The 72,089-nt window shown below is 47.6% G+C and overlaps 1 long non-coding RNA gene across 1 annotated transcript; it reads right to left on the bottom strand.

The window, feature by feature from the left end:
• Positions 1-62,290: 62,290 nt before the first annotated feature.
• Positions 62,291-66,620, bottom strand: LOC119544912. Its single transcript, XR_005218961.1, has 4 exons — positions 66,571-66,620; positions 65,555-65,619; positions 64,662-64,762; positions 62,291-62,864 (listed from the first exon to the last, which is right to left on the bottom strand). It is a non-coding gene; the product is annotated as an uncharacterized LOC119544912 (long non-coding RNA).
• Positions 66,621-72,089: the final 5,469 nt, after the last annotated feature.

Here is a 72,089-nt window from a genome sequence, read left to right as displayed (position 1 = left end):
TCAAGTCATAAGTGCCAGGGAGCAGAACATCTGCCGGCCTAACCCAGGTTATTTAGTCCCGAGGAGTGGAACACAGCCTGACGCGGCGGCTCCGTAGCCCAGTCAGCTGTGCCAGCCTGTCTGCTGCGGGGACGATGCTCCAAACGCTGGACAGTGAGGGCTGGTCAGCGTTCGTCCAGCCCCGGCCCGGGGAGTGGCGCCCAGCAGGCCCAGACACCCCGGACGCCGGAAAGGGGAAGGCTGCGGGGGAGAAGTGAGTCACCAGACACTTCTTCCAGTGTGGAGTAGACCACATCCTTGAGGGGGTGCTCTGCCAGGCCCAGCTTCCAGGGACGGGAGAGGAGAAGGCCCCGGAGCACGGACGGAAGGGCGGCCGCCGGGCTGAACTGGCCCCTGACCCCGTGACCTGGGCACGCTGCCCTCTGGACCCAGCAGAGGCCCACGCCAGGATCTCACTGCACAGGAGCCAAGCACCCACCCAGCCTCTTTCTCTTGGCGAAAGACCAAATAGTATCATTTTCTTAAGGAAATCAACACTTTGGAGCATTCTGCTAACTTTCCAGTGTTTAAAACCAAATTTCCAAGAGAAAAATCTGACTCCCCTAAATTAGGGTTGCCAGATTTAGCAAATGAAAATACAGGAATCTCAGTTACATTTGAATTTCAGATAAACAAACAATTTTTAAATATAAATTATAAGGGACATACTTAAATTAAAAAAAAAGAAAAAAAAAAAAGAGCCTAACAGACATTTGTCTCCTAGTTCCTAAAACAGGATCCCAAAAACTACTCATGAAACAAGAACATCAATATCAACAGAAAACAAATCAAAAAATAAATGAGAAACATCTACCAAACAGGAAGGGGCCATAATCTAGTGTAACAGACACTAACAAGGAAGTCAAGTAAGGAAATGGAAAGTTCTAGAGTGGTTCACAACTGCAGTGCTTCTCACTCCCTTTCCAAAAGCACACAGTTGACTTGACAAAACCCCGAGAGTCCTCCCTGAGTCCTCCTCGCGTGAATGTGTCCCCATCCACCTGCTTTGCCTCGGGAGTGGTGGGATCTGCTGCTGGGGGAAAATGGGAGCTGAGCCCACTCCCTCCAACAGGTCCCAGACGAAGGTTCCAGGGCTATGGGCAGAGCCGGGGGAAAGTGAAAGCCACAGAAACGGCACAAATCTCCAGCCACAAGAGCCGACCCCGCCATGAAGGGACCTCAGAGAGGGCAGGACCCAATAGTCTTACCAGACCATGCAGGCTGACCCCCCTGTCATACCTCACCCCGAACTCCACGCGTATTCCCTAGGCTGGGTTTTCCCAGAAACAGGCACTGAGCCTAGGAGCTGAGTGCTAGTAGTTTCTTTGGGAGGTGGTGCAGGACATTCAGGGAGGGAGACGGAGGTGAGATGGAGAAGGGAAGGGGAGCCATGCAAGCATGCTTTGGAGTGGGATACGTGGAGGCTACTACTGAGGCTGCACCCCAGTGGGGAGCTCTCGGAGACAGTGGGGGGCACACCTCAGAGCTCCCTCACCTGAGGGATGAGGAGCTGGGGACTTACCCACAAACTCCCATCCTGCATTGGTTGGACCATTCTTAACAGACATTTTCTCCAAGAGCCAGCTAAACTTTCTGAGTTGTTCAGCAGGAAGGCTGAGCACTCCTATACAGAGAGAGAGAGAGAGAGAGAGAGAGAGAGAGAGAGAGAGAGAGAGAGAGAGCCCTCACACAGAGCCCAGGTTTCTGTTTAAAAGCTACCAGCCTGAAGGAGGATGGCGAGTGGTGAGGAGCTAAGGCTAGGCTCCAATAGCCTCTGCTGCACATATATCCCTCCAGCTGCATAAAAGTGGAGAGAACACAAAATGTCCTCCCCATTTCAGGGGGAAAGCAAGCTAGGCTCATTTGCAGTGGGAAGACAATTAAGAATTAACCCACACCATATCAGAGCTCATGGAAGTTCTAGCCAGACCCATGCAGACACGAGCCAGCTAAAACTTAGCATAACAACAGTGGGAAAATGGCCAGTGGGACAATTTGCAGTCAACAAAAACCTGCGGTAATGAAAGACGAGGGACAGAAGGAAGTCCCTCCCAACTTCTTCATTCTGTAGAACAACCTAATGGGGACATGAATGAATAGATAATGCTTTAACAGAGTAATTATAACTATATTCCATGTGTTCAAAAAATTAAGTAGACACATAGAAGATAATAAAAAAGACATAAATCAAACTTCCAGAGATAAAATTTATAATGTGTAGATGGGATTATTGGCAGATTAGACACTGCAGGTAAAAAGATCAGCAAACTCAGAGATTTAGCAATAGGAACTTTACAAGAGGAAACAGGAAGAAAAGGGAATTTTAAAAGATGAACAGAGATCCAGTGCACTGTGGGACCATTTCAAGCGGCCTAATGTATGTGAATTGGAGTCCCAAAAGGAAGGGAGAGAGAGAATAGGACAGAAAAATTTATTTGAAAAAATTATGTCCCCAAATTTTCAAAATTTGATTAAAAACTATAAACCACAGACCCAACAAACTCAAAAAACAGCAAGCACAAGAAACATGACACCATCGAGATCAAATATCTCAAAACCAGTGATAAATAAAAAAAACTTAATTGTGGCAAGAAAAAAAAAGACTCCTCATATACAGAAAATCAAAGATGAGGAGGGCAGTATATTTCTTGTCTGAAACAACACAATTAAGAGGACAGTGGGACAACATCTATTAATTTGATCAAATACATTTACAGATTTTCTAATGTCAAAATGCCATAGAAATCTTGATGTAAACCCAACTTCAACATGATTTATTAATTATTTTTGTATATGTTACCAGATTTGGTTTGTTTATGTTAAATTTAGGGCTTTAAAATATGTGCTTACAAGTGGGATTCGTCTGTAATTTTACATTTTGTATAACCTTATTTGGTTTGGGTGTCAAGCTTTATTGGCTTCATAAAAGAATTTAGGGGAGATTCCTGCTTTTTCTTTTCCCTGGACGAGTTTGGATAAATTTATAATAATCTATTCCTTAGAACTTTGGTGTAGCGTTACTGTAGTGTTCTACTGTAATTTTTTGTAGAAAAATTTTAGTTGCTAATTAAATATTTAATGATTATAGAACTATTTAAGCTTTCTATTTTTTCTTAACTCCATTTTCATAAGTTGTATTTTTGTAGAACTGTCCATTTTATCCAAGTTTTCGTATTCATTGGACTACAGATATTCATCATATTCTCATTTTGGTTTAATCTCTGTCGCATATGCAATTATGTTTCCTTTTTTATTCCTATTATTATTATCTATGTCTTCTCTCTAATTGTTTTTCTTTTGAAAAAATCTCACCAGATATATTTCTATTTTATTTGTCATTTCACAGGACCAAATTTCACTTTATTAATCCTCTATTTTGTATGTTTTTTCTCTATCCTTAATTTCTGCATTTATTTATTTTTTTTAACATTTTATTTTGGAATAAATTCAAAGTTATAGGAAGAGTTGCAAAAACCATACAAACCCCATACACAGAACTCCAGCATTCCCTGACCCCCCCGATACCCCCCGATCCACAAACTTTAACATGTTGTCCCACCGCTATTTCTTTCCCTTCCTTCCTCCCTCCCTCCCTCCCTCCCTCCCTCCCTATCATCCATCAACTATTGCTCTGTCTTCTGAACATATGAGAGCTAGCTGCACACATCCTTGAACATACACTATAATTCACATACACACTTCCCATGAACAAGAACATTCTTTTATGCAATCCCATTAAGTGCAGCTAAGAAGTACAAGAGATTCAACAATGACACAAAGCTTACATTCTATATTTCCTTTTCCTTAGGTCTCAATTATGTCCCTTTGAGCCTCCTGTCCTCCATCGTCCGATCCTATCCAGGGTCATCCTTGGCATTCAATTGTTGTCTATTTAGACTGTTTTGTTTTGTTTTTTTTTCTCAACTGTGGAAACATATATACAGCCTAAATCTTCCCATTCCACCCCCTCCCTAGCATTCCATTAGTGGGATTAATCACATTTAGAATGTTGTAATGCTATCACCTTCCCACCCTCCATTGCTAGAAATTTCCCTTCGCCTCAAACAGCAACCTTACACTCATTTCTTAACTCCCCATTGCCTCTTCCCCCATTTCTCTTTGATACCAGCTTAACTTCTATAGGACACGTAAACTATGTTCCTATACTCCTCCATTCCCCCACCTTTATGTAGTTCTTGTCAAAAATTACATATTTTACATTGAGTTCAAAACCACTGATTTGTCCTTAGAGTTTGTGTATTTTGTATCATGTAGGAAGTAAACAGTGGAGTTACAATTCAAAAAATTACTGACTTCCATTTGTATTCCATTGTGGTTGGAGTATGTGCTTTGAATATATTCAATTTTCTTTTTTCTTCTTAAATTTATTGAGGCTTGTTTTATGTCCCAGCCTATGGTCCCTTCTGGAGAAAGATCCGTGATCACTAGAGAAAAATGAGTGTCCTGGTGATTTGGGATGTAAGGTTCTATATATGTCTGTTAAAATTCTCTATATCTCTTTCTACTTTCTTTATTTCTCTGTTGGTAGGGCTTTCTTTAGTATCCGGAGTAGGGCAGGTCTTTTATTGTCAAACTCTCTCAGCATTTGTTTGTCTGTGAGAAATTTAAGCTCTCCCTCAAATTTGAAGGAGAGTTTTGCTGGATAAAGTATTCTTGGTTGGAAATTTTTCTCTCTCAGGATTTTAAATACATCATGCCACTGCCTTCTTGCCTCCATGGTGGCCGCTGAGTAGTCACAACTTAGTCTTATGTTGTTTCCTTTGTAAGTGGTGAATTGCTTTTCTCTTGCTGCTTTCAGAACTTGCTCCTTCTCTTCAGTATTTGAGAGTCTGATCAGAATATGTCTCGGAGTGGATTTATTTGGATTTATTCTATTTGGAGTTCACTGGGCATTTATGCTTTGTGTATTTATATTGTGTAGAAGGTTGGGGAAGTTTTCCCCAATAATTTCTTTGAATACTCTTTCTAGACCTTTACCCTTCTCTTCCCCTTCTAGGACACCAGTGAGTCTTAAGTTTGGACGTTTTATTTTATCTATCATATCCCTGGGATCCATTTTGATTTCTTCAATTTTTTTCTCCATTCTTTCTTTTGTTTTTCCATTTTCTGTTCTGTGGACTTCTAGGACTTTGAGTCTTTGTTCAACATCCTCTAATCTTGTATTGTGAATATCTAGAATCTTTTTAATTTGGCCAACAGTTTCTTTTATTTCCATAAGATCTTCTATTTTTTTATTTTCTCTTGCAATGTCTTCTTTATGCTCTTCTAGGGTCTTCTTTATGTCGCTTATATCCTGGGCCATGGTCTTCTTGATGTCCTTTAAATCCTTTGCCATGTTTTTGTTCCTCGATTGTAGTTCTTTGATTAATTGAGCCAAGTACTGTGTGTCTTCTGATATTTTGATATGGGTGTTTGGACTTGGGTTCTCCATATTGTCTGGTTTTATCATATGCACTGAGATTTTCTGTTGTTTTTGGCCTCTTGGCATTTGCTTTGCTTGGTGGGGTTCTTTCAAGTTGTTAAAAAAAAATGCCAATCTAATCTTTCAGAAACACAGGTTGGTGGTGTACACTTTCTCTAACTAACCAGCAGGTGGCGTCTGTGAGTCACCTATACCCCTCAAGACAGCTCTCCCCAACCTTGTCCCCATGGTGTGTAGGGAAATGATTCTTGTGGGGTTCAGATGGTGAACTCAGTTTGGGTGTGTTGCTAGAGCCGTCCGCCCTGAATGTGGAGCGTGTGTCTGGGTGGCCAGGAAGGCAGGGCAGGTTTAATATTCAATCCTCCCAGGTGTTCCTGGAGATTCAAGGCTGCCTCAAGAGTCTAAGCCTTCATTTCGGATCCGTCCCAGACCCTCTCTCTCGCTGACCCACAAACCACGAGACTTGGCGTAGTGTCCCTGGGTTCTCTGAGCAGGCCCTCTTTCTCAGCTGTGATCTTCCAGGACCTCTGCTGAGGGAAGGCTGTGCTACATCACAAGTGCGCGCCGTCCCTCAAGGGAAGCCCCGGGCCGCCCTGCCGTGCTGGGGCGCTCTCAGCCCCATGCAAAAATGGTTGAGCGGGGTGTCTCCACACCCCCCTCTCTTTGTACAGTTCCTCCTTCCCAGCTCCAGGACAAACCAGCGCAGCTCTGGGCTTTGGGCACGGCTCCGGGCAGGAGTTTATCCAGCCCTCCGGGGAGCCAGCTACAAGCCGCGGGGTTTCTCCCTTCCTCTGGCTCTCCCCTGCGCTCCCCTGGTCCCAAGGGTATCTGCTGCGAGCTATCCTCCACGGCCAACACCGAGAGGCCGGCTCAGCTTGCTCCTGTCGTGTTTTGCTGCGCGGTTTCCACCATTGCAACTGCAGCCACTCCTGGGTTTTTCCCATTTTTTTTTTTAAAAGAACCAGTCTGTCTCCAGCCGCCAACCCCCAGCTTCCCCACACCACAGCATGGCTACAGGACTTCCAGCTGGCCTACTCACTTGTTTTGGAACACAGACTCCTGGTTACACCAAGTATACGGCCCCTGTGGTACTGGGAGGCCTCATCCAACTGGCGCATCGCTGAAACTGGTACTCTGGATCACCTTCTGGTTTTTTTCTAGTATTTTTCACGGGGATGTTTTTTGTCCTGTCTCACCTAGTCGCCATCTTGGGTTCTTCCTGCATTTATTTTTAACTCATTTATTTTACTTTCTTTAGATTTATTAATTTTTTTCTTTTCTAACTTAAGTCAAATGTCTAGTTCATTCATTTTCAGCCTTTTCCAACTAAAAGGCTTTAAATCTATAGATTTCCAGTAAATTTTTGTGTTTTTTGCATTCCACAATTTCTTTATATGTAGTATTTTCACTGAGTTTTACATGTTTTTAAATTTCCATTCTAATTTCTGTTTGCTCCTATGGTTATGTAGATGCCATTTTATTTCATTTACAAGCATGTGGCTTGGATAATTTATTACCTTGTTATAGAGTTTTAATTAATTATTGCCAGATAACATGGTGTACCAGTTTGCATATATTATGTCCCCTAGAAAAAGCCATGTTCTTTGATGCAATCTTATGGGGACAGACACGTTAGTAATGATTAAGTTGGAACCTTGGGATTAGGTTGTTTCCATGGAGATGTGACCCACCCAACTGTGAGTGACACCATTGGTTAGGAGATGACTCTGATTGGATAATTTCCATGGAGGAGTGGCCCCGCCCACACAGCTTTGGCCTTGATTAGTTCACTGGAGCACTGTATAAGCTCAGACAGAAGGAGTGAGCTTGCTACAACCAAGAGGGAGACTTTGAAGAATGCACAGGAGCTGAGAGAGGAACTGCAGTTTAGACATTTTGGAGATGGCCTTTGAAAGCAGACTTTTGCTCCGGAGAAGCTAAGAGAGGACAAACACTCCAAGTGCAACTAAGAGTGACATTTTTGAGGAACTGCAGCCTAGAGAGGAACGTCCTGGGAGAAAGCCATTTTGAAACCAGAACTGTGGAGCAGACTCCAGCCACGTGCCTTCCCAGCTAACAGAGGTTTTCTGGACACCACTGACCATCCTCCAGTGAAGGTACCTGATTGTTGATGCCTTACCTTGGACACTTCATGGCCTTAAGACTGTAACTGTGTAACCAAATAACCCCCCTTTATAAAAGCCAATCCATTTCTGGTGTTTTGCAAAAGGGCAGCATTAGCAAACTAGAACACATGGTCTGTTTGATACTGGTTCTTTGGAATGTACTGGGACTTGTTTTATGGCATATTATGTTTTTGTAAATGTTAAATATGTGCTTAAAAGAACATACATCCTCTAATTTGTATGTTTGTGTTCTTCACACTTCCACAATATCTCTAATTTTCATCTGCTTGACTCATCAATAATTGAGGAAGAATGAAGGATTTCCCCTCTATTCCCAATTTGTCAAATGCTTTTCTCACATCTTTTGAGATGATTATATGATTTTTCTCCTTCAATCAGTCAATGAGGTGCCTTACATTGCCGGATTTTCTGATGCTGAAGCTACATGGCATCCCCAGATAAATGGCACTTTGTCGTGGTATAGTATCCTCTCTCCAGATATGGCTGGATTCACTTTGCAATTATTTTATTTTCAATTTTTGTGTCTATGATCATCTATGATCATGAGCACTATCCGCCATTGGCTATCAGTAACAATCAATGAGTTTTTAATTTCAAGGATTCTGTTTTTCATTTCTTGTGTGGCATCTGGTTTCTTTTCATACCTACCTGGTCATTTTCAGTCACCTCTGTTACTTTATTTTTTACCTTATTTTATTTCTTTAGACATTTCATACACAGTTCTCTTATATTCTGAACCCAATAATGCCAATAACTAAAGTCCTTGAGGGGATAAATCTGCTGCTTTTTGGTTATTTCTTCTATTTTATTTTCTTTTACTCAGACTCCAACTCATGTTAGCTATCCCTCTGTGTTTCCTCTGGTCTGTGACTGTGAGTTCAGATGTGGTTGAATTGACTGTGGGAGCCCAGAGGCCGTCCCTGGGGGCCCCGTCTTCCCAGGAAGCTCTGCGTTTGCTTCTGGGGCCTCGGACCCTCCCGGCACCTCCTTGGGCCCTGCTTTAGGGCGGGGACTCGGGGCCCGCTGAGGTTACTCCTCCCGACATTCCCACTGGGAAACTCGGCTTTCTGTGAACCTGATGTCCACCTTTCCTGGCCCAGCTCACTGTTTCCCTCCCTCTTTTCTCCAGGGATGCATTTACTTGACTGCAATCCCAGGAGTGTTTAAGATGTGTTTTTAATTGGTAGTCCAGGATCTAATTGCATTGTAGCAAATCATCTCGTGTGTCATGCTGCCCCAAGCAGAAATCCACAAACACCCTTAAAATGAAGGTCCTGACTGCTTTTTATTTGTGTATTGATCTCCGAATCTATAGATTCAGACCTTGTTTAGAACTTGTTCAATGAACAAATCCTGAGTCACCCTTGAGACATTATACCTGGGGAGTCGTTCCAGCACCCAGGGACAGACCCCAGGAACTGAGGGCCGTTCTCTCCACATCCCCTCCCAGGCTCCCGATATTGCACCATCTGTGTGGTCCCATCCCTGGCTGCTCGCCACCTGCACTGTCCCAGTTCTCTGAGGCTCCTGGGGACCCAGTGGCTCATGATTGTAACCTCTATCTACAGACCCAAAGGAGAAATATTTAGTAAAAGCAGCAAATCATTCTTCCTGCACCCAAGACCAAAAGGGCTGTGAATGAGGAAGACCCCTCCTTTAGTGGAATCCTTACCCAGCTTCACCTGCCTTGGAGGATGCCCCAGAGTCAGGCCGCAGCCCCCTGAGAGGCCTGCACAGCCTGGACACGAAGGACCCGATGGCTTGTCCCGGCCTCAGTGCACAAAGTCACACCCAGCAGACACTGCAAGCCATCGAGGTCAACAGTGCCGTGTATTTTGGAAACCCAAAGGCCCCAAACCAGCCAGACCTCTCACCTGCGTATGTGCCACCCCCACTCCACTTCAGCCCCTTTTACTGTTCAGGCTTTCTCAGGGACTGAAGTGTGTCCCCAAGACCATGTTCAAGTCCTAAACCCAGTGCCAAATACGTGAACTTACATGGAAATAGGGTCTTTGAAGATGCGGTTAGGGCAGATGAACCCACCTGCTCAGCGCAGGCAAGCGGCCCCCCTGGACGACCTCTTGGCCTGGGGTGATTGAGGGAGCGTGGCTGGGGGCAGCCGGAGGGGACGGCGGCAGGAGAGCAGCCCGGGGCTTCCCACCAGACCACCTCAGGGTCCTAACGGCCCACCGGGTAGACGGCACCATCATGGTCGCCAGGGGGCCACCGCCCCGTTCGGACGGCGACAGCTGGAGCCCGCACGCTGCCCTTGTGGGCAGAGCGAAGCATTCCTTCCGCTTTCGGGGCCTCGGAGGTCTGGGGCTCGGAGATGGGACCGTCACCAAGGCGACCTGATTCCCAGGTGCGGGGAGACGGGAGCTGGAAGGAGCCTTTGTTGAGCCCAGAAAGCAGCAGCTCGAGCCCCTCTGCACTGTCAGCCCCGGAGGACCCCCGCCCAGCCCGGGGCCAGCGGGACGCCTGGTGGTGGAGCACAGACGCCTGGCTCAGCCCCCACTTTCTCCCCAGGGGACCCCAGGCAGGTGTCCAGGGCTGGTGCAGCCACGCAGCCCTGGCAGGACGCCAGGGGCGGCAAACCCAGAAACTCTCAATTACCTGGGCGGGCCGGGAGCCGAAATGCCCCCTGGCCGGCGTTCCCAGGGCCACCCGCCCCACTGCTGTGTGCAGGGAGAGCCCAGGGAGACCGCGAGGGGTGCTTCTCGCCAGCCAAGTCCCGGCAGCTCGGCAGTGGCTGCCCTCCCGCCCAGTCCTTCCAGAGAACAGGGCCCCTCTGCAGCCGCGAGCAGCCGGATAGAGCGGGGGTCCAGAGGGAGGGTGGGGGGCTGAGCCGGGTGCCTGAGCTCTGCAAAGTGCCGTCCATGGAGCTGCCCTCCGTGGGGGCAGGACGGCTGGGGCTGGTGGCAGCGCTGGGCCCCAGTTAGTGAAGGAGCCATTACCGGGTCAGGCAACAGCAAACACCCCCAGGGCGTGTCGGGGGACACAGCACCTCAAGAGCACTGCCCGGCTCAGCCGCAGAGGGGGCAGTGGCTCCCAGGGCCTGGGGATTTGTCTGGGTGGGGGGCCCTGGGGACTCCTGCCCTGTCCCCCTCACCGTCCTGGGCAGTGCGGGTTTTGGCCTCTGTGCTAAGGCTCCGTTCAGCCTCCTCGGCTGGGGGCTTTGGGGACCCTGACCCTCTACCCTGGAGGGAGAGGCCCAGGGTTATTTCTCTCATTAGCTAACCCCCACCCCCACCCCTGCAAGGGCAGACCTGCTCTTCCTGCTTTCCTGGACCCTCGGTGAGGAATTTGGAGAGGGCTGGCCCGAGGCTTCCAAGCGGGCAGGCAGGGGCCCCTCCCTCCACCTCAGCGCTGACCCCGAAGTCTGTGCTGTCACCCCCACTGCCATGTGTCAAAGCATCTCCATCTCGGGGTCTCACACCCTGGCCCGCCACACCTCAGTGCCCTGGGACCGGCTGTGGCTGCCCTGTCATGGCCCCTGCTCCATCCTGCTCAGGGCTCAGCAGGGGCTCCGTGTCCGCCGACAAAGCGGGCCGCTGGCACCAGGCCTGATGGAATCCGGGACATCCTAGATCAAGCTCCCATCCATTTTGCAAATTCTGGCCGGTGCCTCACAGCCAGATGCTGCCCAGAGCATGAAGTTCACTTTGATGTTTTTTGCTCATCTCTGGGGAATCCACAGCCCCACCCCCACCCCACCTTGGTGGGGGAAGCGCATGGGTGAGGGTGGCTGTGTGGGTGGCCGGTCTCCCCATGGACATGCAGCTGGCCAGCAGGGCCAGGCTCAGACGGGCTGTGGAGGAGCAGCCATGCACGGAGGCTCAGGAGGGAGCTGCCCTCACCCAGGGGGCCTGAGACGCTGGCCGGGCCTGCAGCGGGCGGTGAGGGGCAGCAACAGCCATGGATGGGCGCTCCTGGGCATCCCACGGGGACCCAGGTCTGCCCTGACCTCACCTGTAGCCTCAGGCACACCTCTTCCTCCCCCTGCTCCTATGCACGGGCACGGGGTGGGGTCAAGGCCCTGCCCAGAGCCCTGCAGAGAAGGAGGCAGCCGGGGTGACCCTGGGCTGCAGCTCCTGGGGGCTTCCCGGGGGCCCCTTGCCCCCTCAGCTTCTTCAAGACGATCCTGAGGAAGCTTCACGAGGGGCCTCTGGGGTCCTGGGACTCGGGGTGCAGAGACCCCAGCCCCATCACCTCCACTCCCAGCCCCCTCGTGCCAGCACCCTTGTGCACAGCCGACGCAGCTATGGCCTGCTTCCCTTCGTCTTCTGAGGGGAGTGCCCCCATCCGCACCAGGTCGGAACTGGTCAGGAAGAGGAGGTGCTGGGGTCAACGTCACCGGAAAGCCTGACTTTGCCGCACAGGACGGTGGGGTCTCCGACTTTCCGCGGGTATTACCTTATGGGGGACCTCTGCAGTCCCAGGGGCTCACTAGGTCACCCCTGTTGTTTAGAGGAGAAAACCGAGGCCCCGACATTGCAGGAACAGACTGGAGATGACGTGACTAGTCAGGACTGAAACCCAGCTCTGAAGCCCGAGCTCTCCACCACTGTGGGATGGGAGTAAGAGGGTGGGGGTCCGGGAGCACAGACACCAGGGTCCATCTCCTCCCCAAAAACAGCACCGCAGCCCTGGGGGTCTGGGAGGCATCCGTCCACCTGCAGGAATCGCCTTGGGAATCTACCAAGCCCAGCTCAGGGAGGGGCTTTCACCAGGACGGCTGAGCTGTGAAACCCCCACTACTTCCCACCTCCCCTTTACTTCCTCCCCCCAGACGGCACAATGTGCCACCCTGGGCTTGGGAAGATCAGCACAGCCCCAGTCAGACAAGGACCCTCAGCTAAGGAGCACACGAGGGTGCTCTGGGGAGGGGAGGGGGCCCTCAGCCCACCGCCTGCAGTCGGCTCCGGAGTGAGCTTGCAGCTCCGGAACATTCTGCCACAACTAATGGCAGATGTAACGAGGCCACTGGAAACCCAAGCTAACTGCCCCCGGGTGGCTGCTCTGCAGACCTGGGGAGCTCCTTCACCCCTTTCAAATGTCAGAGAAAAGATGGGAAGTACTCAGTGGGGAGTCATTCAGAATAAAGCCGATAATTTCAAAGGAGGTCTCTTCCACCTGGTTGAAATGTCATTGTTCTCAGACAAACCCAGGACAGAGAAAGCCCCAAAATACTTACTTTGGAGGGCGATTGAAAGAAAAGTCCCATTTTTTTCTTATGAATGCTAATTCCATGACTGTGTTCAATCTATAAAATACAGCAACCTGCACACTTATGATATGCACACTTTTCTGTATTAAATTATATTTCAATAAAAAGTTTTTTTAGAAAAAATTTTTTCTTAGAAAAGCCTTCTTAGCAGCTGCTTTGAGCTATTCATCCCCTGTCCTCATGTATCAGGCAACATCAGTCCTCATTTAAATCAGAAGCACAATAGTTAAAGAATAATTTTCCTTTAAAATGATTTATAAATAATGATATTCTGTGTAACTGTTTTAAAGAATGCAGCAGCCTTTTATTAATTGAAATGGACAAATCTTCAGGATACGTTGTTAAGTGAGGAAAGCAATGTATAGAGTCATACACAATACGGTATTGTTTGTGTTAGAAAAAGAGGGAAAAAAGAATATGTACATTGCTTAATTGTATATACATAGATATATCTGGAACCCGACAGCACAAGAAACTGGTAACAGTTTCTTGGTTGATGAGGGCAAGGTTGGGAGAAAGAAGCTTCTTTTTATGGTATGCCCTTTTATAACTTTTGAATTTTGTTCCAGGTGAATTTATATGTAATAAAAATTAATTTAGGCACCTGATTGACCAAGAAGTTTCCATAAGATGCTCCAGAGTTCCTTTCCCCCACATAATCTTTAAACAACAAGCAAAAACTGGGACACCCATCTCCCTCAAAACTGCAGAAAACGTTAAAGGGCAACAGCAACAGGGAGAGGGCTGGATAGAGGAAACACATCTTTAAAAGCAGAAGGAGATGCTCCCGATGACCTTGCTGACCCCTACCCCACCCCTCCTCTGTGAGCCCTGGTCCTGTTCAGGGGGAGCAGAGTAACCCTTACATGCAGGCTGAGTTGCCTGCGTGTCAGTGATGCTCTCAGAGAGCCCGAGAGCCTGAAACAGGAAACTCTTCTCTGGCTTGTCCTCCCAGAACTTACAGGCATAAAGCTGCTTGCAGACACCTAAGCCAGTATATAGGAAACAAGTAAGTCAGAGTGGCCTGGGTCAAAGGATTACATATTTTAAGTCAAAGATCATCTGCTTTAAGTCATACAATAAAGCACCCTGGAGGGAAGAAATTCTATTTGATAGGGAGTACAGGAGACATGCAAACTCCTGTAAAAGTGGGAATTCCTAAGACCATAAGCAAGCACAAGGCAATACACCAGCTCAGAAAAGACACAGAGGACCCCACACTTTGCACTCATCTCAGGTTGATCTCGATAGGAGACCTAAACCTGAAAGAGAGCACCAGTCAGTGCAGGGCCAATTTGCAAGGTCCATGAAAAGTGATTTTTGCATTGGTTTGTTTGTTTTTGCTAGTTTTTGATAACCCTGCCATATAACTAGCTGGATACAGATGCTCAGGGAGACTAAATCCCAAAAATAATAGTTTAAGATGTTAAATGTACAGTGTGCAACAAATTAGTACAAAAAACAAAGAAACAGGAAATGGTCCACCCAAAGGAACAAGATAAAAATCCAAAACTACTGACAAAGAAGGCCAGACATTGGATATGCTGAACAAAGACTTAAAAAAAAAAAAAAAAAGATCTTTGATATGCTCAAGGAAATTAAGGAAAACATGGACAAAGAACTATAAATAACAATGAATGAACAATACAAGAATCTCAATAAAGAGACATAAATTTTTAAAAGGAAACAAACAGAAATGTGGAAATTGAAGACCACAATAACTGAAATGAAAAATTACCTAGAGGGGTTCCACAGAAGATTGGAGCTGGCAGAAGAAAGTATCAGTGAACTCAAAGACAAGAGAATTAAAATGATTCAGGCTGAGGAGCAGAAGAAAAAGAATTTTTTTCCACCAATATGGACTAACTACAATGTGTAAACTCAGAATTGAATCTTAGAACATAGCCTAACGTGGACACAATAATTGTAATAGTCCCTAGATTGTAAGCTCTTACAGCAGTTAACTCTATCCCTGAATTGTAAGGCCTATCTCTAAACTTTGAGATGCTGATCCCCTAGCATATAACCTGATTGGTCTCTGGAACAATGCATATCTCTGAGACACCTGAAACTCAGAGCTAGAGCTCGGCAGATATGAATGTCAGTATTAGTGCATACAGCCACTGTCAAAAAAAAAAAAAAAAAGCTGAAAAAGAGCCCAGACTTCAATTAGTGATATGAATGAAGCAGGTCTGGTTAAGACCAGGGCAAGCCAGGCCAAAGGATAAAAGTTGAAACTGATTGTGTTTTAAAACTTCAACTTTCATATGAGACCAAGGGAATAGATATCTATTTGGTACAGGATCTAAATTTTCTAAATGGTACAACTCTACAGTCGATTTGTTCAAACACCACAACTGCATGGAACTTTGAATAGGAAGTGAGATACGGTAGGTTAGTATAGGCTGGAGTGAAATAGTGACACATCCCAGAGTAATTTGGGCAGATAACAAAAAGTATATTTACAGCCTCCCCCTCCCCAGCCCCAAGGATCTGGGGGAAGGTAAGGATGTGTTGGACATCCTCACCTAGACTGGTGTTGATGTTGTCACAAACATTGGGACTGGCAGTTTGATGTGCTGAGCCCTCGAGCATGGGACTTGCCCTTATGAAGCTCATTACCACAAAGGAGAGTCTAAACTTGTATGTAACGGTGCCTAAGAGTCTCCCCCTGAGTACCTCTTTGTTGCTCAGATGTGGCCCTCTCTCTCTCTAACTGAGCCATCTCGACAGGTGAACTCGCTGCCCTCCCCCCTACGTGGGGCCCGACTCCCAGGGGTGTAAATCTCCCTGGCAACACAGAGTATGACTCCCGGGGATGAATGTGGACCCGGCATCGTGGGACTGAGAGTATCTTCTTGACCAAAAGGGGGATGCAAAATGAGACGAAATAGTTCCAGTGGCTGAGAGATTCCAAATGGAGTCGAGAGGTCACTCTGGTGAACATTCTTATGCACTATATAGATAACACCTCTTAGGCTTTAATGTATTGGAATAGCTAGAAGTAAATACCTGAAACTACCAAACTCCAACCCAGCAGTCTGGACTCCTGAAGACAATTATATAATAATGTAGATTACAAGGGGTGACAGTGTGATTGTGAAGACCTTGTGGATCACACCCCCTTTATCTAGTGTATGGATGAGTGGAGGAATGGGGATAAAAACTAAAGGACAAATGGGGTGGGATGGGGGGATGATTTGGGTGTTCTTTTTTCACTTTTATTTTTTATTATTGTTCTGGTTCTTTCTGATGTAAGGAAAATGTTCAGAGATAGATTGTGGTGATGAACGCATAACTATGTTATCATACTGTGGACAGTGGATTGTATATCATGGATGATTGTATGGTGTGTGAATGTATTTCAATAAAACTGAATTTAATAAAAAAAATTAAAAAAAAAAAAAACTAAAAAAAAAAAAAGGAGGCTGAGCCTAAAATACCTATGACAAGCACATCAGTGAATGCATTATAGTCTCAGAAGGATAAGAAAGAGAGGAAGTAACCAAAAGAATATTAAAAGAAATAAAGGAAAAAAAAATCCTAATTTAGTGAAAGACATGAATATGCACAGTCATGTAGCCCAACAAACCCCAAACAGTATAAACTTGAAGAAAACCATGCCCAGACACAGAGTAGTCAAACTGTCAAATGCTGAGAACAAGGAGAGAGTTCTGAAAGCTACAAGAGAAAAGCATCATTATATGCACAAAAGGGTTCCAACAAGATTAAGTATCACGTTCTTATCAGGAATCATGGAGGCAACAAGACAGTAGGAGGAAATATTTAAACAGCTGAAAGAAAAAACAATTGACAAACAAGAATTTTATATCCAGCAAGACTATCTTGCAAAAGAGAAGGAGATTAAGAAATTCCCAGATAAATGAAAGCTGAGGGAGTTCATCGCCACTAGATCTGCCCTACAAGCAGTGCTAAAGGGAGTTCTTCATACGAAAGGAAAGAACGCTAGACAGTGGATCGATCAAAGGGCCATAGAGAAATAAAGACCCCTGGTAAAGGTAGCCATATGGGTATTTATACATGGCAGCACTGTGGTGTTGGGTTTTTGGTATGCAACTCCACTTTTTACTTCTTACAGATTCTAAAGTACTAATACACAAAAAGTAAAGATAAACCCATGGCTTTGGATATGCAATGTATAAAGACATAATTCGTAACAAGTACAACAAAAAGGTGGAGGTGAAGGCATATAGGAACAGTGTTATGTGCATGCTTTTGAAGTTAATGCGATATAAAATCAGATTAGATTATTATAGATTTTGGATATTAAACTTTAGCCCCACAGCGAACACACACACAAAAATATGAAATATATATACAGAAAGAAATGAAGGGGGACTCAAATTGGTACAATGAAAAAATCAAACGAACATTAAAGTAGGAATTAACAGAAGAACTGAGGGACAAAAAAAGGTACAAGACTCACAAACACCAAATATCAAAATGGCCAAAGAAAGTCCTGCTTTATCAGTAATTCCTTTAGATGAAAACTGATTAACTCTTCAGTCAAAAGCAGAGACTGGCAGAATGAATTTTTAAAAAAAGCTCAAGCAAACTATATCTATTTATGAGAGATTCAATTAAATTCAAAGATAGAAGAGGGTTGAAAGTGAAAAGATGGAAAAAATATATATATCATGCAAATGGTAAACCAAAAGAGAGCCGGAGTAGCTGTACTGATATCACATAAAATATACTTTAATTCAAAAACTGTTACAAGGAACAAAGAAGTTCACTTTATACTGATAAAGGAGTCTAATAAAAAGAGGACATAACAATTGTAAATACATACACACCTAAAGGCAGACCCCCAAAATATACAAAACAAAGATTGACACACTTGAAGGGAGAAATAGATGGTTCTACATTAATTACTACATTACTATTACTACATTAATAGTAAGATAATTCTACATTAATTACTACATTACTATTACTACATTAATAGTAAGATACTTCACTACAACACTTTCAATAATAGCTAGAACATCTAGACAGAAGATCAATAAGGACATAGAAAACTTGAATGAAGCTCTAAATCGACTAGTCCTAACAGACATAGAGACCACTTCAACAGCAGCAGGATATACAATCTTTAATGCACTGAATGATTTTCCAGAATAGATCGTATGTTAAGTCACAAAATAAGTCACAATAAATAGGAAGTATTGAAATCATACAAGGTACATCCTCTCCAACCATAATGGAATGAAGCTAGAAATCAATAACAACAGAGGGAGAACTGGAAAATTCATAAATATATGGAAATTAAATAATACGTTCTTAAGCAACCAACAGAGTGTGAAAGAAATCACAAGGGAAATTAGGAACTATCTTGAGGTGAATGAAAATGAAAATACAACATACCAAAACTTATGGGATGCAGCCAAGACTGTGCTGAGAGGAAAATGTATCACTGTAAATGCTTATGTTAAAAAAAAAGAAATCTCTGAAATCAGAGACCTAACCTCAAAACCAGAAAATCTAGGAAAAAAAAAGAGCAAATTAAACCCAAAGTTAGCAGAAGGAAGGAAATAACAAAGATTAGAGTGGAGAAAAAATGAAATAGAGGATGAAAAAACAATACAATCAAGGAAATGGAAAGTTGGTTCTTTGAAAAGATCAATAAAACCGACAAACCTGTAGTTAGCCTGACAAAGAAAAAAAGAAAGAGAATATGCAAATAACCAAAATCAGAGATGAAAGGGGGGACATTACCACAGACTCTAGAGAAATAAAAAAGATTTCAAGAGGTTACCAAGAACAATTGTGTTCCAACAAATTAGAAGGCCAACATGAACACACACATTTACCCGCTTGACTCAAGTGGAACTAGAAGATCTCAATGGACCAATACCAAGGAAAAAGATTGAATCAGTCATCAAAAGCCTCCCAACAAAGTAAGGCCAGGACCAGATGGCTTCACAGGTGAATTTCACCAAACATTCCAGGCAGAATGAATGCCAATCCCACGCCAAGTTTTCCAAAAGGGTGAAGAGGAGGTAACACTTACTCATTCTATGAGTTCAACCTCACTCTAATACTAAAGCCAGATTAAGATAATACAGAGAAGAAAATTGCAGACCAATATCCCTTATGAATACAGATGCAAAAATCCTCAACAAAATACTAGCAAACCAAATCCAATAGCATATTGAAAGAACTGTACACCAGGATCAAGTGGGATTTATCCCAGGTATGCAAGGGTGGTTCAACGTAAGAAAATCAATTAATGCAATACACCATATCAGTAGAACAAAGGGAAAACCCCACATGATAATCTCAGTTGATGCAGAAAAAGCATTTGTCAAAATCCAGCACCCTTCTTGACGAATGCACTTAGAAAACTCGGAACAGAAGAGGACCTCCTCAACATGATGAAGGGCTACTGCATACTCAATGGTGAAAGCATTCCCTCTGAGATCTGGAACGAGACAAGGATGTTCACTGTCACCACTGCTATTCAGCTTCGTACCGTAAGTTCTAGACAGAGCAATTAGGCAAGAAAGAGAAATGAAAGGCATCCACATTGGAAAAGAAGAAGTAAAACTTTTCCTATTTGCAGGCAACACAATTCTATACAGAGAAAATCCTGAAAAATCCACAAGAAAGCTTCTACAGCTAATAAACAAATTCATGAAGATGTCAAGGAACAAAATCAACAGGTGAAAATCGGTAGTGTTTCTACACATTCATAATAAACAACAAGAAGGGAAAAGTCAAGAAAGATCAGTGCAACTACAAGAATCAAATATCTAGGAAAATTTAACCAAGGATGTAAAGGGCTTATACACAGAAAACTACAAAACATTGCTAGAAGAAATCAAAGAAGACCTAAGCAAATTGAAAGACATTCTGCATTCATGGGTGTAAGACTAAATATTGTTAAGATGTCAATTTTACCCAAAGTGATTTACAGATTCAACACAATCCCAGTGAAAATTCCAACAGCCTTCTTTGCAGAAATGGAACAACAAATCATCAAATTTATGTAGAAGGGTAATGGGCCGCAAACAGCCAAACCATCTTGAAAAAGAACAACAAAGCTGGAGTACTCACACTTTCTGATTTTAAAACTTCCTACAAAGCTACAGGGCTCAAACATCATGGTACTGGTGCAAAGCCATACATATAAACCAGTGGAATGGAACGGAGAGTTCAGAAATAAGCCCCACATCCAGGACAACTGATTTTTGACAAGGGTGCCAAGTCCACTCAATAGGGAAAGAACAGTCTCTTTACAAATGGTGCTTGGAACATTGAATATCAATACGCAAAAGAACAGAGGTGAGCCCCTGCCTCACACCAGATACAAAAATTAACTCAAATGAATCAAAAATCTAAACCTAAGAACAAAATTGCAAAGCTCGTAGCAGAAAACATAGGAAAGCATCCTCAGGATCTTTTCACAGGCAATAGTTTCTTAGGCTTTACACCAAAAGCACTAGTAACAAAAGAAAAACTAGTGTGGGATACTATTTCATACCCTCTAGAATGGCCTCTGTTAGAAAGATGGACAATAACAAATGTTGGAGAGGATGTGGAGAAATAGGAACACAGCTCATTGCTGGTGGGACTGTAAAATGATGCAGCCTCTGGGGAAGATGGTTCGGTGGCTCCTCAGAAGGTTAGGTATAGAATTACCATATGACCCTCCAATCCCACTGTAGGTAGATACCCAAAAGAATTGAAAGCAGAGACTCGAACAGATATTTGCACACCAATGTTCATAGCGGCATTATCCACAATTACCAAATGATGGAACAACCCAAGTGTCCATCAGCAGATGAATGGATAAACAAAATACGGTATATACCTATGGTGAAATATTATTCAGGTGTGAAAAGGAATAAAGTCCTGTAACATGCGACAGCATGGATGAATCTGGAAGACGTCGTGTTGCATGAGATAAACCAGACACAAAAGGACAGATTTCATATGATCTTGCTGATAGGAAATAATTAGAATAAGCAAACGCATGGAGTCAGAAACTAGAATACAGGTTACTCGGGGCTGGGGTGGGCGCAGGGAATGGGGAGTTAAGGCTTAATTGGTATAAAGTTTCCGTTTGAGGTGACAGAAATATTTTGGCGATGGATGGTGGTGATGGGAGCAAACATTGGGAACGTAATTAACACCACTGAACTGTATACTTGAATATGGCTTAAAAAGGAAATTTCAGGTTGTATAAATGTTAATAGAATAAAATGTTTTTTTACAAAAGACTATATAACACAAACACCCTAATGTAAATTATGGGCTGTAGTTAATAGTATAATTATAATAATATTATTTCCTCAATTGTTACAAAGGTACCAAACTAAGGCAACATTTTAGTAATAATGGGGCAGGTGCAGACTCTGTATTTTCTGACTGATTTTTCTGTAAACCTACAAACTCTCTAATAAAAAAATTATTAAAAAATAGTTTAATTTAAAAAGTTTAAGACTTACATAAAGAAGGTCATCTTTTCAATTATCCCCTGAACTAAAACATGCTTCCTCTCACAGCCTTCTCTTTCCTAAAAGGAAGAGTTCAAAAAATGATCCCCTCAAACTCCATTTACATCATCGGTGGCAAGCATCATGACCTTGAAAAATCAGGGGTTGCTTTTCAGTAGCTGAAAGAAAAAAAAAACAACGTATAGACAATTGCTTCCCGCGTTAAAAATAGGCAGGAATGCACAGGCTCATTGCACGTACTTATCAAAAGTCCCCAAAACACACACAATCAGAGTGCCTTTTTCTAAATGAAAAAAAAAGTCTATTTGATGAAGACAGGCGTCTTTAAACAAATTAACCTTTTGAAAAGGGCCTGGGAGTTGACACTGTTTCCAGCACGCAGCTCTAGCCCGGCCGACACCCACAGAAAGCTTTATAAGGACTGGACATTCACAGGCCAGGCCACAGACTCGCCTAAAAGCCAGTCCCCGGGCCCAAGCCGGTCTCATCTCCAGGGCATCGCCCCTGAATTCCACTTGCCCCCAGCCCCTGCCTCCTCCCTCCCGGCCGGCCCCCCTGAGCCGGGCCACTGGCTCCTCTTTGCAGCTCCCGGGAGCTCGGTGGCCCTCCTTCCTCCTTTAATTGTCAGGCACACAGCAAGTTGAGTTAAAAAAGGGAGTGGGGGGAGTGATCTCTCCTCTTTCCATTTTCCAGATTCGAGACCCTGGGGTGGGGCGAGAAGGAAGAGAACACACGTCTCGCCTCCTCCACCTCCATCTCGCTCACAGGGGCCCCGCTAGGTGAACGGATGCACAGATGCTGACACAGGCAGCAAAGCTCAATTTGCAGGGGAAAGGAATGCAGAGAAAGCCGTTACACATTAGACCGTGGTGGCAGAAGCACTTTTGTCTGTGTGCAGAGACCTCGTAATCACATCAGGCTCGGGGGCTTTGGGCCAGGGCCGGTGGTCAGCTGGACGCCCACCCTCCGTGCCCACCGGACGCATGCACAGGCTCTGCTGAGCTTGTCTCCAGGTGCTGAGCTCAGAGGCCAGCCAGGGCCACCCCAGCGCAGCCTTCCCTCCTTCCACATGGCGCATGAGGGCAATTCCGGGCAGGGGGCTGCACTGCAACCACAGAACATCAAGGAGAGACAGAGACTGGCCCAAGGGTCCTGGGCCCACCATCAGCTGAGCAGGGGCAGCATGGAAAGCCAATGCTGGGCACTGCCCTGGGCGCCGGGCAGATGGCATCACACAGCAGCCAAGCAAGCAGGACCCACCTGAGGCTCAGGGAAGCTGTTAGTCAGGGATGTCCTGAGAAGCAGAGCCAACAGGACCCAGATTATTAAGAGATTTATGATGAGGAATTGGCACCTGCAACCCTGAGGCTGGCACATCTGAATTCTGTTGAACAAGCCATAAGCATGAAACACTGATAAAGGTGATTCAGAAGTCCGGCCAGTTCTGTTTCCATAGAGGATGCCGCAGGCTGAAATCTCCGATAAAAGGGATGCTGAAGTTGAGTCCAAATTCCCCCAGGTGAAGCTGGCTGACTGCAGTGAGGAAGAAATTCTCCTTTCTGACTTCTGAAATCCTATTCTGGCTTTAAGATTTAATAGATTAGATGAGGAGACTCCCCTCATCGCTGAGAGCAATCTCCTTTGTTGAATGTAGATGCAATCAGTTGTAGATGAAATCAACTGATTATAGATGCAAATCCATCTACAAAATACATTCACAGTAACAGTGAGGTCAGACCTTGCTTAACCAAACAACTTGATACTATAACTCGACAAAGTTGATAGCTGAAAGCAAACATCACAGAAGTCAAGCACTTGCCCAGAAGTAGCCAAGGGACATTTGAAGCCCGTTCTACCTAACCCCAAAGTTCATCTCCTTTCACTCTGCTATCAATATCCTTCAGCTGCAGAATATCTGCAGCCATTGCTGATGGGTTGCTGCTTTACAGCTGCCCCAGCCCGGCTTCCCCGAGGCAGGGTGGGAGATGGGGCTTGCAGGGGGTGGTGTGTTTGGGGAAACCATATCAGGGAACAGGAGTTGGGTGCAGAGAAAATTGAACCTGGGAGGAGGGGAATTTATCCAAGAGGCACACAGAGCCAGTCACCACTGTGGGCTGCTTTGGGGATAAAAGAGGGGTGCTCTGGTCCTCCAGCTCCAGCCCCTCATGGGGCCAGGGTCACCCGTGGTGTTGGGTCCCTCAAACTGGGCTTCCAGAGAACGTCAGTGTGGGCTGCTCCGGGGAGGGTCCAGCAACAGGGAGTTCCTGATGCGGAAGAGAGCGGTGAGGAGCACGAGAGGTAAGGGGCTGCTGGAACCGCTGGGTCACACCTGCACTCAGGTGGTTGCCACAGCAACAGCCAAAGTCAAAAGGTAGGTGGAGTCCACATGAGGCCAGCATGGTGGTGACTGCGCGGCGGCAGGGAAGTGGCAGGGCCGAGGGAGCTCAGAGGGCACCATGCACACCCCATCATCCACGCCCAGGACCACGCGCTTTCCACATCAGCCCCACATGGCTTCAGGACGCCACGGGAGGGTCCCCTGAAAGAACACCGCTGTAGAATCCCTGGGGACTAACACCACTCCCCCAGGAGTACTGAGTCCCACAAACCCGCATTGAGCACCTGCTGGATGCCTGACACAGTCACCTGGCATCCCAAGGATGATGCACTGTGGTTCCCAACCTTAAGAGGCTCACGGTCTGGAAAAGACAGGCAAACATGAGGTAAACAAGGGTGTGGACGGCTTAAGGAATTTTTTGCTGTCATCTCCTTAAATATTTTTTATTAGAGAAGTTGTGGGTTTACAGAAAAATCATGCATGAAATACAGGGTTCCCTTATCCCACCTCATCATTAACTTTGCATTAGCAGGGTACGTTTATTACAACCGATGTAAGCACATTTTTAGAATTGTACTATTAGTTGTACTATTAACCATAGTCCATGGTTTACCTCAAGGCTCACTGTTCGGGTTGTACAGACCCAAGAACTTTTAAAAAATTTTTATTCTAGTAACATATATACAACCTAATGATATTCTGATATTTGTTTGGTGGAGAAAGCAAACCCACAAAAAAGGATTAGCCAATTTTGCTCAGAAAGAGACACTCTCAAAGAGGAGTTAACATGTGGGGAGAGCCTTAGTAGGTGCTGTGGTTGATTGAGTCACATCTCCAGGAAAGGCAGGTCTTACCCCCAATCTGCAGTCCACAGGTGGGAACCCACTGCAGAAGGTGTCTTTTAATATGTCAAGGTGAGTCAGAGTGTGCTTGAGGCCGTGTAGAGAGAACCCAGAACTCGCAGAAGCCAGGAAGGAGAGGACATTGCCATACAACTGGTGGCAGGTACACGAGCCAGGGAACCCCAAGGGTGGCCGACAGCCAGCCCCAGAACGCAGAGACTCTGGAAGAAAGCCAGTCTTATTGATATCTTCATTTTGGACTCCTAGGCTCAAACCGTGAGCCAATGAATTCCCATTGTGTAAGCCAACCCATTGTGTGGTTCTTGTCATGGCAGCCTGGCAAACTGAGACAGAGACAATATATTTATTTGCACAGCAGACCCAGGGACTGCCGGTTTCTGCTCTGACATAGAAGGAATCCCTACCAACCCCACAAGAATAAAGCTGAACAAACTGAAAAATCTACAACTTTCCTTAGATCCGTCAGAGAATTGAGGTCATGGGGCAAACCCTGGCCCTGAAAACTGGAGAGACAAGCAGACATAAAGACTCGCTGTTTACTGGGAGCAGAAACTGCTGCTGGGCCCAGCACTGGTAGAAATACTTAGAGGGTAACTGAGTAATTACTGGGGCTGAGTGTGGGCTGGCCTGAGAGAGAGAAACTGCTGGGGCTCAGCCCTAGGGGACCCCGTATGGCAGGAGATTTACCTTCCTCTGTGAAAACCAGAGAACCGTCCCCTCGTGCCTTGGGGCAGTGGGCAGGAGGGAGCACCCGTTTTGAAACATGCCCTGAGCGTTGTTCTCCTTAACATAGGTTGTCCTCAGGGAAATTATTTTACCAGATCGTAGCCCAAGTGGGTTTTGCTACAGCCCAAGAAACCTGGGGGAAGGGGAATGCTGAGCTCCAGACCCTGTAGCCTTCGACATGGAGGAAAGGAAGTACCCAGCTGCACCTGTCCCAACTCCCTGTCTCCCCTAAAGGAAAAAGCCGAGAAGCACTTGTGCAGCTCACAGCCCGCGGGTCCAGAGACACGAGGTTATAGCTGCTTCCCTCCCACACCCTCAGCACCACGTCAGCAGGGCTCTGCCTAGTAACTAGGGTCCCAGGCTCAGGCCCCAGCTGAGAGGGAACCTCTAGGGAAACCCAAAGCCAGGAGGGGCAACAAGCAAGGGTCCTAGAGGAAAACCGAGCCTTTGACACCTACAGCAAACAGTAAGTACAGAATAACTTCCAACCAGGTAAACACAGAACTTCATACTGAAGGTGTAATTACCTCTTTTCCATTTAGCCTATACATCACACCTGGCTTTCAACAAAAAAGTGATGTCATGCTAAAAGGGGAAAAACACAGTCTGGAGAGACAAACAAGCATCAGAACCAGACTCAGATATGGCAGAAACTTTGGAATTATCAGACTGGGAATTTAAAATAACTGATTCATATGCCAAGGGACTTAATGGAAAAGACAACCTGCAGGAACAGATGGCTCCTGTAAGCAAAGAGAGGGAAACTCCAGGAAAGTATCAAGAGGAAATGCTAGAAATCAAAACATTGTCACTGAAATGAAGATTGACTCTGATGGGCCCACCCGTAAACCAGACAAGGCTGAAGAAAGAATCCATGAGCTTGAAGATAGGTCAATAGAAACATCCCAAACTGAAACGCAAAGAGGAAAACTAATGGAAAAAAAAAAAAAAAGGAACACAGAATATCCAAAGCAGGCCTAAGAAGAGGCTGCAGAGATTGGAGGCGGCTTGAGACTGGAGGGGTGACAGGGCAGAGTGTTAGAGGACCTAACAAGTCCAGATCTGGGGTGCGGCAGATGGGGAAATGCCAGGCAAATGGAGAAACGGGAAGCCAGAGCCAAGCCACAGAGCACCTGTATGTCACGTTAAGTGCATCTGTCAGCTACAGCTGCGTAATACATTTCTCCCAAATGCAGCGGCTTAAATCAGCCACGCATCATCCCTCCATGGGCAATTCTGCTGGTTGGGCTGAGCCGTGTTCTCCGCTGGGCTCACACCTGGGGTCTGCCCGGTGGTTGGACATCTTGGGGGCTTCACCCCTCCCCACGTGGCCTCTCACCCCCAGAAGGCTCATCCGGGCTTGCTCTCATGGCGGAGGCAGAGGTCTGCAAAGAAGGAAGCTGCAGGGCCCTCTGGGCGTGGGCTCTGACCTGGCACATCCACTGCGTCCTGTCAGCCAAGACAGGTCCCAGGGTCAGTCTAGATCCAGGACGTGGACACTGAACCCTCCTCTTAGTGGGAAAAGCAACAAGGCTCACAGCAAGGGGAGGTGGAGACCCTGGGCCATTTTTGGACTTGATTCTACAGATACAATGTAGCCATGGAAGGTTTTTAGTCTGGAAAGTGACCACGTTGTGCTCGCTTTCGGAAAGCATTTTGCCAGTTTGCTGGTGTCTGCTGTGCGATCTGTGGGGTAAGTCTGGGTCTGCTCTACAGTGTTTCTTCCTGCCTTTGGTGTATCATCAGCAGGCATTTTTTTCCTTTCTTCTGGAAGTTGTGATTCCTGTAAGACACAACTTCAAATGCTAAAGGTCCTCAGATGCAACTTCCTTTCTCTATAGAAGGGACACAGAGCCCCAGCCTCCCTGTGGCACGGACAGGGCTGGAACCCAGGTTCTTCCAATGCCTGCAATGACTTCTCCCACATTTTCTTCTTAATGCTTTTGAAAAGTTAAGTGACAGTAACTATAAAGGCAGTTGAAGAGAATTTAAGGTACCAAAATCTTATTTTATCACATATTGATCCAATTCAAGCACTTGGATATAAAAATAAAAGAGGAACAAAAATTAAAAAGAAGGAAAACCTGGGCTAGAAACTCTTCTAATAAAGCACTCACAGCTTGATACACAGACGTTGTTAACTTTCGTGGGGGCCTCTGCCAACTTCTCCCAGGCCATTGGTGCATAAAAACAATGTAATATAGTGATTCAATTTTCCAAAGAATCATTTAGCAATTAAGCCAAGAATGTTTGGGAGCAGATATTAAATTCTAAAGAGAATTGCCACTTAAGCTTTAACTTTTCTGAGCAACAAAGGGATAATAGTGAACAGCTAGGAAGTTTCTCTTGAATTTTGGTGAGGAAATTATAAAAATTGAGGTCAAATGCCCTTTGGGACTCTTCCGATGAATCAGTGACCTTGATATGGTTTGAGAAAGCAGTGAGAACATGTGGGATCATCTTAAAGGTGTTCATTTGCTTTTGTCCCAATTTTCAGATCTGGGGATATCCAAGGAATTCTTGACAAATTGGTTATGGGTCATTGGAAGTACTGATTGTTCTATGCAGTCCATCTGCTGTAGGAGAAATATGCATGAACAAGAATCATCTTCCCCAATTCTACCTCTTCATTCATCCAACCGAGTTCAATGAGCTCATAGTGTGTGCAGTCTCCTGGGCACCCACTAGGCCCCAAGAAGTCACAGAGAGCACCAGTGCCAGGGCCTCTGCTTTCCTGAATTTGCTTTTCAGGCTCAGAACCCAGAGACAGCCAGGAAACTGCAGATGAGACCAGGGGACCACGGTTCTCAGGACCCATATGGACGTTAGAGAAGCCCAGGCTCCATCTCCACCCCCGGGTATCACCATGGCAGCCCTTTCCATCTGCAACGAGGGTTAGCCGAGATTATCTCAAATCTCACCAACATCCTTCCTGTGTTAGCAGGCAAACAGCCTCTGAGATTCCATAGCACTGAGTTTCAGCCTTAACTAAATCCTTTGGCGTCCTTTTTTCAGCCAAGCAAGAGTGCCAAACACGTCCGACCAGTAGATCCGGCTTTCCCAGGGCTTGGTTTTTGCTCACACAAACACTCTGTGAGTTTTATCAGGGAAGTGCTTTAGAAATGTAATTAATTGCCGTGGAAATTTGGTATTTGTGATAACCAGAAATTACTTAAACTTAAGCATGCCGAAGGTCAACAATCTTATTCTGAACCAGGGAAACTGAAACCAACAAATCAAATACTGTAGGTACATGGACCCCACTGGGAGAACGTGTCTGTGCTGGACACTCCACTTATACAACGAACATTGGAAACCTAAAGCTCCATCAGAGAAGAAAATATGGCCTGAAAATCGACAAATGCTTTAAAAATCATGTCTTAGAACAGCAGAGAGAACCTTGGTTCTGTATCATGGAGAGACAAGACATCCATCTTCAAATGTTGGACAAACTGTTGTGTGATTCTGGAGTAGATTTTCTATGTGATTCCATAGTAGAGAACCAGGACAATCAGCTAGAAGTTATAGGGAAGTCAATATTTACTTCGTGTAAAGGAAATCTAAGAATCCAAACACTCCAAAAATAGAGTGGGTTGCCTCAGGAAGTGGTGAACCTGACATCTCTGCTCTGCTAAATTATTCCTGTTACATTTTATAAATTCAATGCTTCCTCCCCATTACCTCTTCCTTGTTGGCCTTTAAGGATGGTTATGAGTCTTCCACTAAAAATAAACCTCCTGTAGCCTCCACATCCCCTCCCAGGTGCCATCCAAGATCTCTATTCTCCTTCACAGTCAAACCTCTGGGAAGAAGAGTCTGTAATTATTCCCTCCAGTCTTTTCTGCTCACTGCTCCACCTGCTGCAACGTAACTTCTGCCTCGTGGCTCCCCAGAGACCATCCCTCTATCACCACCAGGCATCCAAGTCTCTCAGTCCAAAGACATTTCCTGTCCTCATCTTCAACAGCACCCATTTCTTCCCTTGGGAAAGCCACCCCTCCCTTCTCTTCCAGAACCACCCTCATACCAGGCTTCCTTCCCCTCCCACTCCCCTCCTCCAACTCCCTGGCAAGCCCACCCTCCTCCACTTGGCCACCAATGTACCTGCTCCTCAAGGGCCAACTCTGGGCCATCTCCCCTCCTCCCTCAACACTCTCTCCCCAAGAAAGCTCATCCATCCCTTGGCATCAATCATACTTATAAGCACGTGACACACAGATTTGTACTTCTAGTACAAACTTCTCTGCTCTATCTCCCACTTGACCTTTTCAAAATGCTGATCTCATCAGATCAACTTATTCCCCTGAAGGCCCTCCCCACTGCTCTTCAGATAAGAGGCACCAGCTCCATGTGGCATGTCCAGCTGGCCCTGGGAGTCTCCACCTCCTCTGGTACCAAGTTTCCTCCCCTCTCCATTCCGACCATGTGGCTCTCCTCTTACACGCCTTGCACATGCCTTCTGCATGCCTTGCTCCCTTTTCATCTGCCAACTCTACTGCCAAGAACTATTTCCCTCCCCCTCTTCACCTAATTAACTCCTGTTCACCCACGTCTTCTCCTTGCAGGCTTCCCTGACCTTCTTGACCAGGTCAAATTGACCATTTATCACCAGCTTTCAGAGTACCACTTACTTCACCTATGTCATGTCTGACCCCTACTCCACCCATGACCATTGGGGAGTGTCTCCTGCCTAAAACTGTTTAAAGGATTCCCACTTGCGCTTAGAGTAATGGTGGCCTTCGTGGCTCTGATGACTGGACATTGGCTACCTCCCCACATCATCTCAATGTTCTGGACCCCTGGCCAGCATCACACCAGCCCCATGGCTGTGTGTCACACTCACACACACCTGGCTTGGCACAGCCTCAAAACTCCTCACACACTGTCCTTGGGCCTAGAAGGAAGGGGCTTGTCACTACACATCCCCTCCTGGTGCCCCTTCCTCAGACAAGACTTCCACAGACATCCTACTGTGGCTTTCTGTCATGGCACCATGCCTATGGTTTCCTTCACATCCATCATGATTGATGACATAATGTATCTTGGTTTACTTGTTGTGGTAGACAGAATAATGGCCTTCCTAAAGACTCCAGGAAACAGATTAAGGTTGCAGTAACTGAGCTACTGGCAAATCAAGAAAATACAGTTTTAAAAATGGTAGTAGAAGCTCGTGGTGCCCTTGATGGGCTGTCCCCAACCCCTCCCTGGCATGGTGTGGAGCAGCCTGAGCTCCCATGGGGGGTCCCTAACGCTGGTGGAGGGAGCAGAGGAACACCTATGTGTACACTGGGGTGATGGTATCTATCAAGTGGCAGTTACCGGGTGGCAGCCTGAACAACTGAACCAGGAAATTTATCTCTGACTCACTCTCCCAGAACCCATCCTACAGGCAGAAGCAGCAGGAAGACGGCTAAAGCAGTGCAAGAAAAAATTAAGTCAAAGTGCCTGGGGCCAAGGGTTATCTGCTTTAAGACATACAATAGAGCATCTGGGAAGGCAGAAAATTTTATTCCATGGGGAGTGGGGACATTCTAATTCCTGTAAACAGGGAAATTTCTAAGGTCATATGTGAGCACAAACCCTGGACAAAACAAGGCTTGGAGAAGACAGAGAGGACCCTGCATTCACATTCACATTCACATTGGGCTGATCTTCTTGATAGGAGGCAAAACCCTGAAGGGCAGAGTCAATTTGCACAGACTGTGAAAGGTGTTTTTTGCATTGTTTTGCATGTTTTTATTACCTCCTTTCACTCAAGGAAATCTCTGTCATATTACTATCTGGATACAAACTTAAGGTACAGACAGCTCAGGGACTAAATCCCAGAGTTAATGCATTATAATATTAAAATGTACAGTATTGCAAAAACAGATTGCAAGACAAAGAAACAGAAATAATGGTCCATCCAAAGGAATAAGATAAAAATCAAGAAACCGTCAATGAACAAGACTAGCATTTTCACACTGGATAAAGACCTCAAAAAAATTATCCTCAATCTGCTCAAGGAAATAAAGGAAAACACTGAGAAAGAACTAAAGGATATCGGGAAAATGATGAATGAACAATATGAGAATCTCAATAAAGGGATAGAAATTTTAAAAAGGAAGCAAACGGAAATACTGGAAATGAAGACCACAATAACCGAAATGAAAAATTCCCTACAGGGTTCAACAACAGATTGAAGATGGCAGAAGGCAGAATCAGTGAACCCAGAGACAAGTGAAATGATTCAGGCTGAAGAGCAGAAAGAAAAAGAAAGAAAATAAGTGAACAGCCTGCAAGACTGTGAAATACCGTCATGCAAAGCAATATATGCATTCTGGGAGTCTTAGAAGGAGAAGAAAGAGGGAAAGGGGCAGAAGGAATATCCAAAGAATTATTAGCATAAAAATTCACAAAGTTAATGAAAGATGTGAATATGCACATTCAAGAAGTCCAGCAAACCGAAAACAGGTAAATTAAAGAGAATCACACACAGTCCCATAGTAATCAAAAGATCGAATAACAGGAAAAAACAGAGATTTCTAAAAGCTGCAAGAGAAAACCAACATGTTATGCACAAGGGAGGGCTGATAAAATTAGGTGCCAATTTACCATCAGAAACCAGAGGGGCAGGATGGCAGTACGATGAAATATTTAAACTGCTGAAAGAAAACACTTGCCAAACCAGAAGAATTTCGTATCTGATGAGACGGACTTTCAAAAATGAGGGAGAGATTAAGACATTCTCAGATAATCAAAGCTGAGGGAGTTCATCACCACTAGAACTGCCCTACCAGCAATGCTAATGGGAATTCTTCAGAATGAAAGAAAGGACATGAGACAGTGGATTGAAGGGGCAAAAAGACAATAAATACCTCAGTAAAGATAGCCATGTAGGTAATTATAAATGCCAGTAACATTGTATTGTATTTTTGGTATATATCTCCACATTTTACTTCTTACAGGTTCTAAAATGGAAGTGCATAAAAAGTAATGATAAATATGTGGTGATAAATATGAAACAGTTATGGGCCCCAGAAAAGCCATAATCTTTTAACCCAATCTTGTTGGGTGGGATCTTTGATTGACTGTTTTCATGGAGATGAGACACACTCAACTGTAGGTGAGATCTTTGATTAAATTATTTTCATGGAGGTGTAGAATACACCCATTCTGGGTGGATCTTGATTAGTTCACTGGAGTACTTAAGAGAGCTCAAGAGCCGACACAGGGGCTGATGCTTGGAGATGCTTGGAGATGCAGACGGAAAGACATTTGGAGATGCTAAGCTAAGAGATGAAGTCCAGAGCTTGTCCCAGAGATGCTTAGAGAGAAATGCCCCAGGAGAAAGAAGCAAAGATGCACAAGAGCTGAGAGACAAGAACAAAGACAGAAGCCCAGAGACATTTTGGAGAAAGCCATTTTGAAACCAGAACCTGGGATCAAAGGACCAGCAGATGCCAGCCACATGCCTTCCCAGCTGACAGAAGTGTTCCGGACACCATCGGCCTTTCTTCAGTGAAAGTACCCTCTTGTTGATGCCTTATTATGGATATTTTATGTCCTTAGAACTTTAAATTTGAAACCTAACAAACCCCCTTAATAAAAGCCAATCCATTCTGGTGTTTTGCATGATGGCAGCTCCAGCAAACTGGAACAGATTTTGGTACCAGAGAAGTGGGGTGCTGCTGAGATTGCAAGTACCAAACATATTGGAAAGGCTTTTTAAATGGATAAGGGGGAGATTCTGGAAGGATTGTGAGGAGCTTGATAGAAAAGGCCTAGACTGCTTTGAAGAGACTGTTGGTAGAAATATGGACCCTAAGATACTTCTGATGAAGGAATAATGATTGTGTCATTGCCAACTAGAAGAAAGATGATCCTTGTTTTAAAGTGGCAGAGAATTTGGCAAAATTCAGTCCTGGTGTTGGATGGAAGGCAGAATTTAAAAGCAATGAGCTGGGATACTTAGCTGAAGAGATCTTCAAACTAAAAGTGGAAAATGCAGCCTGGCTTCCCCTTGCAGCTTACAGTAAAATGCGAGAGGAAAGAGATAAGCTGAGAACTGAACTCTTGAGTACAAAGAAACCAGAAATTGATGGTTTGGAAAATTCTGGGCTTCCAGAAAGTGAGACCCCAGAGGATAGTGCACCATGTGAGGATTTAACAAAACCTGGAACCAGCCAGCCATTTCAGTACAAGCCAGGATTGGAGGTGGAGTTATCCAGAAAGGATCTGCAGAAAGTCCTATTGTCTGATGGTTTTGACCCCTGTATGCTGCATGCCAAGTCGACAAATATTTTGCAAGATCTGTATAAATGGAACCACTGCCAAAAATCACCTGAAAATGTGTTCAACATCATTATCCATCAGGGAAACGTAAATCAAAACCACAATAAGCTACCAGCTCACATCTACTCGAATGGATTTTATTTTTTTTAAATGGAATGTAACAAGTGTTGGAAAGGCTGTGGAGAAATAGGAACACTTGTTTATTGTTGGTGGGGATGTTAACTGGTGCAGCCACTGTGGAAAACAGTTCGGCAGTGCCTCAGAAAGTTAAGTGTAGAATTTTCATATGAACAGGAAATACCCTGAAGAATTGAAAGCAGAGACATGAACACACATTTTCACAATGATGTTCATAGCAGCATTATTCACATTTGCCAAACATGGAAGCAACCAGAGTGGCCACCAACTGATGAACAGATAAACAAAATGTGATATATCCACACAAATGGAATATTATTCGACCACAGAAAGGAATCAGGTTCTGATACATGCAATAACATGTACAAACTTTGAAGACATTGTTTTGGGTGAAATTAGGCAAATACAAAAGGATTAATATTGTATGATGTAACTAATTTGAAATAATTAGAATAAGCAATTTCATAGAGTCAGAGACTAGAATACAGGTTACCAGGGGCTGGGGTAGGAATAAGGAATGGGGTGTTAATGCTTCATTTGTATAGAATGGAGAAATTGAGGGCGATGGAAAAATTTTGGTAATAGATGGTAATGACGGTAGCACAAACTTGTGAATGTAATTAACACCACTGCGTTATATATTTGAATGTGATTGAAAGAGGTGTGTGTATATATATATATATATATATATATATTATACATATATATATATATAAAATCACTAAAATAAAAATTTAAAAATAACCATAGGACTATGTGACACAATCAGGGACCCCTAATGCAAACCACGGACTATAGTTAATAGTACAATTATAATAATATTCTCTCATCAATTGTAACAAGTGTTCCACACTAATGCAAGGTATTAACAGTAGGGGGGTGTGTATGAGAACTCTGTGTTTTCTGAATAATTTTTCTGTAAAGGTACAATTTCTCCAATTTAAAAAAAAGAAAGAAAAAGAAAAAAGCATAGGAATATACAACACAAAGTTTGTAAACTATGGACTACAGTTAATGGTACAATTATAATAATTATAATAATATTATTTCATCAACTGCAACTAAGTAACTACACTAATGCAAGGTGTTAATAACAGTGAAAACTGTGGGGAAGGGATTCTATTTCCTACAACTGCTCTAATACGTAAATAAATTAATATAAAAAACATAAACAACGTGGAAGAGGGAGGCCTTGGAGGGAATCAGAGGGAGCTGTGCACGGAAGGAGAGTCAGGAGGGCCACGCGGTGGAGGAAGGGGCCACGCCGAGGGGTGCAGGCTCCTCCCAGACCTGGGAAAGCCCCGGAGCAGAACCCCCTGGAGCCTTCTGGAGGGAACGCAGCTCCTCCCCTTAGCCCGGAGATTTCCCGCCTCTAGGACGGTAAGCTGATACGTCGTGTTTCAGCCGCCACATTGTTCATCACCTGTTACAGCAGCAGCAGGAGACACACAGGCAGATGCCTTTTCTCACCTGTAACGCTTGCATGTACCGCTCTTCACACAGAGCCCCGCAGGGTGCCGGGACATAATGGGCGCTTGGGAAATATTTTCCGAAAGCACGAATGAATGAAGTTTCATTTCTTCAAATGAATGAAGAAACCAATCACTAAGATAAATATATAAATATATAGTATGCTATTTATTATCCATTTATGCCCACTTAGACAGAGACTAAGTGTCTTACATAACCACTGCAAATAGAAAAATAAGTAGAGCACATCTGTGTTTTCACGCCGGGGAGGCAGCTCCCCTGAGCCCTCCCTGTGGGGTTGTGACAACTCGGCCACAGCCTTTCAAACATGGTCTCACACTGTTAGGAGCTTCATGTTTCTGTGGAATTGGGTTCCGCGTATTACCTTGCCTTTGTTAATTTGCAAATTGACTTTCATTCTATAACCAGCCCCCTGAGCAGCTGTAAACTTAAACGGGGCCTCCCGCACCCCAGAAATGGGGAGATGGATTGGCCGAGACTTGGTTCTCAGTGTTTTATCTCCAGATTCTTCATATGGAAATAAAACGCCAGCGAGGTATAAGGCAAAGGTCACAGAATAAAAGTCCTAGAGATGCAGCTAAGAGTGGGGGCTTCAAGGACTAAATTGCCACGAGGAGAACACCAGGGAGAGGGAGAGCTCGCTCTCTCTCTCTCTCTCTCTCTCTCTCTCTCTCGCTCTCTCTATCCTCCCTCTCTTTCTCTCTTCTCTTTGCCTCTATCTCTCGTTGTCTCTCTCCTCTCTCTTTTTCTCTCTCCTCTCTCCTCTCTCTCTCTCTCTCTCCCCTATCCCCCTCTTTCTCTCTCTCTCTCCTAACCCCCCCCTTTCTCTCTCTCTTTGCCTCTATCTCTCATGTCTCTCTCTCTTCTCTCTCTTTTTCTCTCTCCTCTCTCTCTCTCTCCCCCCTCCTCCCTGCCCCCCCAGCCCTCCCGCTGCTCAGCAGAGCAGCAGCCCTGAGTTCCTCTGGGGAAGGGCCGTGGCCCCCGTCCCCACCAGCTGTCCCAGCCTGTTTGCTGGAGGTGCCGAGCGAGCAGACGGTTGGTGAGTGAGTGAACAGCAGAACATGTGACCAAAGCTTGTGGAAGAGCACAGGGCAGGAAGCCACCTGGTGTGGAGAGCCGTGTCTTAGCTCCCTGCTGCTTTGACAAATACACGCGGGTCGGTTTAACAACAGGAATCGATTGGCCAGCGGATGTGAAGGCTGGACGGCTGGCTTCCCCCCGGGCTCGGGGCGTTCCGGCTGAGGGCAGTGCCTGCGTCCCTTGGCGCTCCCGTCACATGGCGATGTCCTCCCTGTCTCTTCTGGGGTCCACTGACTGCCACCTCCCAACTGCTCCCCAACTCTCTCCCCAAAAGGGCCTCCAATGCTAGGATTAAGACCCACCCCAATTCCGACGGCCACACCAATAAAAACAGCATCTTCCCATGGTCTGTTGACAATGGCTCACACCCATGGGAGTGGATTAAGATTAGGAACATTTTTTTCAGGGGTATGTAATTCGCTCTACTTTAAGATACAACAAAAAAGAGAAATTTGTAAACCTAAACAATGGGAGAGTAAGGAAAATGCCCACAGAAGCAAGAGCAGGAATACGGGCAGCGTTTCCAAGGAATCAGACCAAGGGCGCCGTGGAATCTAAACAACTCACCCTCTCACACGTGCTTCTCCACAGCCGATGGTGACAGTGGTAGAGGCTGCGTCAGGGGGAGGAGAACACCCTTAGGTCCCGGAAGGGAACCGTCTCGCAGCGCCTTCTCACCTCTTCCTCCTGAGGGCCTGGCGGGCCTGGGATCCGGGATGTGGGAGGAGCAGTTGGTGGGCGCGTAGTGAAGGCCACGATGCCCTCAGCTCACCAGCCTCGATTCATCTGCCTGCCCCAGCCTCTGGATCCGCTGCCATCTCCTTAAATGCTCCATAAAACCGCCAGCTCACTGCTCTGCATCTGGTCTCACTGGCTCACCTCCTGCCAGCCCACACACGTCAAAAACATGTGCCACGATAAAAACATACAGGAGGAAGAGGGCCTCCAGCCGTGGAATAAAGGATGCGTGTTGCAAAATCCCCGACTCGGGGCAAAATGAGACGTGCTCCTTGGCGGAGGGGGTGGCTGTTACCCGCGGTGGCAGATGTCACCAGTGGGTGAGCGCTTGCTCTCTCCTCGGCTAAAAGCACCCGAAGGCACCCGGAGCCCAGGGCCTGTACCCTACGTTGACGGCACTAAATTACTGTAATCTTTATAGGTAATTATTTCAGAGCCAACAGAGCCATGATTTCAGAGATAAACCCCTGCTCCTTGGCCAGCATGAAGCCCATTCTGTGGGCAGCCTCAAAGGGATTTAAGCAAAGACACCAACAGTTACACAGAGAGCACATGTCAATGATTTATTTAACTCATTAACGAGAGCAGGACAGTAGCACTGGTTCAAAGAGCATTTTAGAAACAATATTTATAAGCACTGGGGAAAGAATGTTGAGAAAAGTAAGATTTCTAGGTTAGATAAAAACAGACTGATGCCCTACAGGGCAATAACCCAGGTTTGCCTTTCTTGCTTCAAAGATTCAGAAATCTTTGCGCATCTCTACTGAGCAAAGAGTTACAAGTCAAATGAGCTTCACCAGGTCTTGGCCACACTCAGTAAAGAATATGTTAAGCAAAGTTTACTTAGAATTAAAATGCAAAGAAAAAAGAGCTCCTTTTATAGTAGATGATGCATCAGCCCGACATTGAAGGACAGCAGCCACTTTTTGCCTTATTTACAAAATTTTTATAATTTTTCTTCACAGGCATTAGAAAGGGAGATAAAATTACCATAATTTCAGCTGATATTGTTTACAATGTGGATAATTCGAGGAGTCATCAAGAACCTTCAGTGTCGATCACCCCACCCCGTGTGTAAAGCAGGGCCAGCGGAGTGGGTGAGCCGAGGGGGATAGGGGCTGAGGCAGCCGCTCTCCAAGCCCACCTCCCTCATGGGCTGCACCCCCAGGGGGTCTCTCCCACAGTCTACACCAGTCAGACTGCAATCCTGTTCTGGTTTGCTAATGCTACCCCAATGCAAAATGCCAGAAATGGATTGGCTTTTTCAAAGGAGGTTTATTTGGTTACACAGTTACAGTCTTAAGGCCATAAAATGTCCAAGGTAACACATCAGCAATCAGGTACCTTCACTGGAGGATGGCCAGTGGTGTCCGGAAAACCTCTGTTAGCTGGGAAGGCACGTGGCTGGCGTCCGCTTGGTCCCAGGTTGCATTTCAAAATGGCATTCTCCAAAATCTTGCTCTTGGGGCATTTTGTCCTCTCTTAGCTGCAGCTCCTCTTCAAAATATCACTCTCAGTTGCTCTCAGGTCCTCTGTCTGTGAACTCCTTTATACAACTCCAGTGATCCAATTAGCACCCACCCTGAATGGGCGGGGTGACAGCTCCATGGAAAGTATCCAGTGAAAGTCTCTCACCCACAGTTTACTGAGTCACATCTCCATGGGAACACTCAATCAAAGAATTCCAATCTAATCAACACTAATACGTCTGCCTCCATAAGATTGCTTCAAAGATAATGGTGTTTTGGGGGCCATAATACATCCAAACTGGCACAAACCCCCAAATTGAGTCCTTCTGCTAAGTGACAGAAATACACTGCACAGGCCCATGTCCTCCCGAGCAAGGGATACAGAAGGTACAAAAGCCTAAATAAAGCTTCCCACCCAAAAAAGAAAATGTTACCAAGAGAAAAGAAATTCTGCTCCTGTTTGGAAGAAAAGTCATAAAATATTCATTTTATTTAGCTCCTTTAACAAGAAACATGCATGAACTATAGGAAGAAAATCATGAAACTTTCCTAGAGGAAGTACCAGGAAGCTTGTTGAAAAAGAGACACTTCTTGCATATGAAAATTTGCTAGGTAAAAAAATGGGACATCTCTCTAGATAAAATATTAAATTCCATCTAACTCCAATTACTATCATAAGGTAATGTTTTACTGTAAAAGGTGATTCTAAATTTCCACTTGAAGCACAAGTAGATAATTGCCAAGACAATTGTGAAAATTAAGGATATCATGAGAGGATTTCCCTGTAATCAATGAATCTGACTACAGTGCCTGTGCCAGTTTGAATGTATTGTGTCCCTCCAAACGCCATTATCTTTGATGTAATCTTGTGTGGGCAGATCTATCAGTGTGGATTAGATTGTAATTCTTTGAGTGTTTCCATGGAGATGTGCCCCACCCAACTGTGTGTAACTCTGATTGGATAATTCCCATGGAGGTGTTGCGTGGGTCTAAATTAAATCACTGGAGACATATAAATGAGCTGATGAACAGAGGGAACTTCGTGCAGCTGAGAGTGACATTTTGAAGAGAAGCTACAGCCAAGAGGGACACTTTGAAGAATGCACAGAGGCTGAGAGAGTAGCTGCAGATGAAAGACAGTTTGAGGACAGCCGTTGAAAGTAGACTCTTGCTCCGGGGAAGCTAAAAGAGGGCAAACACCCCAAGAGCAACTGAGAGTGACATTTTGGAGGAACTGTAGCAGAGAGAAGAACGTCCTGGGAGGAAGCCATTTTGAAACCAGAACTTTGGAGCAGACGCCAGCCACGTGCCTTCCCAGCTAACAGAGGTTTTCCAGACACCACTGGCCATCCTCCAGTGAAGGTACCCGATTGCTGATGTATTACCTTGGACACTTTATGGACTTAAGACTGTAACTGTGTAGCCAGATAAACCCCCTTTTATAAAAGCCAATCCATTTCTGGTGTTTTGCATTCCGGCAGCATTAGCAAACTAGAACAGTGCCATTAATTGAACTAGATACTGGGATGGAAATAGACGATAGGTCAATGAGACTGATGGAGAGCTCAAAACCTACCTTTAAATGGCCATTTATTGTATGATAAAGGTGACATTTCATCAGTGTGGAAACCATTCAATAAATTGTGGAGGGAAAGTAGGGTTCCTGTTCATACTGTGTTAGTTTCCTGGGGCAGCCATAAGAAATGACCATAAAATGGATTTCTTAAATCAACAGAGATTCATTTCCTCCCAGCGCTGGAAGCCGCAAGTCCAAAATCACACTCACCCAGAGACACTCATCCTCCCCCTTCTGGCTTCTGGTGGCCGCAGCACCCCATGGCTTGTGGCCACACCCCAACCTTGCCCTGTGGCCCCATGGCCTCCTCCGTGTGCTCTTCTCTGCCTTTCTTGATAAGGAGGCTCGTCACTGGATTTGGGCTGACCCAGGATGAGCTCACCTTGAGATCCTTAGTTATTTACACCTGCAAAGACCCTCTTTCCAAGTAAGGCACCATTCACAGATTCTGGGGGCGAGCAGGTGGACGTATCTTTTGGGAAGACATCTGTCAGCCCACCACAATACCATGTTCAAAAATAAATTTCTGATGAATAAAAATATCTAGGTACTTCTAAACTATAAAAACAACAGAAGACAATATAGGAAAATATGTTTTTGTAATCCCGGGGTAGGGAAGATCCTCATTGGGATGGTTAAGTTCAAGGGTCTACTTGACCAGGTGATGACATCCAGTTGACTGGTCAAGCAAGCAATGGCCTGGTGGTTGTGTGGATATTTTGTGGAGTTAAATTATCAGTCTGTTGATTGCATCTACAGCTGATGATATCTACGGTAAGCATCTACAATGAGAGAAGTCTTATCCAATCAGTGGAAGGTCTTAGAGGGACAAGGGATGATTTCAGCAGTCAGAAAGAAGAATTTGCATCTCTGTTTCACCCAGGCAGCTTCTCCTGGGGGATTCTTTGAAAGCTTCATCGAGTTTCCAGCTTGCAGCCTGCCTTACAGAATTTGGGGCTTGCCCGAACCCATGACAGCATGGGCCAATTCCCATAATAAATTTCTTAATATTTGTTTTTCTCCAGAGAACCCTGTCTAATATGCTCACGATCAAGACATGAAATCCAAAATTCACAAAAGAAAATATTAACAGACTTGGTTTCTTATACTGTTTAAACTCCTAAAGCATTAAGTTAGAAGAAAATGACAAAGAGACAACATCTGAATTAAAACAGGCAAGGGCCAAGATCTCTAATACCCAATCAGCATCCTAAGAAGGTTTTGTTTTTTTAATTTAAAAATGTGATTCTAAATTTCCACCAGAAGTGTAAATATATAAAAATTGCCAAGAAAATGTTATGCTTCAGTAAGAACAATATAAGAATTTTTCAGAAAAAGTGAAAAGTAAGGGCCCACCTGGGGGTTGTAACTGTGCTAAATCTTGACCTGGCTGGAGGTTACTTGGGTGTGCAAGAATGTAGAATTCATCAAGCCATATGCATAGGACAAATGCATTTTACTGTGTACATGTGTTTGTCTCAGTTTACTTAAAAAGTGCCACAGACTGGCTGGTTTAAACAACCAAAATGCATTGTCTCAGTTTTGGAGGCCAGAATCCAACACCCCGGTGTCAGCAGGGCCAGGCTTTCCCTTAGAGGGGGGTCTATCCCAGGCTACTCCCCTGACTTTGGGGGTTGGCCGGCAACCGGGGTTCCTTGGCTTGTGGCCACAGCTCTCAATCTCTGCCCCCAACGCACGGCTCTCTCTCTCTCTCAATCTCTATCTGTCTCTCAATCTCTCTCTGTTTGTGTGTCTCTCTCCCTTTCTCTCTGTCTGTCTCTCAGTCTCTCTCTCAATTTCTCTCTCTCTGTCTCTCTCCCTCTCTCTGTCTCTTTCCCTCTCTCTCTCTGTCTCTCTGTCTCTCTCAGTCCCTCAATTTCTCTCTCTCTCTCTCCTCATATTTCTTTTCCTTACAAGGCTGCCAAGCCTATTAGATTACGGCCGACCCGGCTCCTCCAACACGGCCTTACTCCAGCGCCAGAGGCTCCCCGAGCAGGCGGGTGCCAGAGAGGGGGAGCGAGACGCATCAGGGAGAAGGAAATGTGCCTGTGTGACACCGTCTTCCTGAGAGGACAGAGCTGCACCTGTAAATTCCCACAGGACTTCAGTCCATTTGCGTGCAGCATTCCCCTCAATACACACTGAAATGAATTTCCATGTTTATAAAGCCATGAATTATTGAAGAGCACTCAGGAATGTTTGCATTCCATTTTGACAAATCAATGAATGGAGAGCCATCTTCCACCTTAGCTTTACTGCTTCGTGGTTTATTATGACCGTGCAAACCAACAGCATCAAATAGACAGAACAATCCTATTTACAGTTGCAATAAGTAAAAAGAATAGCCTTATGCAGAAAGGTGCAGAACTTATATGAAGCAAACAACCAGTCGGTAGGTAGGTAAGATGTTTTTAACTTTTCATTCTGGAGATCGTCAAACAAATACAGGAGTGCAGAGGACAGAGGATGGACTCCCAGGAGCCCAGGCTCCAGCTGCGGTGTGGATCAGCACCCTGCTGTCCGTGCTTTCTCTCTGCACTCCACATCTTTCAAAACCACAAGACATTAAAATAAATGGACTGGAGACTTGAACAAATGCAAACATGTTACACAACCAGACACAAATAGTAAGTCTGAATGTTACAAAAATGACAATAATTCATAAATAAAATTTACTGCAGTCACAAACACAAATGCCAACAGGATTTCTTATATTGTCAAAATAATTTTAGAATTTAGGCAGAAAAAGGAAAACACATTATAACTGTCAAAAGGAGTTTGAAAAAGAGTGAAGACAGGTTGGATGTATATTAAACCATAAAGCCATAAAAGCATTATAAGAAAAGGTAGACTTTGTTATAATCTTGGATTAGGGAAGGGTTTAGCATAACACCAAAGCCAGAAACCATTAAGAAAAATATTAATCAATTTTGTCTCATAAAAACTAAAAACTTATTTATATACTTATAAATCTGAAAGAATTTCCAGTCAAACTACCATAATTAATAAGTGTATTTGATAAGCTTGGTGGATATAGAGTCAGTATGCAAAAATCAACTGTATTTCTACATGAGCAACACACACAAATAGGAAAGAATTTATATGAGTGTTTTATAATAGCATCAAAAATATCTGGGAAAAGTTCTAACATAAGATGTACAAAGCCTCTACCCAGAAACGTAAAAAAAAAATTATTCAAAGAAGTTAAAGAAGTTTATATAAATGGGGAGCTTTACCTTATTGAAGAAAGTTCTCTCCAACTGATCTATGAATTCAATGCAGTCCTAATCAAAATTCCAGCAGCTTGTTTCTGCAGAAATTGACAAGCTGATTCAAAAACTCATTTGTAGCCAAGGCAGTCTTGAAAACCAAGAACAAAGTTGTGAAATAGCGTCTTATTAAAAAGCTGTTAGGAATTGGGCAAGGTGGAATTGGCACAAGGACTGAAAAATGCTACAAAGCTGAGTCCAGAAACAGGTACACATAAACCAGCGGCAGTGAGGAAAGGACACGTTTTTGCAATAAATGGGGCTGAGTCCGCAGCTGTGCAGGTATTTAAAGGATTTTTTGTATACGTATGAGCAGCCCGACTGCTAGAAAGGTGTCCAGACTTACAGCCCACCAGAAGAGTACGAACAAGTATTAAATTCCTTATCATTATTGTGTGAGTAACATCTTGAAAAACTGCTAATTTGACAAAAATCTTTTTTCCTTGTCAGTGAGGCTGGTAGAGGAAGGGAAGGCAGATGGCGGGTGCGCTGCAGGGCCGTCCCACCTGGGGGCGGGGGAGCGCCAGGTGGAGCCTCGCCTGGGTCATCCTTCCCCGCGCAGGTGCCATCAGCTCTGTTGTCCCGTGCCTCGTGCACCTCCACATCCCTCTCACCTGCAGGCATCTGGGGATGCGTGTGTGGCTCTGCGCAGGGTTCAGCTCTGCCCCCGCTGCTGGGGTGTTCCTCGTTACCGGGGTCACGTGTTTGGAGCTGGTCGTGTGTGTGGGTCCGTGGATGTGAGGACGGGGGCAGTGGCAGAGAGGGCAAACAGCATGGGCTTCCTGTGGGCACACACCTGGACGTCATAATTTGGTTGTACTAACCATAAGAAGGGATAATATTTATGGTGGGGTGAAGAGTGCCCCCCAAATTCAGAGCCTCAGAATGACCTTGCATGGAAACAGGGTCTTTGCAGATGCCATCAAGGTACAAGACGCTGGACTAGGGTGGGCCCGACAGCCAGCAAAAATGCCCGTGTAAGAGCCAGAAAAGGACACTCAGAGAGCTCCAGGGCCAGGCCAGGCAAGGACAGGAGCTGAGGTCAGAGGACTACATCTACAAGCCAAGAAGGCCACGCATCATCAGCAAAATGCTGTGTCAAAGGGGGTCAGCAGTCACCTCCAGGGCACAGAAAATTCACACTTTGCTCCCTTTGCGAGGCATCGTGGCTGCATTAAGTCTTCCTTTTGTTCCACGCAAGTCGGAACGTCTGTCTGTTCAGCAGGTCCACACACTTCCCACCTAAGGGCCATCCCCAAAAACGAGACCAAATGTGAGGAAAAGAGCAGTGTCTGTTTTTCACTCCCTGGCACATAAACACAGAATGTATGTGTTAAGGTTTGGCCAGAGACCAAGAAACCTAGCAAAGCCCAGATTCTTTAAAGCCTGTGGATTGGACCCGCAGTTCTCTATGATAAGCACATCCAAGGGTGGGATAGGGTCCAGGGAAAGTCTAAGGGACAGCCAAGGCTCCCCCCACCTGCCTTGCAGGTGGGATAGGAGGTAGAAATGGTGACAGAGGGTTGGGGAGTTGCTGAGAGCTGGGGCTTCTAAAATCTTCATCCGCCTCCTATGGTGGGACATGTCAAAGGCAGCCAGTAAAATCGCTAGGATACTGGCAGCTACAGGTCTCCTGATTTACCTGGTGGCCACTCTGGCTGTTTCGGTGCTCGCACCTGCCACTTGCGATTGAGTGACTTTGGGCAAGTGGCTGCCTCCTCCTGCTGTCAGTTTCCTCATCTGCCAAAGCCTGTCAGTGGGTGTAAATCAAGAGCCTTGTCCTCAGCACAAGCTAATACCTGATTCCTCTCCTGGGTGTCCTCGGAGACTGAGCCACGTCTGCCCCCAAGTACCGGGCCCGTGTTCCCTGGGCAGAGCAGCATGTGCACAACTGGACAAGGCCACGCTTCACACCCAGGCCACAGGGGCGTCCGCGGGGCTGGGAGAGGCCGTGGGACAGGCAGTGCAGAGAGGGTGCTCTCGGGGGCAGACCCTGGACCAACACAAGAGGCAGCTGCAGGAAAACTCTTCCTCCCCCCAGATGGGCCTTCCGAGGTGCTGGGGTCCAGGAGCACCACCGCAGCAGATTGAGCCCCTGGGTCGGTCCTCCCTGCCCCTCGCTGTCATGGCCCTGGGCTGAGCTCCCTCGCACAGGAGCAACAGGCTCTGTTTCCTGGGGACAGTGCCAGCTCACGCTAAGTGGGGAACATTGGAATTAATATCAACCAATGAGTGAGGACTCTGAGAGGAGGCTCTGCTTCTGGGGTCACTGCATCCTCGGCACCCCCTCAGGGTCTGCCCGGTGCCACCTGGTCCCCTCGTCGTCCACATGCTGCTACCTCGGCCCTGGGCTGAGGACCCAGGAGTCTGTTGCCTCCCAGGCCAACAGCACCCACCCTCCCCTGGCAGCTTCTTTCCCCTCTGCACACCCACGGCGAGGGTGAGCCGTAGCCCCCGCCTCCCTCTGGTGGTGGAGGTACCCAGGGAGGCTGGGTGTAGGGGCTTCCCAACCGAGTCCCCAGGTGTCCCTCCCAGGGGCATCCTGAGGTGATGTCAGCTGTCCCCTCTGCCGTGACCCGGCAGCCCTCACCTTCCAGGAAGAATCCAAATAACTCAGGGTGAGAAGAAAACTCATAAAGAGGTAATCCCTAGCCTTGCTGAAACGTTTGGAGAAGAGGATGGGGTCCGAGAGCCAGCACTCCACCCAGGAGCACCCCCACCCAGGAGCATACCCCACCCAGGAGCACCCCCACCCGGGAGCACACCCCACCCGGGAGCACACCCCACCCAGGAGCACCCCCACCCAGGAGCACTCCCACCCGGGAGCACTCCACACGGGAGCACCCCCACCCAGGAGTACACCCCACCCGGGAGCACCCCCACCCAGCAGGCAGAGACCAGCAAGGGGGGCCTGCCCTGGAAGGTGCTCAGCATCATCTCAGGAGCCCATGGGGAGGGTCCTGCTGGGGACAGTCCATGCCCCTCGCTCTCAGCACGCTCAACTCATTTCCGTGGAACTTGTCCTAGCCTTGTGCTTTATGAGACATGGACCAGACAAAAATTTTTAAATATGATAATAATATTGTCATGGCAGGATCATAAGGGAGCTGATGGCAGAGGCTTCATTTTACCAACAGGTGAAAATGGCCTCTGGGAGTGGGGGTTACCACTCTCCTCTAGCCACAGGCTGTCACCCCGGGGAGCCCGGCCCCGGCCAGACCCTGGTCCTCCCCAGCAGGGTGAGCCTCCCAGCACCTTCCGGGGCTCAGGGGCAGCACCTTGGACCCACACAGGCCTCCTTCTGCTCTGAGATGAACATTCACCTACCAGGGCCCCCGGAGACTCATCTCCACCCCAGTAAAGACAGGAATGGTGGCTGTCTCACAAGGCCAGGGGAGGGTTAAAGGAAATCACATTCATGCCATAAAGCATCACTAACATGACTTCATGTTTTAAAATCTTTATAATTTGAAATAATTGTAGACTCCAAATGTTGCAAGAATAGTACCAGGAATTTCTGTACAGCCGAGGCCTGAATTCCTCCACTGTGAGCAGAACCACAGCCCAGAGGTCAAAGCTAAGATGTTAACACATGTTCACTGTTGTTAGCTAAACTATGGGCTTTATTTGTGTTTCATCAGCTTTCCACAGATGTCCTTTTTCCATCCCAGGATCCAATCCGAATAGCCTACAAGAACTTACACACTTTTTCATGTTGCCTTTCGTGGGACCACATCCCACCCCCATGAGAAAGAAGTAAAGAATTTGGTTGTCCTATCGGCATAACCAGTTACATGAAGTGGCAAATGTCCCCTCCTGGTATATGACAAGGAGCATCCACTGGAGCTTCTGTAAAACCACTAAGTGGGGAGAAACTCAGGAGATGGCGGCATAGAGAGGAGTGGAAGCTAGTTTGTCCCCCTGGAACAACTAATAAACAACCAGGAACAACTAGTAAATAATCTGGAATAACTGTGAGGGGACAAACATGACTGTCCACTCATCACACACCAACCTGAATTGGGAGGAAAGCCTGAGATCACAGCATAAAATCTGTAAGTAGAAGCTGCAGACCCAAGCTGGGAGTCCCCTTCCTCCACGGCCTGAACTGCAAAGCCTCATGGTACTAGAGAGCAGCTCTCTCCCAGCAAGCAAATATAGCTCAGCTGAGCTCCAACTGGGGTTTTAACTAGGAAATGTGGACTGCTCGATAAAAGCTATGAATCCCCAACAGGCACATAGAGGCTTTGGGTGACAACTGGCCTTGGAGAGCCAGAGGGTGGCCACGGACTGGCCCTGAAGGGGGATTTCTGTCCCTTTTTCTGCTTAATGGAGAAAGCCTCAGCCATTTTCTGTTCCCAGCCCTCTGACCCAGACAAGGATGGAGATAGCACAGGCAGAGAGACCTTTAAAATGTAAATGACCTCTCCCTAAAAGCATATCTTCCCTAAGAGGAAGAAGGTGGTGCCAAGCTCTACTACCAGCCTTTCATTCAGAACCAGACCCCAGAGCCTGGGGGAAAACAGCCACCGGCCACACCTCCTTACACCAGTCTGGAGTTACAGGCTGATAGGCGCCACCTGCTGGCTGGAAAATCACAGTGACCTGAGGCCTCACAGGGTGTATCAGTCTTCTAAGACTCACCCTTAGGGAAACCAGATACTATTCCCTCCTTCCAAGACCTGAGCCTGTTCTGGTCTGGGAAAACCTGATTGGAGTAACCAAGGAAACCAGATGCCTAGACAACAGAAAACTACAACCTACACTAAGAAAAACAAAGTTATGGCCCAGTCAAAGGAACAAACTTACACATCAACTGAGATACAGGAATTGAAACAACTAATACTAAATCAATTCAAAAAGCTTAGGGAAGATATGGCAAAAGAGATGAAGCGTATAATGAAAACACTGGGCATACATAAGGAAGAAATTGAAAGTTCGAAAAAACAACTGTCGGAATCTATGGAAATGAAAGGCACAACACAAGAGATGAAAAACACAACGGAAACATACAACAGCAGATCTCAAGAGGCAGAAGAAAACATTCATGAACCAGAGAACAAGACACCTGAAAGCCTATACACAAAAGAACAGATAGAGAAAAGAATGGAAAAAATATGAGCAATGTCTCAGGGAACTTAAGGACAAAATGAAAGGCAGGAATGTATGCGTCATTGGTGTCCCAGAAGAAGAGAAGGGAAAAGGGGCAGAAGCAATAATAGAGGAAATAATCAATGAAAATCTCCTATCTCTTATGAAAGACATCAAATTACAGATCCAAGAAGTGCAGCATACTCCAAACAGAATAGATCTGAATAGGCCTACACCAAGACACTTAATAATCAGATTATCAAATGTCAAAGATAAAGAGAGAATCCTAAAAGCAGAAAGAGAAAAGCAATCCATCATATACAAAGGAAGCTTGATAAGACTGTGTGGATTTCTCAATAGACACCATGGAGGCAAGAAGGAAGTGGGGTGATACATTTAAGATACTGAAAGAGAAAAACCACCAACCAAGAATCCTGTATCTGGCCAAACTGTCCTTCAAATACGAGGGAGAGCTTAAACTATTCTCTGACAAACAGACAGTGACAGAGTTTGTGAACAAGATACTGCTCTACAGGAAACACTGAAGGAAGCACTGCAGACAGAAAGGAAAAGACAGGAGTGAGAGGTTTGGAAAACAATTTTGGGAAATAGCACAGCAATGTAAGTACACTGAACAAAGATGACTGTGAGTATTGTTGAAAGAGGAAGGTTAGGAGCATGTGGGACACCAGAACAAAAGACGAAAGATAAAGACTGGGACTTTATAACTTAGTGAAACCTAGGGTGCTCAATAATTGTAATAAAAGATACAAATATGTTTTTACATGAGGTATAACAAATGAATGTCAACACTGCAAGATGTTAAAAATAAGGTGGGATTGGGGGTAAAATACAACCAATGCAAACTAGAGACTATAATTAACAGAAACATTGTAGTATGCCTCCTTTAATATAACAAAGGCAATATACCAAAGCTAAATGCATATGGGGGAGACATAGGGGAAGGGTATGGGACTCCTGGCATTGGTGATGTTGTGTGACTCTTTATTCTACTTAAGTTTAATGCTATCTTTCCTTTTGTTGCTTTCTAGCTGTTGTGTCTTTTCTCTCTCTCTTTCTTTTTTCTTTTCTTTTGTCTCTCTGCCTTCTTTGACTCTTCCTCCTTCTTTGTGGAAGAAATGGAGATGTCCTTATATAGATAGTGGCAATGTTGCTGAATACATAATTACGTGACTATACAGGGAACCATTGATTGTTTACTTAAGACAGAATGTATGGTGTGTGAACAAAACCATCTTACAAAAAATGGGTTAATGAAGAAAACCTGAGGGCACTATATTGAGTGAAATAAGAGAGACACATAAGAACTAATATTGCAGGGTCTCACTGATATGAACTAATTATAATATGTAAACTCATAGACATGAAATGTAAGTTACCAGGATATAGAAAGAGGCTAAAGAATGGGGAGCGGTTGCTTATTATGAGCAGAATGTTCAACTAGGGTGAACTTAAACATTTGGAAATGGACAGAGGTGATGGTAGCACATTGTGAGAATAACTAACAGTGCTGAAAGGTGTGTGAAAGTGGTAGAAAGGGGAAGCTCAGAGTCATGCATGTCACCAGAATGAAATTTTGAGGTTAAAAGATGGGACTGTATAAAACAGTGAATCTTCTGGTGGACAATGTGGTCCCCAGAGGATGCTCAGCAGATGGCGGGTGGAGCCACTTCTCACTGGGTACTGTTTTTCTCCAACACTCTTCTTTTCTTCAAAATCTTTATAGACTCGGTTACACCTGGGCTAGAGATGAGTTATCCCAGATGTTGATGGAGATGATTTCAGATCTTCTTCCTCATGCAGTGTGGTGGCAAAGTTGACACTTTGTTTCTAATTCAACCTTACAAAACCCAAAGGGCTTTTGCTTAAAAGACTAAAAGTCAGTATGGTTCCTAAAGGTCATTTTATTTAATTTTTTGAAAGCTAGTACCCTAGATAAGAAGCTAGGACTAGAATTATGGTGGAATCCAATGTCTATTAGTCTGCCTTGTGCTAGACAGGTTGGGAAGGTCATCTGAAGGTTATTGGCATACCCTCGAAATAAGTGTTCATAATGCCCATCAATTTTGTTTCCTATTTCTCTATTTGGAAGATCTTAAAGAAGTGTGTAAAATTAACAGCTTTCCCAATTCTCATCAGTTATGGCAGTATTTTATTCTTTCAACAATAAACCTACGTCTACACTTCGACTGACAAAGTTTCACGCTACAGCCGGCACACTCCCACAGCGGGAAGGAAATACCCGGAAACGAGCGCGGGAGCCTCTGCTCTCGTGGCCGGCACTGAGCAGGTGGCCTGGACACCCCACAAGTTCAGGAAGTCACGTGGAAGTTGGGTCAAACCCGAAGACAAATGGCAGGTTGTGGTTGAAGATGGAGGCCCAGGCTCGTCCGGTGCATCCCTGTATTAGCGGAGGTCAGTGGGTGAAAGTGCTTCAATGTGTCACCTTCCCTAGAACGAAACGACAAAGAAGACCCAGCAGGTGCAGAGCCCGTCCTCGACAGTCGGTAACCCTGGGTATTCGGTTTTTCTCTTCGGACCTGTGGTGACATCCTGGGGTCTCAGGGAGTCACAGCCTCCCCAAGGTGGATGGCACAGTCCCCGGGGGTGCCAGGTGGGAGACGGCCCCTCCTCCCGGAGAAGCCCTTGGTCCTCGACCCCACAGTCGCTGCACTTTCGGGAGCCCCCCAGTGGATTCAGAGACTGGGTTTGACCTGAAGCCTTTATCAGCCTCATCATCTACTGCAACACATCTAGGTATTTGGCAAACCAACTCGACATTTTGGTTTTTTAAACTGAAACAGATACAAGGTACAGTACTTGGTGAATTAGACCAAATCGGCGTCATCTACGCAGGAGGGTGCCGGCGGCCGGCTCGGCTTCCGGGGCGTCTCCTCTCGCATCTTACTGAAGGAAGCACAAGCAACAGGATGGGCCGAGCCATGTGGAAGGTTTGGTGAAACTCTTAGTTTGCAATGAATTTTCAACCTTTAGATGAGGGTTTGCCCTTAAAACGCCGCCTACACACCTGCTCGGGCTTTATTAACTGATTTTTATAAAGTTGCTGTTTTTCAACATCGTCTGCCCGACGCGGTGGCCCGGCCGGAGTGTGGCCCTTGAAGCAGGTGCGCTGTGGCTTTGTCTGTTTGGCAGCTGCACTCCCCAGCACGACCAGCCTTCAGACGCTCTCGGAGGCAACGGTGGGGGTGGAGCATTTAAATCTCTGGGTGGAGGAGCTGCTCCCCACCTGGACCCGGGGGGCCCTGGAACCCCCTGCACCATCCACCACCTTCCCAGGAGGCCCCAAGCCCCAAGCCACAGGCCCTGGCAGCAGCCACAGAACGTCCAAAGCTGCAGTCACACGAATTCTTATGAAGACACGCATCCCCAGAGAGAAAATACAAGTGACGATGCAAGGAACGCAGATGCTCCTGCTGCACTGGAGAACCACAGGTAGAAGGGAGTAAACTGGGGGACCCCTAGGATCGAGACCCCCTTGAGAGTGATGACGTGGTGGCAGCGTGGAGGGACACGTGTAGTCAACTGCCACCGCAGGGTGAGCGCCCCGGCTGCCCCCAGGAGACATCACGGGGGAACAGAATTCCCCAGCACCCTGCATGGAGGCTCCAGGGGAGAAGCGGGCAGCCCTGGAGGGAAGCAGGCTCCGTTTTCAGATCCGACCAGCCTGCAAATGCTGGGGTCTCTCTCCCTGTCTCCCTCCCTGTCTCCCCAAGGCCCAGGTGGAGCACAGGAAGGTGCTGGGTTCCAGGTCAGGCGTGGGAGCCCTGCCCACTGTGCCAGCCCCTCTCGGTTCCTGTGGGGAAGTCGGAGCCCAGGGGGTCGGTCCCCAGGGCCTGGCCTCCCTCCAGGCGGCCGTGGGACAGGCTGGCCCCCCGCCCCTCACAGCACCTGCTACACGGGGCTTTTTGCTTCCCCCAGGCCCTTGCACCTCCTCTATGCGGCCGTGTTCCCTGACTCGTGCCCCTCACACCCCAGTGGGAAGCGAGCTGGGGCCTCCATCTCTAAGCCCGGCCCGCACCTGCTCTGTGGGGAGGACAGACCCGGGGCAGCTCCCAGCAGCCGCATTGCCTTTCTTGGCATCGCCTGCCCACCCACTGCGCCGAGACCCCTTCGCCTAAGCAGCTGCAGGTCCCCTCCTGCCTGCGCCTGGCTGCATCCCCTGGGGGTCCCTGCCCTGCCCCCCTGCTGGCCGTATTTGGGGCCCCGGGGCTCTATTAGCTCTGTCCCGCCCCTCTCTGAAGGGGCCCTGCCGCCTGCTCCCCCCGGCCCTTTCACCTGAAGCCCCACTGCTGATGGTTTGCCTTTCTCCCCTCCCTCAGCATGGAGCAGCCTCGGAAATGCTCTATGGCCAAAGGAGCTGGGGGGACACCACAACGGGCAGGTGCTCCCAGGCTGTGTCTTGGGGCTCTTGAACCATGTTGGGCCCCGGTCATTTCTCAGCGTCTGTCAAAGCCTCGGCCGGCATCCCACACGGCCGCCACCGCGGGCTGGAGCAGCGGGTGTCCAAGCCCCGAGGGCCCACGGGCCAGCCCTGCCCACCTCACCTGCACAGGGGACCACGGGCTCAGGGCAAGGCTCAGTGAGCCTGGAGGCTTCCGGAACTTGCAGCCCACAGGGCCCCGGGCCTCCTCCAAGGCAGCCAGAAGTCAGCACAGTGCTCAGACTTAAAACAAGTCACTGGGTCCAGTTTGCTGTGCGGTTACCAAGCCCTGTGTCCCTGAGAGTCAGACCCCGCTCCTCCACTCCCACCTGATGCACGGAGCAAAGCTCCTGGCATGGGGCCAGCTCTGTAACCTCCTGCCTGCTCAGTGCAGGGTGGCAGTGCAGGCCACACGGGGTGGAGGCCGGGCCACGTGGGGTGGAGGATGGACCATGGGGGTGGAGGCCGGACCACACAACATTCACCAGGAAGCATCAGGGCCGGAAGAGAATGGGCCTAAGCCCCGAGTTTAAAGGGCTGTGCTGCAAAATCTACCAGGATAGGGACAGCTCCAAAAAGGAGTCAGCAGCCAAAAGGATCACATCCCAGGAGAGAGCAAGCTTGTCCCCCCGAGTCAGCACTGCCACACAGGGGTGGGAGCCAGACCTGGGTCCCTGGGAGGTGGGGAGTGGTCCACGGCTCCAGGATGACAGAGGCCTGGTGCCAAGGAGAGCTGTTTGTCAATGTCGGGACCCCCCAGCCCTGTCTCTGGGTGTGGGTACAGGCAGGCCCTGAGGATGGTGGGCAGCGTGTGGTCAGAGGGCCAGGGCGAGGACAAGCCACCAGGCTGAGCAGAGAATGAGGGCTGGAGTGGGGGCTATGCCTGGGGATCCACAGACCCCGGCTGCTTCCCTGACATCCCCTCTGAACAGGCCCCGGGACCAGCAATGCTCTGCCTCTGACATGAGCCCATGTCTGCCTCCTAGCCTCAGCCCCCACATGCAGGTGGATCTCACCTGTGCATACCTGGAGGCAGGTAAACTAACGACCCCAAAGCCATCCACGCCCCAGTCTCAGAATCTGTGAATTTGCTATCTCCTTGGCAAAAAGGCCTTCGCACATGGGATTAGGCCAAGATCCTAAGCTGGGCAGATGAGCCTGGGTTCCCTGGGTGGCCCACGGTCATCCCAGGGTCCTCTGAAGAGGGGGCTGGAGGTCAGAGCCAGGGGGGTATGTGAGGATGGGGCCAAGATTGGGGAGGAGAGAAGCTGCCAACCCTGAAGGGGAGCAGGGCCAAGATGAAGGATGCAGGGGCCTCTGGGAGCTGGGAAAGCAGGAGATGGGTGAGACAGGGGCTACTTTGTTGGTAGCCCAGGGAGACCCACCTCAGACTCTGGCCTCCAGCACCCGGAGAGGGATAAATGTGCGTGGTTTTAGACCCCCAGGGCTGTGGAATCTGTTGCCACACCTTTGGAAACAAATCCGGCCCTGGAATGGGAGGTGGACGGGAGGCCCCACGGGGCTCTGGGCACATTTACCATCCAGTTTGGAGCAGATGTTGCTACCATCCCCAAAACACACTTGATGCAGTTTTCTCTCCACAGCTCAGCCCTCAGGCACCCTGCATGGTCTGACAGCCCCCTTTTAAAATGGGGGTGGGGCATTCTTAGTCAACATTGTGATAGAAGTTCTAGCTAGAGCAATTTGGCAAGAAAAAGAAATAAAAGGCATCCAGATTGGAGAGGTAGAAGTAAAACTTTCATTCTTTGCAGATGACATGATTCTACATGTAGAAAATCCAAAAAAATCAACAGCAAAGCTATTAGAACTAATCAATGAGTACCACAAAGTGGCAGTCTACAAGATCAACACACAAAAATCTGTAGTGTTCTTATACACAAGTAATGTGCAACAAGAGGAAGAAATCAAGAAAAAAAATCCATTTACAATAGAAACCAAAAGAATCAAATATTTAGGAGAAAACTTAACGAAGGCCACAAAAGACCTATACAAAGAAACTACAAGAAACTGCTAAAAGAAATCAAACAGGACCTTAAAAAATGGAAGAACATACCATGTTCCTGGATTGGAAAACTAAATATAATTAAGATGTCAATTATACCTAAACTGATTTACAGATTCAATGCAATACCAATTAAAATCTCAACAACCTACTTTGCAGAAATAGAAAAACCAATAACCAAATTTATTTGGGAGGGCAAGGTGCCTGGAATAGCCAAAAATGTCTTGAGAAAGAGGAATGAAGTGGGAGGTCTCACACTACCTGACTTTAAAGCATATTACAAAGCTACAGTGCTCAAAACAGCATGGTACTGGGAGGAGCTAAGATGACAGCATAGAGAGGAGTGGAAGACTGTTAGTCCCCCCCTGGAACAATTCATAAATGACCAAGAAACTAGTAAATAACCTGGAATAACTGTAGGGAGACGAACGTGACTGTCCACTCATCATCTACCAACCTGAATTGGGAGGAATGCCCGAGACCACAGCATAAAATCTGTAAGTAAAACTGCAGACCTGTGCTGAGAGCCAAGAGCCGAGAGCCCCTCCCTCGTAAAGCCTCACGGTGCTAGAGAGCAGCACTCTCTCAGCCCAGCTCCAACTGAGGTTTTAATGTTAACTGCTCAATACAGACAGCGAATCCTCAACAAGCAGACAGAGGTTTTTGGTGACAACTGACCTTGGGAGAGTCAGGGGACATATCTGTCTCAGGACAGGGAGCCCAGAGGATCGGGTGCTATCTCTGGCTGATGGGTGAACCTGGGAGCTTTTCTGTCCCTTTCTCTCTCTGTGGAGAAAACCTCAGCCATTTTCAGCCTTAAGTGCTTTGCAGTAAAGACAGTCTCAGCCTTTTAAAAATCAAAACACTTTGATCACCAGAGTCAGAGAAACAAAGAACTTACTGATATTCAGATAACCTCTCTAGAGGGGGCATAGCTTCCCAAGAGGAAAGGTAGGGTCCCAGCTCTACTGCCTGCCTTTCCGGAACCAAAACCCAAAGCCTGGGGGAGGAGAGCCACAGGCCATGCCCTCTTACACAGGTGGTGACAGGCTGACAGGTGCACCTGCCAGGCAGAAAAGCACAGGTGTATCAGTCCTCTAAGAAAAACCATCAGGGGAACCAGATACTGAATATTACCTCCTTCTGTGACCTGAGCCTGTTCTCATCTGGGAAAACCTGACTGGGGTGGCCTAGGAGGTCAGATGCCTAGACAACAGAAAACTACAACCTACACTAAGAAAAACAAAGCTATGGCCCAGTCAAAGGAACAAACGTACACTTCAACTGAGATACAGGAATTTAAAAAACTAATGGTAAATCAGTTCAAAAAGTTTAGAGAATATTTCACAAAAGAGAGAGAGGATGTAAAGAAAATACTGGGCATATGTAAGGTAGAAATCGAAAGTTCAAAAAAACAACAAGTAGAATCTATGGAAATGAAAGACACAACACAAGAGATGAAAGACACAATGGAAACATACAACAGCAGATCTCAAGAGGCAGAAGAAAACACTCAGGAACTGGAGAACAAGACACCTGAAAGCCTACATGCAAAGGAGCAGATGGAGAAAAGAATGAAAAAATATGAGCAACGTCTCTGGGAACTTAAAGTTGAAACAAAGTACAAGAATATATGTATCATTGGTATCCCAGAAGGAGAAGAGAAGGGAAAAAGGGCAGAGGCAATAATAGAAGAAACAATCAATGAAAATTTCCCATCTCTTATGAAAAACATAAAATTACAGATCCAAGAAGTGCAGCGTACTCCAAACAGAATAGATCTGAATAGGCCTACGCTGAGAAACTTAATAATCAGATTATCAAATGTCAAAGACAAAGAGGGAATCCTGAAAGCAGCAAGAGAAAAGCAATCCATCACATACAAAGGAAGCTTAATAAGACTATGTGCGGATCTCTCAGCAGAAATCATGGAGGCAAGAAGGAAGTGGTGTGATATATTTAAGATACTGAAAGAGAAAAACCACCAACCAAGAATCCTATATCCAGCAAAGCTATCCTTCAAATATGAGGGAGAGCTCAAAACATTTTCCAACAAACAGACAATGAGAGACTTTGTGAACAAGACACCCGCCCTACAGGAGATACTAAAGGGAGCACTACAGAGTGATAGGAGAAGACAGGAGTGCATGGTTTGTAACACAATTTTGGGAGATAGTAGCACAGTGATGTAAGTACACTGAACAAAGATGACTGTGAATAAGGTTCAGAGAGGAAGGTTGGGAGCATGTGAGACACCAGGAGAAAGGAGGAAAGATAAAGAATGGGACCGTGTAACTTGGTGAAATCTAGAATGTTCAATAATTGTGATAAAATGTACAAATATGTTCTTTTACGAGGGAGAACAAGCAAATGTCAACCTTGTAAGGTGTTAAAAATGGGGAGGCATTGGGGGAGGGATGCAATCAGTGTAAACTAGAGACTGTAACTAATAGAATCATTGTATTATGCTTCCTTTAATGTAACAAAGGCGATATACCAAGGTGAATGCAGATAAGAAGAGGGGTAGGGCAGGCATGTTAGACACTTGACATTGGTGGTATTGTCTGATTCTTTATTCTACTTTGATTTAAGGTTACTTTTTCTTTTGCTACTTCCTAGCTGTCATTTTTTTTCCCTCTTCCTTTGGCCTCCCTACCTTCTTTGACTCTCCCTCCTGCCTTATGGAAGAAATGTAGATGCCCTTATATAGATAGTGGTGAAGGTGGTGAACACATAAAGATGTGACCATACAGAGAACCATCGATTGTTTACTTAGGATAGAATGTATGGCGTGTGAACAAAACATTCTTAAAAAAAAAAAAAAAAAAAAAATGGGTTGATGACAAAACCTCAAGGGCAATATACTGAGTGAAATATGCCAGACATATAAGGACAACTATTGCAGGGTCTCACCGATAAGAACTAATTATAATAGGTAAACTCATAGACATGAAATATAAGGTACCAAGACATAGGACGAGGCTTAAGAATGGGAAGTGGTTGCTTAGTATGAGCACAATGTTCTAGGATGAACTTAAATGTTTGGAAATGAACAGAGATGTCAGTAGCAAGATGTGAGAATAACTAACATCTTAATGGTGCGTGAATGAGGTGGAAAGGGGAAGCTCAGAGTCATATATGTCACCAGAAGGAAAGTTGGAGGTCAAAAGATGGGAATGTATAAAACTGAATCCTGTGGTGGGCAATGTCCATGATTAACTGTACAAATATTAGAAAACTCTTCCGTGAACCAGAACAAATGTATGAGAATACAACTAGAAGTTAATAATAGAGGGGCATATAGGGAAGAAATATATACCTACTGCAAACTATATACTACAGTTGTAGTATTTCAACATTCTTTCATAAACAGTAACAAATGTACTTTACCAGCACTATGAGTCAACAATTGAGGGGGGTTGGTTAGGGATATGGGAGAATTCGAGTTTCCTTTTCTTTTTTTTTTTTTTCTTTTTATATCTTTCACTTTATTTCTTGTCTGGAGTAATAAAAATTTTCTAAAAATTGAACAAAAATTAAGTGCGGTGATGGATGCACAGCTGTATGAGGGTACCAGGGGCAACTGATTGTACACTTTGGATCTTTGGATAATTGTAAAGTATCTGAACAATCCCAATAAAAATTAAAAAAAAAACCAGCATGATACTGGCATAAGGACAGAGATACCAACCAATGGAATCAAATTGAGTGTTCAGAAATAGACCCTGGCATCTACAGACAACTGATCTTTGATAAGGCAGTCAAGCCAAAGCAACTGGGACAAAGCAGCCTCTCCAACAAACGGTGTTTGGAGAACTGCATATCCATGTCCAAAAGAATGAAAGAGGACTCCTATCACACACCTTATACAAAAATTAAGTTGAAATGGATCAAAGACCTAAACATAAGTGCTAAGACCTTAAGACTTAGAAGAAAATGTAGGGCAATATCTTAAAGATCTTGTGATAGGAGGTGGTTTCCTAGACCTCACTCCCAAAGCATGAGCAACCAAAGAACAAATAGACAAATGGAATCTCCTCAAAATTAAACACATTTGTACATCAAAGGACTTTGTCAGAAAGGTAAAAAGGCACTCTACACAATGGGAAACAATATTTGGAAACCACATTTCAGATAAGGGTTTAATATCCCAAATATATAAAGCGATCCTACAACTCAACAACAGAAAGACAAACAACCCAATTAAAAAATGGGCAAAAGACATGAACAGACACTTTTCTGAAGAGGAAATACAAATGAATCAAAAACATAAGAAAAAATGCTCAACTTCACTGTCTATTAGGAAAATGCAAATCCAAACCACAATGAGACATCATCTCACACCTACCAGAATGGCCATTATCCAAAAACAGAAAATGACAAGTGCTGGAGAGGATGTGGAGAAAGAGGCACACTTATTCATTGTTGGTGGGAATGTAGAATGGTGCAACCACTCTGGAAGACAGTGTGGAGGGTCCTCAGGAAGCTAAATATAGATTTGCCATATGACCCAGCTATCCCATTGCTAGGTATACACTCAGAGGAACTGAAACTTAAGACACAAACAGACATTTGTAAACCGATGTTTATTACAGCATTATTCACAATTGCCAAGAGATGGAAACAGCCTAAATGTCCATCAGTGGACAAGTGGATAAACAAACTGTGGTACATAGACACAATGCAATATTACACAGCTGTAAGACAGAACAAAGACATGGATCATGTAATAATGTGGATGAACCTTGAGGACATTAGGTTAAGTGAAGTTAGCCAGAAACAAAAGGACAAATACTGTACGGTCTCACTAATATGAACTAACATTAATGAGCAAACTTTGAGAGTTAAAAGCTGATAACACAGGCTACCAGGAGATAGAAAGAGGGTAGAGATCAGGCATTTGATGCTGAAGGACTACGGAATGTTCAGCAGGATTGACTGTATAGATCCAGAAATAGATAGCATAATACTGTGTGATTGTAGCACAATATTGTAACTACACTGAACAAAAATGTCCATGAGTAAAGCTGAAAGAGGTGGGCTAGGGGCATGAATGACACCTGAGGTAAAGACAGAAGATAAAGACTGGGACTGTTTAACTTACCAAAACTGGAGTGGTCAACAATTGTGACTAAATGTACAAATGTAAAACTGTTCTTGCATGTGGGAGAACAAATGAATGTCAATCAGCCATGCAGAGTGTTGGAAAGGGGTTGGTATTTGGGGAAAAAACATAATCAAAGCAAACGGGAGTCTATGGTCAACAGTAACATTGTAATAAGCTTCTATTAAACGTAACAAAGGCAAAATACCAAAGTTAAATGTGTATGAGAGAGGGATATAAGGGAGGGATATGGGATTCTTGGTAGTGGTGGTGTTTTCTGTCTTTACTGTTATATTGTATTATGATATTTTATTTTTCTTTGTATTATCTTTTTTATTATTCATTTAAAAACTTTAAAAAAAATAGGAGTGGGGGTCATTAAAAAGAGCTCACTGACACGGGTACATGGACCCTCCCAGAAGAACTTGGGAGGGGGATCCCAGAATCCCTCAGAGACCCCCTGGGAGAGGAGCTAGATGCACCAGGACCACGTGGACGAGAACTGGGGGCTGGGGACAAGCCCCTCGGCTCACTGCGGTTGAGACCACTACAGGCTGTGCGGCCAGCTGAGGTCAAGTGGACACATGTAGGGTCACCCCCATTCCAAGCCCACTCCAGGGAGAGTCTCCCTCCCTCCCTCCCTCCCTCCCTCCCTCCCTCCTCCCCCCTTCTTCCCCCTCTCCCTCTCTCTCTCTCTCTCTCTCTGTCTCTCTCTCTCCCAGAAATAATCATCACCAGTCAAAGGAAAGTTGCACAAACCCTGGGTACAAACATCAACTTTAGACCAAATCCATGAATTCTTCGCCTAAAGATGCTCTGGAGCCGAGATGAGATGTTTTTCCTCTCCCGCCCCCTCGAACTTGTCGCCTGCCATTGGCAGTGGGAGGCCGTGGAGGTGGGGAAGACGGACTGGCTTCCATCAGTAACCACCCGTCAGAAACTGCAGAAGTGAAGGGACAGACCGACAGACACGGTTCTCACCCTTAGGCTCACAGACTCTGGAATTTTAAGAAAATTGCTCTCAAGGCTTACAAAAAAATCACTTAGAGGGTGTTTTCTTCTGCGATCCTCACTGTGTCCAATCCATGGTGACCCCACCCTCACGGCCAGGTGAGATTCTGATTCCAGCTGGTAAGATTGTTCCAGATTCTCCCAGTCAGCAGCACCCCCGGGAGCACCGCTGGGGCTCCTTCCTGAAGCGGCCAGGCCCCAGGGCTCCTCGGCTCTCCCTTGGCATCTTCCCCTTATTGCCCTGCGAGGCCGGGAATCATCTTCCAAAGGGGGAGCTATCAGCAGGCTCAGGGCAGACACCCCCCGAAGTCCTTCCAGAGACAGCGGCAGGTGATGTAGATGCCACCGGCCCCATCCACCAGCTCCCCTCCCCTCTCCTGCCCCATAACCAGCCCACCCCAGCCCCCCAAGAGGCCCTCTGGCCACTTGTTCTGAGGACAGTGTCCACATCCCACTCTGCCTTGGAGGGTCCCTGAGCCCACTTTCCCCCAGTGTCTGCCTGGGGGAGGGGCTGTGAGGGTGGGGGCTTCCTCCCCACCCCAGGTCCCAGAACAGGGAGCACGTTTCTCTCAGTGCAAGGCCCTGGACAGGCACATCCCCATGGGCACACTTGGTCACCACTCTTTCTTTCAGAGCCTTTGGGTGATTGCGGGAGGCCGCTCGGCTGCTCTCCGGGTGCGCAGAGCAGGATCTTGGGCACAGCGGGGCCATGGCATTGGCACCAATCATGGCAGGAAGGAGGGCGTGGGCAGGGGGCAGTGGGGGGCCTGGGGCTGGCAGGCTGAGTGTCCTTTGGGAGCGGTGGCCCTCCACGGTTCCCAGCAGCCACGCTGCATACCGTCCCCACCCCTGGGAGAGCCTGCTGACAGGATGGACCGGCCCTTGTGGAAAGGGGTGGGGGGAGAGCTGGAAAAGCCAGGACGTCCTGATACCCCAAGAAGCTGAGCCCTCGGAGGAGGGCACCCGGGAACCCAGCCCTGCTGCTCCAGGATGCACACACCTGCTCGCCAGGGTGCCGTGTCCATGGAGGGCAGGCTGTCCGTCCACCAACACTCACCAGGCACCCGGGGAAGCTTCTGCAGGCCGAGTACATGCCCAGAACAAGCCCAGGAGCCATCCCACAGGTGACTCAGGACTTTCGGGGACACGGTGACACCCCAGGAAGGATGAGGAGCTGGCATCCAAGCCCAGAAGGGTCAGACGAGTCACCTGGCCCAGCCATGCACCCTGCGCCCGCCCAGATGGAAAAAGCCATCTACTGCTAGCAGTGCGGTACTGATCAGTAATGGTGTGTTTAATTGAAATTTCAAGGTTCATTACTGAATGTGGATTAATTAAATTGAGAGGGAAGATAATGAAAAATATTCCCACCAGAACTGTAAGGGAGCCTGCCCGCTGTGGTGGGAGGTGGGGAGTTGAACGCTGGGACCCCCTGGCACCCTCTGGCTTGCCCCCTTGGAGCTCAGCGAACCCCTGCCACACATCGTGAAGGCTGAGGCAGCTCGGAGCACTGAGTGCGCCAGGCCTGGGGCTGTAGGGTCCAAACTGGGCCTCGTCACTCCTAGTGATTCGGGGTCACCTGCACCTGCTGTCCTCCAGGCTCAGCGGCACGTCGGAGGCCCACGGCCAGGGACCAATCTGGGCCTGGGAGTCGGCAGAACCCCATTCCCGCTGCTCTGTGTGCTCTCCACTAAGGGCTCCGGGAGGGGGGGACAAACAGAAGCCAGGGCAGGGGGCTCATGCCCCTGCATTCACTTCTTTGGCCAAGGAGCAGGAGCAGCGGTTCCGAGATGACTCCAAGAGATCCGCTGGCCAAGGAGGCCTGGAGCTGTCCCGGGGTGTTCTGGAGATGCAGAGTCTGCTCCGGTGTAACTGATGGAATCATTGGAGCCAGGAGAAGCTGGTTCAGTTTTCACAACCCTGAACGTGGGGACTTAAATCCCAGACTCTGTGCGCTCTGGGATTGAGCGGACAGGGGACCTCATGGCTGCAAGATGCTTGGTTGTGTGACAATGTGCTGATCTAAACATTTATGATTTCAGCACTTTTCTGTAATAATAGTATCGATCTTAAAAATTGCTAAGTATTACATCTATTATGTTATCCTGCGGATATCATATTCCTTTATCCAGTTCACCAGCTATCCTTCTCGATCTACCCCAAACAATAAGGTTTAATGTGTCATAAAATAGATGCATTTCTATTGCAAATGGGTGGAGGTGCGTTTTAAAACCCATGTGCAGACTCAGAGGAAGGGCTTTGTCAGGTCCCAAAGCCAGGCCAACGCAAGTCTCCAATGGCACAACCGGGGTCCTTTCGGCCTCTTTCCAGCAGAGTGGAGCCTTTCCTAAGACCGGACCAAGGTCACAGATTCCCACCACTCGCTGAGCTATTTCAAGAGAGGTGTCTCTCATGGCTCAGGAGAGCCTCAGAGCGGAAATAAAATCACAGACTCGTGTCCCAGGGCTCTTCTGGATGGTGAGCCCAGAAACCCACCTTGAGTTTGACTTCCAGCCTGTTGTGCTGAGCACATCTATCCACTGCCCCCAATACCTCTAAATCTTCCTTCCTCCTGCTAAATAACCGGGACCTGCCAGGAGGCACAGACAAGGCTCAACTCCTGCCCCCAAGCAGCGATTACTCCCACCAGCCCCAACGCCTTCATCAGCAATAAGCTTCTCACCCAGTTTATATCCCTTAACTCAACCCTCTTCAATTAAGAGAAAATGACAACCCTGCTTCTGGGGGGAGACAGTGACGGTGTATGGATTTCAAAGAGCTCAAGCAGCTCTTTCTCTTTTATCTGCACCATATTTACCAAAGTCTTCAAGAAGGACAAAAAAACATTGAAAACATGAGGCTCAGCTCACAGGACATTGCTCGTGGTCTTTCCAGGGTGATCCTTGGGGAAAATTAGACCGAGGCTTAGGGGGAGGAGATAAAGGCTTGCGGTCAGCAGCCGGGAGGAGGGCACCCCATTTCTTTCAGCCCAATGCTCTCAACCCAAAGACAATTTAAGGGTTGGATTTTGTCCCCCAAGGTTTGCTGGAGTCCTCAGAGTGCGACCTTCTTGGGGTGTGGGGTCGTTGCAGATGGAATTAGTTAGGATGAGATCAACTCAGAGTGGGGGTCCTTGTCCACCATGACTGGGTTCCGTATGGGAAGGGGTGAGGGGACACAGAGACGGGGGCTCATGGGAAGATGGGGGAAGAGATCGGAGCGACGCTGCCATGAGCCAAGGATGCCCGGGGCCACCAGCAGCCAGAAGAGGCGGGGAAGTTTCTAGAACTTTCAGAGAGAGCATGTTTTACTCATCCTCCTTGTGCTCCATGTTCCTCATTTGTGAAACTGAGATAAAGTAATGAGATGATCCATGCAGAGACCTCGGGGCGGGTCTGGTACCCTGAAAGTACTCACTAAACTATCTAATGTCCTTTGCAGCAGGTGACAGAGATTAGCACACGTTTCTCAGAATTGGAAATCTTACGATGAACTCGAAGGGGCCCACACAGCCCCTTAACCACTAACCACTTCAGGGGCATACACCACGCTGGGTGCCCCAGCCGGAAACACGGATGAGCTGCTGTTCCCTCAAGAAGCTCACCCAACCCGAGAGAAGAGGGATAAACAAAGGCTAACTATGAACCACAGGGAGGGATTGCTACACACCTATCAGAACGGCTGAAGTAAAAATCGGTGACAACAGCAAATGCGGAGAAACCGGATCCGTCTCTCACGCTGGCGGGATGTGAAGTGCACAGCCCAGTCACCTGGAAAAGAGCGTGGCAGGTTCTTACAAGACTGAACACCCACTTACCAGCAGTGGCTCTCCGGGGCATTTATCTCAGGTAAATGAAAACTTATGTTTGCATAAAAACCTGTACCTGAATGTTCACAGTAGCTTTATTCATTATAGCCGAAAACTGGAAACAACCCAGGTGTCCCAATATGGGTGAGTCATTAAAGAAATTGTTTGGGCTCCACACCAGGGGTTGCTGCTCAGTGATAAATTGGAATAAGCCCGCAATACACTCAGCATCTTGGGTGGATCTCAAGGGAATGATGGTTAGCGAAAAAAACAATCCCAAAAGGTTACTTACTGCTGTGATTCCATTTATACAGCATTCTCAAAATGACAAAACTGCAGAGGTGGAGAGACACCCTAGAGGTTGCCAGGGTTAGGGAGGGAAGCAGGTGGGGCTGTAAGGGGCAGCTTGAGAGATTTTTTGTGATGCAAATGTTCTGTTTCTTCACAGGGGACCCAGAACCCACGTGGGTGATGAAATTGCAGGGACCTGTACGCACAGAGTGCACACAAATAAGGCACAGCAAACTGGGGAACTCTGACTTAAATGGATGGGTTGGATCAGCGTCAACTTCCTGGTTGTGACATTACAGTAGAGTTACCCAGGATGTACTGGGTGAAGAGTGCGTGGGATCTTTCCGCATTGTTTCTTAGAACTGCATGTGACTACAATGATCTCAAAATACAAAAATGAATTCAAAGGAAGCGAGGTTTAGTGTAGGTTCAATGACAGAGGCATACACGGAGCACTACTTACCAGGCATCCAACTGTGTGGAGGAGCCATCGGTCCTTGCCTCTGAGGAACCCCACTCCATCCCCACCTAGTATGCAAAGAAATCTCCGTGGTTGTGGAAAATGTTCCCGGCTCCCCGCCCGCTCTGCCCCCACAGCCACTGCCAAGTTCTCAAGGGAAGGCCAGTGGGTCCCCGGGCTGAGGGGCCTGGGCGCATGAGCCTCTCACCAAATGTGAGAATGCCCCCCTGAATCTTTCAGGAAGACTCCTGCAGTGCCCTTGGGGTTACTGCAATGTCTGCAGGAGCAGGCAGAGGAGAACAAGCTCTTCTGGGATGGGCGGACTCGTTTGGTGACCTCAAGCTGAGACGATGCAGAGTTGGCCCGGGCAATGGACGCACCTGCTCGCTGGGGGCAGCTAGCTGCCAGGAAGGGCTCCCAGCACCCCCACTTCTCCGGGAGATTCCCAAGCCCTGGAAGTGCTCTTCACACTGAAGTTAACCCCAAATGAGGAACTAGAGCCATTGGGATGGTTCCAACTTTTCGGTTCCTCCAAGCAGAAAAGTTCATTTCCACTCGGTAGGCGCTCACCTCGTGGTTCCCCGTGAGCAGCCAGAAGCCAGGCGGGAGCTGGGGTCTCCCCGCGGGCTCACCCAGGCGGAAACCAGGAGCCCCAGGGGCCGGCCAGGCACAGCCACCCCTGCCCCAGTGCCAGGCACAAGTCCCTTGTCCTCTTTGCCATCAGGGGTGCTTTTTTAATCTGCCGAACGAAAGAAGGGAGCTACTCTGTAATGTTGTTCCTGATCTAAAACGCTTGTCCGGCTCTGCAGCTGCCTCGGGGACGGGCCCTGCTCTCTTCTTCAGCACCAAACCCCTTTCTGTTTGGAACAGGCCACACAGCAAATGCCAGCCCACGCGTGGGGATCAGTCTGCCTCGATTCAAACCACCTTGCATCTTATACCCCACGCCACCTGGGGCAAGGCATTTAACGTGTCTGGTTCTCAGTTTCCACGTGTGCAAGGCAAGGATAATTACAAACCTGCCTTGCTAGGCTGTTAGGACAGACGAGGTCGCGCAGAAAACGTTTAGCACAATGGCTGGCACATAGCATGCACTCGACAGGTAGCAACAAGGGTGGCGATGACGATAACGACGATGTCCACGGCGAGAACCACCTCTTCCCAGAATGTAGGAGAAAGGCGTGTGTATGTAGCGGGCAGGGCCGCCGGCTCCAGCACTGAATTCTTTAGCAACTTATTTATCTTATTATATTAAGCTCTTTAGGGATATATAATTGCTTGAAGAATCTGGGGTGCAGAAGGATTGATTATTCCTTCTCTGTGCCACAGAAAACTTTTTTACTGGAAAATGTGTCTAGGAAGCGGTTTTGTTGCAGTGCTGCAGCACCCTCTGCCCTGCCCTCTTGCCCTCCAGCCATGAGGAGCAGCTTTCAGCTCCCTGGACGAGCCACAGTTCTCCCCGCTCTTGGTTTCCTCGCTTGGCTTCCCCACTCGGGAGCAGGTCCTCTCCCAACCCCCCACAACCCTGCCAAACTCCACTCGTCTTTCATCTCTGCACGAGGCACCGCTTCCTCCAGGAAGCCTCCCCGAGCCCCTCCTGGTGCTCCCCCAGCAGGCAGGCCTTTCCCATCCGTGGCCCCCGCTGTCGATGCTGTGAGGGAAGGAGGGGACCCTCCGGACGCCAGCCTATCTGGCCGTGTCTGTTACGGAGCCTGGCAGCCGTGAGCCCCCACCTGCAAAGGAAGGGAAGTTCAGTGTAGGTTCAATGACAGAGGCTGCCGGGCCCTTGCTAGAGAGCCTGGAGAGACCAGTCCCGCTGTGCTACCCACCCGGCCCCAGGGCCGAGCCCTGCAACCCTCCGTCCCCCACACTCTGCCTGCCGTGTCCCTAAACCACCTTCCCACTATGGACCAGGGTGGCAGAGCCTGGCTGCCCACATCACACCCATGAGCTCAGATTCACGCACCAGTGACTCTCCACTTTCCTTCCTCATATTCTGTCCCCCAGATCCCCAAAGTGCATAGCCTAAGACATGCACGAACCCCAGATTGACAAAGTCTGTGCACCCCCAGAGGGAAGTGTCTGTCTTTCCTACCCCTATAACTCAGAAGGCTATGGGGTGTGGCCTGAATGGATGACTGAATGAATGGTGTTCCGAGCCCAGCGGCTCCTTCCCTCTGGTCATTTATTCCACCAAGCCCACCAAGCCCACCACTCCCACCCTGCCTGCAAAGAAGGCCCCACGGGCTCCGCGGCCTGAGCTGGGGCTGAGGTCTGGGCAGTCAGAAGGGAAGTGGGGCTCCCAGAGGACCTCGGGCAGGGGGCTGAGGGGGCTGCCCCTTTGCCTGGCCCAGGAATGACCTTCTCCTGCAGACTCACCCTGACCAGTCGCCAGGCCCTCTCACACTCCCCACTGCCCTCCTCTCCACCATCACTGCCTTCACTCAGGCCAGACCCCACCCTGCACAGGCCCTCACCCCAGAACCATCTCCCAGCTGCTGTCACACTGCGGAGTCGCTCCACGCACAAACCTGGCCTCGCGGCATCCCTGCCCTCCTTCTTTCACCAATTCCCCATCTCCCAGACTCAGAGCCCCCCCACCCCCACCCTGCCTCACCTCTCCAGCCTCCCCTTCCACCTCATCCCACGGGGCTCCAAACGCACGTCGTCCTTCAAGGCCCTGTGCTCTCACACGCTCCGTGGGTCTGCACAGCTTATCCCTTCTGCCTGGAACACTGTTCCCACCCACCACCGGACAAATGTCCATTTATCCAGCAAAAGTCAACCCAGCATCCCCTTCCCTGACTCTCTACCCAGGTTAGGCTCTGTAGGAAAACCTACAGCACCTGTGCAATCATTTGCTCATTCATTCATTCACTCAACAAATATTTGCCAAGAGCCCACTACGAGCCGAGCACTGTTTTGGACACTGAGGGTTCAACAGAGACGACATGGACAGAAATCCCCTTCCCTCCGGAGCAGTGAGCAGTAGACCAGTGCAGAACCCACAGCACAGCGCACGACGACGGCTTCCTTTCTCTAGAGAGGGTGCTGCAGGTCGGGGAGACAGCAGGTTTAAAGGGGGTTCTCAGAGTCAAGTGATCATTGAGCGAGACCCAAAGAGGATGACAGAGTGAGCCCCAGGGGTGTCTGGGGAGGAGCACTCCCGGGGATGGGGACAGAGGACGGCGGCCTCTATTTTACTGCTGCACAAGTTGGCTCCTCTGTCCATTTCCTGGCTCCTCAGGGTCGAGGATTGGTCTCGCTCGTCTGGTAACCCCAACACCGCAGAGGTCCTCGCGTGGAGTGGCCTGGAGTTGGTTGAAAGAACGAGAGAGCGGGTCCCGCTGGCATGGGGCACCCTCTTTGGGAAGCTGGACCCTGGACGAAGTGCTGGGGGAGCCGGGGCATGTGCTGCAGCCAGTGCTGCCTGAGGAGGCTGAGGACAAGTCGGGGACGGGCCGACACTGCTCCATGGGGAGGGGAATTTACCGGGTCTCAGAGGAGCCATGTGGGTCTCTCTGGTGGAACGGGGGAGGGCACAGCACGTGCAAGGGCCCTGGGGTGTGGGGCCAGGCCAGCTCTGGGAGCCCCGTCTCCTCCCTCCCACCATCCCTGGAGGTGGTTCTGACCCACAGGAGCGTTTGGGAACCAGGGCAGCCTCTCGTCCTTCCTGGATCTGCCTGACAAAGACCCTCACAGCCCGTCTGCCGGAATCACAATGACCGTGAGTTCATCGATGGGATCGTGCTGTGCATGTTTGCTACAGCTTGTTTGTTCTATCAACAACACACTCTTCAGGCCACTCCATATAGTAAGTGCATATGTATAGCCTTATTTTTGATAGCTCCCTGGTATTTCGTACTGTGGCTGTGCTGACATTTATTTCTTTTATTTCTTTTTCTTTATAACTCAAACACATGCTTGGGCAGGTTTCTCTTTGGCCAACGGTGCACATTTTAAACTTGCGCTCACAGGCTTGTCTGCAGCTTGGGAGATTTTCTTCCATTATATCTCCGACTTGTGTTTCTGTTCTTTTTATTTTTATTACAAGTGGACATTTACTGACACTCGTGGTCTGCCAGGAACTGTTCTGAGCTCGTTGCAGGCATCATTTTATTTGCTCCTCACAGCAAGCCTAAAAGACGGCTGTTTTGCCCCATTTTACAGAGGATGCACTGGAGGCACAGAGCAGGTAAGAAACTTGCTTGTGCCACACGGACAGTAGGCGGGAGACCCCAGAGCGAATCCAGTAGCCCCTCCCTCTCTGCCCCCTTCTTCATCTCCCTCAATTTGCCACACCCTCAGTCCTCTTTGTTAGCACCAATGCATGCCCCTCTGTGATCTTGCTTTCCAAGCACAATGGGCCGTCCCCTTCGGGGTTCCATCTGGGGCTTTTTGGCTCTGCACTCCATGGATGCAATTCCCAGCCTGCCTTGCTCCAGGCTCCCTCCTGCCCCACCCCCACCCCCAGCCCTTTATCTGGAGACCCCCCTTCCCTAGCTCTTCCCATGGACGCTTCCTGGGAGTGCCAGCTCTGCCCTCAGGAAGGTGGCACGGCACAGATGCCCTCCGGGGAGATGGTGGATGGTGGGGAATACCCTCCAGGAATGGGGGGGTGACGGATGCCTCCAGGAAGATGGTGGTGGGTGCAGATGCCTTCCAGGAAGGGGTTCGGATGCCCTGCACCCCAGCCCCAGGCCTGGCCCACACTCGCCTTCCAGTCCACCCTCCATCTACCTTGCGGCCTCAGGCCTGGGAGAAGGGCCCGCAGCAGCCTCTCCTTGCCGAGGGGACAGTGGGGCGTCCCCATCCTTGGGGGACACCAGGACCTGCACAGGGAGTGGGAGAGCTGTCAGCCTGGAAGGACGACTCTCGTCTCCCCGCCCACCTGCCTTCTCTCTTGAAAACCAACATTCTGAATTGAAATTGGTGAGAAAAGGAAGGAAAAGCACTCCCCAGTGCCTTTTTTTTCATCCGTGGAGAAACGCTGCAAATGGGATCTGAAACTTGCTGTGGTAATGGCCTCCCGGCCTCAAGCCGTGAAATGCGCTGTCTTCATTTTAATGGCGATGGTGCAGCCTCCCGCAGCGGTGAGACGAGCCAGGGCTGCAGCTCCCTGCTGGTGTCTCGTCAAGGCGGGCGGCCTCGGGAAGGCTCCAGCTGCCCACCCCCAGCCACCAGCTCACCCCGCCTGCCCAGCCTGCCCGCTCCCAGGGCTGGGCCCCGAGACTCACCAGGGGACACCTCCGGGGGACTTGCCGCAGGCTCACTGGACATCAAGGCATCACCAGCTCCGTGTGTCTCACTGAGACCACAGGATCTCTGCAGCCGCTGATGAGCTCTGACCCTCACAGGAGGCCTCCAGGACCGGAAACCCTGACAACAGCTCGTCCCTCTTCCCAGCATCTGCCCTGTTGTGGGCTGGGCCCCCCATGCGAGGGACATCAGAGTCCCTGGTCCCTGTTCCTGGGGACCTCCGACCACACCTGTGAGCATCTCAGCTGCACTCAGGTGAACCGAGGAGCCGGGACTCCACCTGCAGCGGGTTGAGCTTTGTCCTGCAGGAAGATGTGTCCAAGTCCTACCCCGCCCTGGGTGGCTGACCCCATGGAAACAGGGACTTTGCAGATGTCATGAGCGCAGATGAAGGTCTATGGGTTAGGATGGGCCGCACAACCGGTGTCCTTATAAGAAGAGATGCAGATGTGTGGGGAGAGGGCCACAGGCAGATGGAGGGGCCGAGATGGAGTGAGGCGGCCACAAGCCAAGGACACCACGGACACCACGGCCGGCCGGCAAACACCAGACACCAGGAGAGGCGGTGAGGGGGCTCCCCTACAGGCTCCAGAAGGAGCTCAGCTTACTGACATCCTGCTCTCAGATCTCTAGCTTCTAGAACTAGAGATGAGAGGTGGATCAACTGCTGTTGTTTTAAGCCACTGGTCTGCAGTATTTGGAAACTGACACAGCGTAATTCTCCCAGCCGTTCTTCCCAGCACCTTCCGAGGGGGGTCTCTCCACCTCCATTTCACAGCACAGGTGTGCCTGAAGCCTGCTTCCCCCTAACAATGTCGAGGAGCGAGCCCTTCCCCCAGGTAAGTAAAGGCAGGAGTGGGAGCAGCTGCCCGATCTCCCCGAGGGCTGTCTGCAGAGGCCTTGAGGGCTGCTATGGGAAGACAACCCTGCCCCTGGGTGGGTGAGAAACCCAGGCAGGGAGGAAAGGCCCAGAAACAGTGGAGACAGCGCAACGGGGCTTGCAGGTGTGAGAACCAGGTGTGGTCAGGCCAGCACAGGACTCACCACCTCTCCTGCCCGAGAGCAAATGCAAAGCCATTTCCATGCCACAGCCCCAGGCCCGCAGGAAGGAGGCAGCTGCCTGCGGAGCAGAGACAGAGGCCGGAGGCTCGGGCTGCCATCCCTACTATGGGGGAGCCTGGCAGGAGCAGCTGGGACCACCAGAGCAGTCCCAGGGCCCACAGGAGCCCACCCAGGAGGGCCAGGAGAGCCCCTGAACCACACGGATCTTCCCCAGACA

Source organism: Choloepus didactylus, chromosome 9 (genome assembly GCF_015220235.1).
Source record: "Choloepus didactylus isolate mChoDid1 chromosome 9, mChoDid1.pri, whole genome shotgun sequence".
In the NCBI taxonomy this organism is placed as follows: Eukaryota; Metazoa; Chordata; class Mammalia; order Pilosa; family Megalonychidae; genus Choloepus; species Choloepus didactylus.
The sequence above is the reverse complement of the archived record's forward strand: the minus strand, read 5'-3'. Positions and strand labels throughout refer to the sequence as shown.